The sequence below is a fragment of the Artibeus jamaicensis genome, unplaced genomic scaffold, assembly GCF_021234435.1.
Source record: "Artibeus jamaicensis isolate MK-2021 breed Jamaican fruit bat unplaced genomic scaffold, CSHL_Jam_final contig_559, whole genome shotgun sequence".
Classification (NCBI taxonomy): Eukaryota; Metazoa; Chordata; class Mammalia; order Chiroptera; family Phyllostomidae; genus Artibeus; species Artibeus jamaicensis.
Genome location: NW_026521887.1, coordinates 1,677,250 through 1,749,338, shown reverse-complemented (window position 1 = coordinate 1,749,338; position 72,089 = coordinate 1,677,250). Strand labels below are relative to the sequence as shown.

Sequence of the window (72,089 nt, the reverse complement as noted above, 5' to 3'; positions counted from 1 at the left end):
TAAGCAGGGAAAAAAAAAAGACACTGAAATAGAGAACAAGGGGACGGTGACCAGAGGGGAGAAGGAAGGGAAGTTAAGGGGAAAAAGGGGGAGGGATTTGGAGGAACAAACAGGAAGGACACAGGGACGAGAACTAAGGGGGGTGGAAATGGGAGGGAGGTGAGGAGCAAGGGGCAGGGGAGGTGAGGATGGGAGAAATAGACGAAAAACTGTACTTGAAAAATAACTAAATAAAATTAATTAATAAAAACATAACAATGAGTGGACTTTCTAGGATGGCCCTAAAATTCTAGGTTTTTTAAAAGAATTTATTTATTTACCTTTAGAGGGGAAGGGAGGGAGAGAGGGAGAGAAATATCAATTTATGGTTGCCTCTCTTGTGTCCCCTGCTGGGAACTGGACTGCAACCCAGGCATGTGCCCTGACTGGGAATCAAACCTTGATCCTATGGTTGGCAGGTCCACAGTCAATCCACTGAGCTATACCAGCCAGGGCTAGATGTTTTTATAGTGCATTGGCTGAGGGGGGAGAGGTGGATGGAGAGTGTAAGAATGAAGAAAGACCATGAGTATAAAATCTGGCAAACATGCTTATTTTGCTGGGGTGATGATATAGAAAGTGGTAAACTAAAATTGTTGTGGAGGTAATTTTAGTTATCTACTAAAGAGGGAAGAAAAAGGAGTCCTGAGACCAAAAGCTCCAAATATTGCTACTTTTGCACAATACAAACAATTGAAATAGAGCTACAGAAATCATTCTGAGTGAAAGTAAAAACTATGAGAAATAAAAATATGGTGAGAAAATAATAAATACAATACCAACCCACTTTTATAAAGCTGACAAGCAAATTTAAAACATGTATTATTCACAGATACCTATTATTATGAATAGGTATCATACCATAGATTTTACCATGGGTTTTGGTGTTTCATGTACACTAACAAAAATTATATAGTTGTCCACAGGGTGACAATGTGATAGTACTTGTATGTAGAAGCACACAATTATTTTGAAAACAAAGTGCAAAGGTCTGTCCAGAAAAAATCCGGCCATTGTTAATATAATGAGAATGGTTTGTGCAACATCAATGTAACTTGACAGCCAAGGAGAGTGGATTGGAATGTGCATGCATGAAAAATGAAGACTTCCCTGTACTAGTCACAGTGGGTGGTAGATACTGCTGAGTGAGCATGTGTATTGTATGGCCATTGCATTCAAAATGAATCTGCACCAAATTTTGCATTAAGTTTGACCATTCCTCCATGGAAATTATTCAGATGATTCAGAAGGCCATAGCTTTGGGCAACTGGTGATTGGCAGCTTTATCTTGACAATGTGCCCACACATGTATTATATTTCATGTAGAGATTTTGGCAAAACATCAAATCACCCAAGCGATTCAGCCCCTCTGCAGACTAAATTTGGTGTCCTGCAACTTCTGGCTTTTCTTAACACTAAAATCACCTTTTAAAGGCAAGAGATTTCAGAGCACTGATGAGTTTCAGGAAAATACGACAGGGCAGCTGATGGCGACTGGGAGAACTACGAGAGGTCCCAAGGAGCCTGCTTTGAAGGGGACTCAGGCATCATCATCCTATGTACAATGTTTCTTGTCATCTTGTATCTTCTTCAATAAATGTCTCTATTTTTCATATTATATAGCTGGTTACCTCTGGACAGGCCTCGTATAACAATACAATATTGTGAGTGCTGGAAAATAAACTTTTTTGGTGTGTTCTCTTTGAACTTTAAAAGATACCTGCACAATCTAATATGTTCTAAGCTAAAAAAGATTGTTTCATATGTTAGGAAGTTATTTTATTTTTAAATGATTTTTTGTTAATACTATCATTATTCATCTATTAAATAAAATATAACAAACAGATCCCCCCAAATATCTCATGCATTGTGCTAAGTACTTCGCATATGCCACTTTTGATACAATATTAAAAACAAAGTTAGGGCATATGTGTGGTAACATGAAATTCAAATGGAATTCCTGTTTTACTATAGGCTGTTTTAAACACATTGAAATTCATCCAAAGAATAAGCATCAAAACTGAGATTTCAGATCACCATTCTGTATCTGATGTGCTTATGTCTGTGCTTTTCTTCATTTAGCACATGTATGAATTGCACTTAATGTCCGTTTTGGTCTGTGATTTTTATTTTTATTTCTTTAAGATTTTATTTATTCATTTTTAGACAGAGAGAGAGGGAGAAAAAGAAGGAGAGAAACATCAACATGTGGTTGCCTTTCACACACCCCCTACTGGAAACCTGGCCTGCAATCCAGGTATGTGCCCTAACTGGAAAATAAACCAGTGTCCCATTGGTTCACAGGCAGACACTCCACTGAGTCATACCAGCCAGGGCAGGTCTGTGATTTTTAGAACATGCTACTGCTATTTGTTTGTTTCTCCTGTTTGCAGTCAAACTGCTTTAGAGTATTGGTTTAAATGAATCAAGGTATTATTAACCTACTGTAAGATTTTAAGTGATGTTATTCTTTATGGTTAGAGATAGATCATTGAGTCAGGGAAAAGTTTGTATCAACAAACACACAGAATATTTGGTAATGGTGGATGGGTGTCTGAGGAAGGAATGCATGACTAAATCTCATAACAGCATTTTTAAAATTACATTTGAGATGTAGATTTAACTGCCTAGATTTTTAACTGATATATAAAAATTTTTTCAATCATATTCTCAATTTTCCTACACACCATATTAGTGAGTCACTGGGGAGATATTTTCATGACAAGTATTAAGGATATACTAAGGCAAACTGCCTACTCCCATTTATGCCAAATATACTGAATGTTAAAAATGCAAATAGATACACTCCTTTCTCTGCATCCTTAGCACTATGCAAATACAAACTTAGGAAAAGACCCAGTATAATATGCAACATAAAAGTAAATAAGCAAGCACACTCTTTTGACATATTTTATGATTCAGTAATTCAAGACATTCTGTTTACAATGGAATTTCAAACTGCTGGTCTTTGTTTGTACTGTGCTGCCAGATATCTGTGTTGGAAGCTTTTATTTCACGGTGTGTTTTTAATCAAAACTCGCATAAGATTACTGATATAAAATAAACACAAATATTTGTGAGAGGCTGAATGAATATGAGTGATTTTTCATTGTGGAAAAAGCTGCAACCAGCAGTAGAGGATAATGTTTAATATATACTAAAGGAGGAAAAATAATAAATAAATTAACTTAATAAGTAATGTCTGATATTAGTACATGTCAACTTATAATGAATATTCACTGTTATTCTGGTTGACTTTACTATTTTCTAAATCATGTTATTTCAGAAAGCTATTGCTTTGTCTGCTAAAAATATCTGCTTTAGAATATACAATGCTTACATAAAAAGTGTGTATGTAAAAATAGTACAATTTTAATTATGTTTGTATAAACACACATGTACAGGAAATAGTATTTTAGAGACACACATATTTAATTCAGAAATAGGGCATTCTCATTTTTCTAAAAGGCAGTACCTCAAAAATCAATATTATATATCATTATATATAATATATATTTTATATGTGTTCACAATTGAAATATATCTGAGTAGTTGGCTTAATTATGGTCCAATATTTTTCTGACATGTACCAAGTCTTCTGAAAAATATTTAAAATATTAGAAAAATACACCCAGAGAAGAAAAAAATTGTATTTGGGACACATTATTTGCCAGGGGCCAGAGTGTCTCAGTCACACCTTCTAACATGTCTTCTAGATAGTTCTCAGAGTTCTTTTTCTAACATGAAAATTCAATTACGTTTCCATCCTTTACATTTTTTGATGCCTCCTTATTTTCCATAGGATAAAACAAAATTTTCTTTCTCTAATATCATGGTCCAGTGATGCCCACACATCATGCTTATTTTCTCTTCTTCAGCAATTGGCGCTTGTTTGTTTGGTTTTTGGCTTTCTCTTATGCTGTCTTTTTGTTTTCTACTCACAATCTACTTTAGAGGTCATCAACTCTATATGGTTTTACAATAATTCAGTTCATTTTATATGCTAAGAAGTATTTGGCACTACCTTCTGCTATGCCCCAGAGGTGGGCATATGAAATCAAACAAATGACAGAGTACCCCATATATTTGAAAAATGTAATTGGTTCAGAAAAGAGATAATGATCCAATATGAGCTAATTTACCTCCTATCCAGAATTTGTACTGTCATATTAGGAAAATAGTGATGTCAACAATAAAAAATTGTTATTCTCTAGGTGAGCTAAAATGATAGGTAGAAACTGTCAGCTTAGGCTTCTATCATTGTCAGCTCACTAGAATGAAGCCAACACAGAGAAAAGAAGAGACAAAGGATGGAAACAAAAGGGGAGTCAGACAATGTGATTTAATCCCTGGATATTCCTATTCCAGGAATCACATTCTTTTTAGTTGTAGGAGAACAAATAGTTCTCCATTTCACCCTGAATTCAATTAAGCCAAGTTTCCATCTTTGAACTGATGGTCATTACTACTACACCCTCCCTTCTGCAACCCAGACATTTATATCCTACAATAGTGGACTCTCATACTTTCTAAAACAACTTATGTCCTTTCAGCTTTCTATGACTTGGCACCAATCTCCTCATCTAAAACTCTTTCCCATTGCTCCAGTTAAACATTTCTCACCATTTCACTTCTAAATGAAATGTTTTTTTTTTTTACTGTCAAGATTTTTCTGACTTGATCAAGAATGTAGCTCATCCTTTTCCTATTGTCTGCATATGTGCCTAATTTGTTTTTGATAAAAATGTCTTTTTCTTGGATGTTCCTATAGTAATTCCTACAGAAGCAAAAGACAAACATTGTGAATATTAAAGCAAATCTTGAGTGTCCAGTACTTTGTAAGTTTTGTATACATACTAGAAAAACAAAGAAATTTATTGTCTCAATTTGGAGGCTAGAAATCTGAAGTCAAGTTGTCATCAGGATTATGTTTTCTCTAAACCCTTAGGGGAGAATCCTTTATTGATTCTTTATAACTCCTGGTGGCTTTCTGGCAATGTAGGTAGCTGTAGCACTTCAATCTCTGCCTCAGTTGTCTCATAGCATTTTTTCTGTGTGTTTGCGTCTTCATATGGACATCTTCCTCCCTTATAAGGACACCAGGCATATTAGATAAGGGCTCACATTAAGGAATTCATCTTAACTTGGTTACACATGTAAAAACTCCATTTACAAATAAAGCCACATTACAGGTATCTTCAGGAGGAAAAACAATTTTTCAGTGAGAGTGATCTGACTATGCGGGGGCACCTTTGTCAGCAAGTCCCCCATCCACCACAGATGCAAGTAACATTACCAAGACATGATCTGCTTGAGGGGGAGAGGGGGCTAATCTCTTGGAGGAAAAAGGCCAAGAGCCCCTTCCTCAATGGTTTTTATTGGGTGGTTATACACAGAAACACAGGCAGTAAGGATCAAACAGTAGATAACATTTCAAAGAAATCTGAGGGCTTAGTCTGAGTCAGTGTCTGTCAGGAAAGGGAGCTGCAGAAACTTTGGGAGACATACTCATTTCCTGCTCAGACCCTTATCATATGAATAAAAGCACTCTTAGCAAAGCAGGCTTCACAGGATTTTCAGGAATTCTTTCTTATGCCCAATCACCTGGGATCCCGCTCTATCCAGCAAGAGGCTGCACTGCCTCCCCCATCACAGGTTTTCAGGCTTAAGTAGATTAGAGCCAGGAAGTGCTTCTTCCAGATGGAAATGGGGACTCAGGCTATGTCAGAATAGCTGGGGGACAAGGGTCCATCTCTCCCTCTTTGTTGCAGCCCCCCAAGTCCTTCCATGATGTCCTCCCAAGTGATGGTGTCTAGCTTAGGTTGCCCCCCCTCTGAGGGGTTTTACCCATCATCAACTATCCAACCATGCATTGGGGGCAGGGGAGTAAGCAGAGACAAGCTTTGTCTCCTTGTGACTCACATTCTAGAGGGCCCTTAGTCATCCTTAGCCGTGGGAGGCAGTTACAATTCCTGAAACCAGACAGAGCGGTTCCCAACATGACTAGATGCAACAATAATAATTATATATCTGTGTTAACAAGAGTATAATATATGAGGATGTAATGTGAGACAAAAACAACATAAAGAGGGGGATGGAGCAGCATAGCTGCATAGTTTTATGTACATTAATGTGAAGTTGGTTTTCAGTCAAACTAGTTTGATATAAATTTAAAATTTTAATTGTAACTTCACAGTAATCGATCGCTAAGAAAATAACTAAAAATAAAGCAAAAACAAAGAAAAACAGGAAAGAAAGTGATACTGGAATAAAAATGGTATTATCTAATCAGTTAAATTATAAGCAGTTGCATTAAATGTAAGTGGGTTAAACTCCTCAATTAAAGGTCAGGAATTAGCAGAATGGATGAAAAAAATGAACCAAATAAGTGCTCTCTAGAAGAGACTCATTTACATTTAGAAACATAAATCAGTTAAAAGTAAAAAGACATGAAAAGATACTTCATTATGCTGCAGCATCTCCTGCCACACACTGAACAAGGATAAATTTTTTAAAAACATAAAAAAATATGTATATACACTTCATGCAAATAATATCCAATAGGGAGCTAGGGTGGCTTCATCACTATCATGTAAAAAGGCTTTAAATGAAAAATTGTTTAAAGAGTCAAAGAAGAACATTATGCATTGAAAAAATTGTCAATTCATCAAGAAGATATAAAACTTGTAAACATGTGCATGAAACAACAACAACCCTAAAATACATGAAGCAAACATTGACAGAATTGGAGGGACAAATAATAGTTCAACAGTAATAGCTGTATACTTCAATACCACATTTTAAATAATAGATAGCAAAAACTAGACAAGATTTACAAGGTACTAGTGATGTGGGAAGCTTTGGAAAACCTTTGCTCACCCAAAACCCCAGGCACCCTGGGAGAGCAATAAGGCCGTCTGGGAAAAGCAAACAGGAGGATAGTCACAAGGACTGGGGCTAGCACCCCAGCTGATAGAACTAATTTTCACGTTTAGCCTTTGTACTCTGCTTCTGCCCCGTAGATAGACCTAATTACTGCATTCCGCTTCTGTATCTCGCTTTGCTACGTAGACAGGAAGACTTCGTAGGCTATATAAACCCCACGAATCCTTTGTTCGGGGCTCAGAATTTGGATACTGACACCTCTGGCCCCATGCACGTTAATAAACCTTGTACTCCAGAATCCCTTGGTGTCTGGTTGCTTCAATTTCCTGTAACACTAGAAGGCTTGACTAAGCCATAAATCAAATATAAAATATGCTACCTAAGACAGAAAGGTACACATGTTCAAGTCTTCATGGAACATTCTCCCAGATGGCTCATATTTTAGACCACAAATACAACCTCAGTAAATGCAAAAATATTTAAATCACAAAAAGTATCCTCTCCATCCACAATGAAATGAAATTAAAAATCAATAACATAAAGAAATCTGGAAATTTAAATATATATGGAAATACATACATATTTGTTTCAAAAATGAAATCACAAGGGAAACTAGAAAATATTATGAGATTAATGAAAATGAAAGTATAACAACAAAATTCATGAGATACAGCAAAATCAGTACTCAGGAAGAAGTTTAGAATTATAAATACCTACATTAAAAGGAAAAGGATGGCATATCCATTTATTAACCTTCCACTTTAAGGAACAAAGAAACCTAAATCCAAAGCCAGTAGTAGAAAAAAAGTTTACAGTGGAAAAAAACTAAATAGTAAATAGAAAAAATAATAAAATCAACATTATTAAAATTTTTTTAATATGAACTAAATTGACAAATATCTAGCTAAACTGACCCAGAAAATCAGAAAGAAGACTCAGATTACTAAGATCAGGACTGAAAGTGGACATTACAACTTACCATACAAAAATAAAATAAATTTAAAAACAATTAAAACGTCAACACTATTCAATAGGGAAAGAATAGCGCTTCAACAAATAGTGCTAGAACAACTTGATAACCAAATGGAAAATAACAATTTGGAACCCTAATTTATATTATACAGAATGGATCAAGGATATAAATGTAAGTGCTAAAACTGTCAAAATCTTAGAAGAAAATATAGGTACATATCTTTGTGACATTTCAGTAGGCAATATTTTCTTAAATATGACACCAAAAGCACAAGCAAAAAAAGAAAAATGAGCACATTGGACATTATTGAATCTAAAACTTTTATGTGGGACTCCCGGCCAAGATGGAGGAGTAGGTAAAAACATTGTGCCTTTTGGCACAACCAAGTTTAAAGATAACAAAGTTTTAGTAACAAAAATGCAGCCAAAACACAGAAAATTGAACTGTACCAAAGTCTGACAACAATGAACCATTCAGCCAGATTGGTAAGAGGGGCAGAGTCAGCAGAGGAGCAAGTCAGGCAGGAAAGATGGGCCGGACCAAGGCAGGAGCGCAGGCGCGGTTGGCAGATCCCAGGTGTGGGGTGGCAACAGATGAACCCAGTGAGGACTAAAGGAGGCTGGCTGGCCTCGGTCACACATTCGGGTGCAGATAAACCAAGCAAAGGAGCAAGCAGTGAGATAGAAGCTCAGGCTAGGGCCCCAGCGACAGTAATTAGAGCCCGAAAGCGCCAATTGGAAAGACTTTTGGGGTTGAGGTGCTGGGATAGGCTCCCAGGCTCACAGAGAGTTTGTTGGAGGGACCCACAGGGTCCTGGAGGGTGTGTAAGCCCACATATCCAGGAGCTGGCATCAGGGGGGCCCGGTTTGCTTGCAGGAAACAGCAGAGGGGACCGAAATTCGAGAGAGAGCAGAACAAACGCCATTGTCCCTCTCTGACCCCACCCCCATATGCAGCATCAAAACCCAGTGACTGGGTCGCCCCACTCTCATGAATATGTAAGGTTTCTCCCCTCATACATAACAGGCACAACAGACAAAAACATTATGGCTCAAGAACAGCTCAAAACCCCAGAGTCAATAATTCTAAGTGACCAAGAGAGAGCCAACCTTTCAGATGCACAGTTCAAAACACTGGTGATCAGGATGCTCACAGAACTGGTTGATTTTAGTCACAAATTAGAGGTACAAATAAAGGCTAAAGTAATTGAAATGAAGGGAAATGCACAGAAAACCAATAGTGATGAAAAGGAAAATGGAGAGTTTGTGGGTGAAGTGTGCTCTAGAAAAATGTTCTGATTAGTTGAGTTGATTCCTCATTTTCCATCCCACTCTCACATCTGGTAGCATTGCCGTGGAAGAAAGGGACAGAGGACAAAACCCAAAAAATGAACAAGTTTGACATTCTGTTCCTCATATACAGTTTCTTTGTAAAACCTTCAAAAGAAGTTGTTTTTATTTTTTAAAATCAAGGCTCTATAACTGTGTTCTACAGTTGACAGTCACAGGCTGACTGTATTTCACCATTCATGTTACTTCACCAATCAGTCATATGCCAACATCAACAACACAATGAATATTTTCTGTCTGTACTTACTTTCCTTAAAATCATACCAATTAATCAAAGCCCTAAGTGGAAAATATATCACCTTGAGAAAATAACAGTTTGAAAATTTAGAAATAAAAGGATTCATTTGCTGTAAGGCCAGATACCAATAAAATAATACAAACAAAAACCATCCCCCTACTAACTTCCATTTACGTTGCTTACATTTCTGAGTGCTATCAGATCTCATTTCATAGTATATTAGCAGGTTATACATAGAAAAGTAAATGTGGCTAGTTACAGTCTTCTCTTCAACACATGACTACCTATGAAAAATATGCACATATGGACCTTGAAATGAAAGACCTCTTCCCACGTTTCCATATTTTTATCTCTGTTTGAAAATGAGACAAATCAGATTTCCTAAAATGGTGTCTTATTGTGAATGAACACTCGTTTCTCTTTAGTACCTTTAAATCTGTTCTTTCCATTATGTAACATTCAGGAAAAAAAGGGAGGCTAATGTAGTAAAATACCCCAGCTAATTATGCAGCTTTGTTATGTTTAGAAGACTAATATCAACCCAAATCCTAAGTCTTTTAGAATATAAACAATGTTTTGTACTTGGTCATCAGTTCTACAGTATTTCACTGGAGGAAAAGCATGCATTACTACTTAACATTGTCAGATATGATCCAGAAGTATTAGTTATTGGACACAATATTTATAGTTTATTACTATAAAAATCATATGCATTACTAGCAAGTCCTGATTACATCTAATGCTGCTAATGTAAAAGAAGCTAAAGCATTCATTTTGTAGCTAGTATTAAAGGAGCTGACATCCGAATAAATCTAAAGGGTAATTTAAATTAGATGTATTGGGTTTGATTCATAAATTAAGGTAAATCAATTCTTATGCACACTTATGGATGGGTAGGTCACATCCTATAATGTATCCTTCTTATAGGAAATATTTGGTTGGCCAAAAATCCCATTTAATTTTTTTCCAAAAATAAAAGACACATTTTTACTTTTTACCAATAACTTTATTGATTTAGATATTTTGATTATGTTGGCTATCTTACATATTATAACATAGATTGCTCTCATTTAGTGTCTTGATTTGATTGTTATCAACTTCAGCTGATCTACCTGACTATGGAGCATCATCCATGCACGGAGAATTCTCTAGCACAAAACTTTGCAAACAATTTTTACCATGTTCTATGGTACAGAACCTTCTCCACACAATGCACAAATCTTTTCTGCATTTCAGTTCCATTTCTACTTTTCTTGAAATAATACAGCATACTTTGCCAAAAATGTTACATACTTTGTTCCACCTTCAATATTAAAATGTCTACACAAAGCCCCACATATTTTGATATTTTTTTATGCATGCCGATATGAGAGCTGTCACAACATAATCTAACAAGATTTTTTCAAAGGAAGTTAAAGACAACTTAAGTGCTACTATAAGCATCTCACAGGAAAAAAAACAAATTAAATTTTTGGCCAACCCAATACTTCTTCTTTTCTCTAAAGGTTGTCTATTTACTGGCAAGTAAACTCAGAGGACCAGATGGCCAAAGCCATACGAGATCATTAGACAGTTCCTGTTAAGATTTTTGACAACAATTAACAGAAGCCCAGCAGGAGTTCCCCACTGTTGACCCCTAAAGGGTGGCTAATCAGCAGCATATGTGTTTATTTATACCATCAGCCCCTTTTAATTAACAGCTCTGAGGTGTGTACTTTCTGGAATTTAGTACTGTATATTAGGAAACAGTTCTGAGAAGACCCAGTCTTGTCAGAAAGCATAATTCATATGAAAATTGAAGGCAGTAGGCAACAAAATGTCCACAGGTCTAGTCACTCTATAGATGGACACAATATTTGCAGGTTCCTCACAGAAAAAGTCCGTTAGCTAGTGCCAAGGTTTGCCAAGGGTTGGTTCTATTTTTACTCTCCCACATCAGTCTAGACAGGCTTGCATCACCTGTGATCATAGTACTACCCTAACTTGGAATGTTTCTGCAGATACTGATCCATATGTTCTTTCCTTATTCTTATTCTTATTAATGCCCTGTTATATAAAATGAAATCATATTTATAACAGCATAAAAGGCCTTTGGGTTCATGTTGGGAGGTCAAATTATAGGCCCTTCTCTAACAAGTCTTCTGAAAGGCAAATTTTCTTGAACCAGGTCTTTTTTGTGGGGTTCATTAGAATAGAAACCAGTCTTAAAAATTAGTACATTATTATTGCCAGTGAAAAGAGATAAAATAAAAACAAAGGTAAGAGTGCAGTGACTTGAGTTGAAAAAGGCAGGATAACTTACTGAAGTAGATGACTTCTGAGCTAGATTTAAAGAATAAATGCAATAATTTAGTGAACAAGGGCATTCCCTGGTGGGATAGGGAGGGGTATGTGAAAAAAGAAAATATGGAGGCTTTGGTATTCATCCATTTGACTTTATGCTTCCGTCCCAGTCTCTGCACTACTCAAGGTTTCAGTGTAGGTTTCAATTTACTTCCAGATTTCACCCTTCATAATATCAAACTAGCTGTAAAGGAATATAAAAATGACATTGATCAAATCAGTATTTCTCAAATTCAAACTTCTGCAAAAAATGAAAAGGATCTGCAAACGCTAGGGTACTTGGCTCATTGGTGGCAGTAGATCAGGTTCTTCTTCAATCTTAGCAAGTATGTAACACACACCTTTCCTTACTATCCTTTCCCTGGGTCACCATACCCACAATCTTAACACCCTGCCCCACAATGCTGCGACACTGCTAATGCTGTCACAACTCATTTTCCTGCTTACGAGGGTGCATCCAGGAGTCCTCACCTCAGCACTGAGGCATCTTCTCACCAGGTAACCAGGGGTGACGTGTGTGTGGGTGTAGGAGGTATTAGTGAGAGGGAATGTGGAAGTCTACAACTAGATCCCTTCAGAAAGGGTGAGAGAGATGGGGTGGGTAAGCATTTCATGGATGGGAAAAAGAAAAAGAGTATTATTTCATGTGAAGCTGTGAGAAAATAAACTTTTACTTCCTAGAAAATGTAAACTCTTCAGAATGTTTTATTAATTTGCAGTAGGTTTTTCATAGCTTGTATATTAGTTAAAAACAGCTAAATCATCATTAGCAGATGACACCAGCTTGCTGTCACAAGTATGTTTAATATAGTATAATTTAGTTTCAGAATAAGTGCCATTTATCCTGTCTGGCACCTCTCCTTCTTCTTCTCTATCACAAAGCGTCGACTGTGAGCGGAGTAGCCTCCAGCAATTAGACTTCTGGACAGCTGTTCTTCCCTTCCTGCTCAGCAGTTGTTGGCAGTGTCATTCCCATGAGCTCGCTGGCCAGACAGATGTTCTGTTGGGTGGATCCCACAGTCTGACCTTTTCTAAGCTTTGTAATAACAAACTGGTTACTATATTATAAAATCTGCAAAGAATTCAATAAATTGAACAGAACAATGATTTTTAGATGATTGCACGAATTCTTTCTGTTGTTTGAGTACCTTCCAATTTTAGGGATAATTAAAGTAGACTAATATGGTAAAGTGACACCTTTCTTCAGATGCTGTTTTCTTCATGCAGTACTGGCTAGCTAAATTGCTGAGCCCAGTGTAAAATAAAAAGGTGGGGTCCCTTGCTAAAAAGTATGGAGACTATCAAGAAAGCAACAGCAGAGCATAAGCCAATTGTGGGCCCTTTTGAACATGAGCTCGTGTGACTGATAGGTCCAGCTCGGTCTTCATGGTTTTATTTGCAACGTTCTGTGTGTACTTTGGCACTATTAGGTCTGGTATTTTCATTTACCAATGATTTATTCTATTTTATACCTTATGAAGAATTAACTATTTTCCCTTTATTCATAGTTTTACTTGAAAGTGAGAAAAGTAAATGTTAATACATTTTTAAATCTATTTACTATTGGAAAATTATCAGACTCTTCCCAGGAAGAAATATATCTAAAATAAATTCATACTTCCATGAGTTAAATGAAAAAAATACACAAATGACTTGAAAGTTAATTACTACAATTTAGGTGTATTTAATATATAATACTATATTGAATAATAGTTCAAAATGACCTTAAGTGATATAATTTTCATGTTATATTTCATTGACTTACTATTCTGATATCTATCAGCATTGCTGAATAGAGAAATGCTCTCCCCAGTTACTAAAAATACTAAAAACGAAAGATGTGAAACTATACAAATGAAATGTTTTTTAATATATCTGGTTTGTGCTGATCTATATGCAAGTATGGGCTCCTTTTCTATTTGCTGCTAAAAATCCAATCACACCAACAATGTGCTGCATGCAAAACCTATTTACTTTGAATCTTTATTGAGTGGGAATGATTACAGACATGTTCCACATAAAGACGTTTTGGTCAACGACAGGCTGCATATACAGTGCTTATTCCATAAGGTTGTACTGGGGCTGGAAAATTCCTGTTGCTTAGGTCTAGTCATAGGTTATAACATCATACTATAAGCTATTACTTATGTGTTTGTGATTTACTGGTATAAACAAACCTACTGTACTGTCAATTGTATAAAACCACAGCACATACAATTTTATGTAATACTTGATAATAATAAATGATTATGTTACTGGTTTATTTATTACACTAAACTTTTTATCATTATTTTAGAGTATATTCTTTCTACAGAATTCTGAGTGTAGAACATTCAGGTATCCTGTGTGTAGAACAGAGTGTATTCTGTCACTCTGTTACAAAAAAAGTTTTCTATAAAACACTATGTCCTCTTAGCCTGGCCTCATACATCTCATGTTTATCACTTTTCTTTAATTACATCATTTTCTCTTGTGCTTCATTTAATCTCATGTTGCTTTGTTCATTGTGGCCCCTACAAGTACAAACCCACTAATAATGTTGCCACTTAGAGTTCACATCAAGTAACTGACCTGGAAATGAAAGTAAAAGGTGATTAATAACTAGGAAGGTGGAAAATTAGTGATGATTATTGCTTTCCAGTTATGCCTGTCCCATTCTAGCTACAAACTTGAAGAATGAGAGCAAAGTGATGGAAGTTGTGAAAGAATCTGCTTCATTGAAGGCCATCAGATAGATTAACAAAATTTAAGATGGGCCTGTAGCACACACTGAGAAAATTCTAATGACCTAAATTAAAGACCAGATACCAAAGTGGATCCCTCTCATCATCATGACAATCACAGCCAAAGCAAAAAGGCTCTAATATTGGGAAAAAAAGGCTGGACTGACTATGATGTTGGATTTTCTGCTAGCTTTGGGTATTTTAAATAATGATTCAAAAATAGTCATTACATAATGTGAAAGTAAGTGGTGAGTGTGCAAATGCTGATATGAAGGCAACTGGAGAATTTTTGGAAACTCCAGATAGGCTTATTGTAGAGAAGTAGAGAAAAAGTACTTGCCAGAGCAGATATTCAGTATGGATGAAACCTCCCTATTCTGGATATGGATGCCTGAAAGGACTTTTATCCATAAGGCCACATCAGTGCTAGCTTTCAAGTCTATTAAGAACAGCTTAACAGTTTTGTTTGAGGGCAGTACTGAAGTCTACAAATTGAAACCCTATGTAAATTGGTATGTTAATACCAGGGCCTTCAAGCATATCAATAAGCATACAATGCCAGTGTACTAAAGGAGCAGTAAGAAGACATGGATGACTCACCTCCTCTTCTAAGATAATTGCATGAATTGCTATGCCAAGGAAGTGGAGAAGTACTGTTTGGAGAATAGCTTATCTTTTAAGACTTTGCCCCCAGACATCTTCCTTTTTATTGGTGATCTTCAACACCACCTCTTCGATCAAACCATTGGATAATGGAGTATAGCAGTTTTTAAGGCCTACTACTTGAGGAGGTCTTGTGCCCAGGCTCTAGGGTGGGACTGAGGAAGACATTGTTGCAATTCTGGAAGCATTACTGCATCTATGACTGCATCAAGAATGTTGCTTGAGCTTGAAGTGATGTCATCAAGAAGTGTATGAATGGTATCTGTCCATTTTTGGTTTATCAATCATAAATGTTCTTTGTAAATTCTGGCTATAAATACTTTATCAGAAAAATATTTTGCAAATATCCTCTCCTGATCTATTTCTTATATTCTAATTTTCTTAATGGTGATTTTGCTTAACAACTTAATTTTTTTAGGGAAGTTTTAGGTTCACAGCAAGATTGAGAGTAAGATTCAAAGATATCTTATATAACCTCTGTACCCACACATGTGCAGCCTCCCCTCTATAACATCTCCCACAAACATGGCACATTTTTTACATTTGATGAACCTATTTTATACTGACACATCATAACCACCCAAAGTCCATAGTTCATATAAGAGCTTACTCTTGGTGTAAGCTATATTCTATAGTTTGGGGAAAATAAACAATGACATGTATTCACCATTATAACACTATACAGAGTGTTTTATGTACCTAAATATCCTCTGTGGTAGGCCTACATATCCCTCCCTCCCTCATAGCCTCTCTGGAAACCACTAATCTTTTTCTTCCCCATAGTTTTACCTTTTCTAGAATGGCTACTTTCACTTAGTGCAATAATATAGTTGGAATCGTATAGTACGTGGCCTTTTCAGACTGGTATCTCACTTAGTAATATGTATTTAAGGTTCTTTCCTGTCTTTTCATGGCTTGATACTTCATTTATTTTTAATGCTGAATAATATTTCATTGTTCAGATGTACCTCAGTTTATTTAGCCATTCACTTATTAAACACATCTAGTTGCTTCCAAATTTTGAGAACTGTGAATAAAGTTGTTATAAATATGTGTGCAGGCTTTTGTATACACATAAATTTTCCAATACTTTGGGTAAATACCGAGGAGTGTGACTGCTGAATCATATGGTAAGAACATGTTTAATTTTGTAACAAACCACCAAACTGTCTTTGAAAGTACCTGTACCACTTTGCATTCCCACAAGCAATGAATGAGAATTTCTGTGGTTGTGCATCCTTTCCAGCATCTGGTATTGCCAGTGTTCTGGATTTTGGCCATTCTAATAGATATGTATTAATTATGATTTTTTAAATGAAAATTCTGAATTTTGAATTTTGGTGAGGTTCAAGTGATTATTTTTTTCTTTTATGGACTGTGTTTTAATGTTATAACTAAGAAATATTTGTCTAACCCAAATCTCAATAATTTTTCTTATTTTTAAAGTATTTCTCATTGTTTTAGTTATATTATTTAGGTTTCTGATTCATTTTGAATTAATTTTGTGGGTGGTATGAGGTATAGGTCTAAGTTCATCTTTTTGGACATGGACATCCAGTTGTTCAGCACCATTTGTTGAACAAACTATCTTTTCCCCGATGAATATTCTTGGCATCTTTTTCAAAAATTAGATTGACTATAAATATAATTATTTCTTTCTGGATTCTCAAGTCTGTTTCCTTGGTCCATATGTCTATCTCTACTATCTTGGTAACTGGAGGTTTATATTAAATTCTGAAATTGGTTAGTGAAAGCCCTCCAATTATATATTTTTAAAATTGTTTTGGCTATTGTACATGTTTTACAAATATATGTAAATTTTTAACTAGATCATTAATTTCTGCAACAAAAAGGTACTATAATTTTGATAGTGATTAAATTGAAACTTGGGGAATATTGCCCTCAACATTATTGAGTCTTTCAATCCCTGAGCATGGAATGTATCTCCATTTGTTTATACTTTCTTTAATTTCTCTCAAAATTTTATAATTTTTAGCTTATATCTTCACTTTTTAATAAAATTTATTCATAAATATTGTATTCATGCTATTGTAAATGGAACTTTAGTTTCATTTTCAGATTTCTCATTGCTTATAAGCATGTATTACCTTCGTATGAAGCCTGAGACAAGGGGGAACAAAAGGTCCCAGCTACATATATGAAGAAAAGGAGGAAAAACTCAGAGCAAAAAAAAATTACATTTTAACATTCAAATGAACTAATGTGGCATATATATAATCAAAAAAATAAAACCTGTATTTCTCTTTTCTTTGGGGGACAATAAATAGTCATTGTAGGAAATATAATTATAATACAGGAGTCACTAGATGTTGCAGTATTAAGGAGCTGAGTCACACCTGTGTCAACTTCAATTCCCTGGTCCCATCGTCTATACCTCTACAGCCAAGACTATGGCATTCACTGGTTTCCGGATTCCTTTCTTGCCATCCTTTGTACAGAGCATTTTCTTAAGAAGCTGAAGAGCTTAGTAGTGAAGCACATGGGTTCTGGATTCAATTGTCATTCAATACACACCAGTAGTGAGAACCTAACTGGGGCTTCAGCTCCCCTAACTATAAAAAGAAAAGGTTGTTTTTGTCTATAGGCTTCTCCAGTCCAGTGATTTATAGATGCATTAAATGTGTGTGTACTTGCACTAATTTCATACTAACCTAAACTGAAAATGTTGTCTCTATTTTGAAAAAAAATATATGTATATTCATTTCTGTTATTTAGTCCAAGTTGAATTTTATAACCATGAGTAAACATAATTTTATCACAGTAGTTTGTGATACTTATATAGTCAAAAAAGTTAACTCAGAAACTAAAATGATGCAAAATTTTTAAATATCATAGATAATTTTTATAACAGAATAAAAGAAGACCTATGAAGTACATTAGATCATTGGTCCTTGATTTTGAATTTGAAGAGAGAATTTAGCGGCTTTGTACCACAATATCTCTATGTTTTGCAATGGAAGAGTAATTTCTAATTATTTCTTATAGGCAGTTTCATTTGTTTAGTGACTTAAAATTATTTCAGAAGCAATATGACAATAACTCCTCAAGGACAGAATGTCCTCACACCTCTTAAAGTAAAAATAAGGGCTTAGTTCATTCATAGGGCATAAAATTATTAAATGATGGGGTTTAAAGTACATGTTATTTAGTGACATAAATCTTGACTTTCAGTCCTCAGAGGCTGAATGGTGGGAATTTATGTCATTGTTCTGCATAATAAACAAAAAGCAAAACTTAATTATTTTTTAAACTTGCTTACTGGTAATAAGCCACAATATTCCTTGTAAAATGACTTTCAGGTCCAGTCATTTTTGCTGAAACATACAGTCTAATTTTGCCCTTTTCAAAGTGGTTTTCATTCTATAGCTCATGATTTAAGAGCTGTTATTAAGCACCCCTTAAAACCTTTGCACCTGCCTTTTTACATTTACTAGCTTTCACTGATGACATGTGTGTCAACAAATTCAAAGAGGACAGTTGTCATTTTACTACTTAGTTCTTAAGAACACCTGTATGATCATCTTTAAAAAAGTCTCTTGTATGGAAACTGAGGTCCATATGGTATAAAAATAACTTGGTGATTGATAGGATACACAACACAATTGGTGAAGACAATACAAATATATTTAAGTTAGTGCAGCATCAAGAAAAGAGTAACTATTGGACAACCCTCCTCATGTTAAAGCAGTTCAACATGCAATCTGCAGTAAACTGAGAAGGAGGATATTCTTGGGAACCAGAATTAGCTGTGTCAAAGTAAACCTAAGAAACCTGGATCTAGAAGGCTTAGGACTGTTGTAAACCACCTCTTACTTACCCCTATCTCCAACCTCCATCTAATGTAACAAAGCAATACTTTTGAAAGTATGATCTGAGCTAACCTCTTCATTTCAAGTTTCTATGAAGTCAGGTTACAATTTTCAAGTCCCTTCTGGTTCTACATACTGCGATTTTGTGAAGGGTCCCAAGAACTGGCTTCATGGGTATGTGACCTGGACAGAAAACACAGTAGAATTCCATGCTTAGCATAATGCCCTGCTGCTGTCATCATAAAATTTCTAATACATATTTTATGCTCTGGCTGGTGTGGCTCAGTGGATTGAGCACTGGCCTGTGAACTGAAAGGTTGCCAGTTTGATTCCTGGTCAAGGCATATGCCTGGCTTGCAGGCCAGGTACCCAGGGAACTTGGGAAAGGCAATCAATTAATGTTTCTCTACCTCTTTTTCTCCCCTCTTTCCCTTCTCTCTCTCTAAAAATTAAATACATAAGTGAATGAATATATAAATAAATAAATAAGCAAATAAATAAAATATTTTTTAATTTCTAATAATTTTTTTAACAAAGGGCACCATATTTTTATTTTGAGCTGGGTCTTAAAAATTTTACAACCAATTCTGCATGTACTGTTTTGTTAAAAGTTGTAGTCAAATCTTATGAATAACTCTGTGATTTGAAGAAACAATGTTAACTTTTATTATGAATATGATTAGATGAAAGTGAACCTAATGGAAACAATTATATTAATATAGCAAGACTTATATAAGGGTAGACAGGTCTATTCCAGATTATGTAAGAATTTGAAAGCTGCTATCTTATTAGAGAATAAGTAACAATAACATAATAAAAATGAAAAATTTGTTCAAAAATATTTTTTCAAACATTTCTTTACATATAATAAATAAAATTTCTAAACATTAGCTTAATAGAATTCAACAACACATGAACTGAATAATAAAACTTGGCTAAATTGGAATGAATCCAAAAATGAAAGATTTTTTGAAATTAAGAAATACATTAATATAATTCATGATATTTATGTACATGAAGTAAAAAATAAAAGATATCTATTAATACTAAAATAGCATTTTAAGATTTATAATCTGCCCTTGGTAAAAACGTGTAATGATAAAAGAGAAGGCTAAATTTTAAATATGATAAAAACTAAAGTAACAGTATCAAATTCAACTGGGAACACTAAACACATCAGGAAAAGACAAAATGTGTACTAGTTAACATTGGCACAGCACTATTTATCATCATTTGGTCACTGCCTTCTCAATTTGATGCTTTGCATTTAAGTAACACATTGAAAGTAGCTCCTATTTATTTTGTAAAAATTGGACTGCTTATATTACCTGTCATTTCTGGACTCACTTTAGAAAATTATATTTTTCCAAGATGGCTGCAGAGTAACTGGAAGCTCCATCCACTTGCTCCCAGCCCCAGACTTGGTCTTGCAGCTAAACCAGAGACAATCAACTTGAAAATCAAGCCGAATGTGAGTGAGAGCGTGTGTGAGTATGTGCATGGACAAGCTTGTGGGTATATGTGCAAATGTGCAAGGGCCCGTCTGCCTGCCAGAGCGCCTGGAGTGGGTGGCCCAGGTTCTACTGACAGAGCTGCTGTGGCTGCCCCAGTAGCTGCCACCTAGCGGACACTTCTGGCTGTGCAGATTTAGAGTGGAGCCATTTTGTGGAATTTGCAATATACTCCTTGGGAAGAAGCCACCAGAGTGGCTGTGCCTTAGCACCCCGACTTGTCTGACCTCTGTGCCCGCTTGGCCATGAACCCCAGCACTGCTGGGAGCCAGATGGTGGTATTGGGAGAACTGGACTGGTTTATGAAAAAAAAAAAAAAGAAACTATACCACCAACTTATACTTTACATCAGAATAAACTCAAAATGGATTAAAGACTTATTAAGTTGTGATACCATAAGAGTCTTAGTGGAAAATATAGCCAACCAGTAAAATTCAGATGCCCCACAAAGCAATATTTTTGTCAATATATCTTCTATGGCAAGAGAAAAAAAGGAAAAATAATAAACAAATGGTTCTACATCAAACTGAAAAGCTTCTGCATGACTAAAGAAACCAGCACCAAAGTGAAAAGGGAACAAACTATATGAGATAACATATCTGACAATGATAGATTGGACAAACATTTAATCTTCAAAATATATAAAGAACTCACACAATTCAACACCAGGAAGAAAAACAATGCAATTCAAAAATGGGCAAAGGGCCTGAATAGACACTTCTCCAAGGAGGACACATAGATGGCCCATAGACATATGAAAAAATAACATCACTAGCCATCAGAGAGAAGCAAATTAAAATCACAATGAGATACCACTTCACACCACCCAGAATGGCCATCATAAACAAATCAACAAACAACAAATGCTGGTGAGGATGTAGAGAAAAGGGATCCCTAGTACACTGTTGGTGGGAATGCAGACTGGTGCAGCCACTGTAGAAAATAGTATGGAATTTCCTCAGAAAATTAAAAATGGAACTGCCTTTTGACCTGGCAATTCCACTGCTGGGAATATACCATGAGAATCCAGATATACCAATCTAAAAGAACTTAGGCAACCCTGTGTTCATAGCAGCATTATTTACAATAGGCACTCACAGAAACAAGCCTAAGTGCCCATCAGTTGATGAATGGATTCAAAAGCTGTGGTACATTTACATAGGTGGTTCCCAACTCCTGGGCTGTGGACTGGTACCTGTCTGTGGCCTTAGGAACCAGACTGAACTGCAGGAGTGAGCAGCAGGCAAGTGAGCAAAGCTTTGCTTGAATTACTTCCTGAGTCCTGCCTCCTGTCTCCCCTATACCCCCTCCATGGAAAAATTGTCTTCCATGAAACTGGCCTCTGGTGCCAAAATTAGTTAATTTGTGTAAATTAACTATCCCTTGGGGATAGTTAATTTACACAAATGGATAACTATGCAGCAAAAAGAAAAAAAGAAGGAAATTTTACCCTTTGTGACAGCATAGATGGAACTGGAGACTATTATGCTAAGTGGAATAAGCAAGTCAGTGAAAGATAAATACCATATCATCTCACTTATGAGAGGAAACTAATGAGCAAAATAAACAAATGAGCAAAACAGAAGCAGAGACATGGAAACAGGGAGCAGACTGGCAGCTGCCAGAGGAAAGCGGGGTGGGGAGAGTGGTGGAAAGGAGGTGGAGGGAGTAGTTAAAGTACACGTATGAATAACCCACGGACGTGGACAAAGGGGGAAAAATTGGGACAATTGTAATAGAATAAACACAAATAAAAAAGAAAATTGTGTTTTTACAGTAAAATATTTCACCCATATTAAAAACATACTTAGTAACAGGCTAAGTAAGGTATTCTATTATGACTCAAATTATTTTTTTATATTCTTATTCATTGTTTTTTCAAAATTTGAGCTTATTTTTCTTAGAAATTTATGTTTTATGTATTTATTTTTAAAAATTCAACTTTTGGGTTATTATTACTCTCCTAGATCTCTGTTTTCTAATTTATTAAGTTTATATTAATGCATTCTTATATTCTGATAACTTTATTTTCTCTTATTGTACATTCTCTAATCAACATAGCAAATAAACATAGATCCTCTAACCCTGCATTTGATGTAGAAAATTCTCTTATCTTTCTACTACTTTGCAGGAGCTGGCTGAAACAGCCTTATCTAGTCTATAAAATCTTGACTAGAAAACATCGTACTGCTTTACTTTACTGATGATGTAGTGGTAATTAAACCATATAAGCAGGGAATAACAAAATCTGGAATGCCTTAGTAGTAACATAACACAAGAGTAGGCAATAAACCTTGTGAAAACTTGGAAGCCCACTAGCTCATGAAAATTTCTCAGTATTCAGGGATCTGGAGATTGTTTATCCCACTAAAGAAAATAAGATACTGTGGACAGTACTTCCTGTTATTAAAATGTATATTCATAGTAGGTATGTTTATTTTTATAGTCAACATATAGCACACTCAGGGTGCTAGTCTTATCTATTGGCTATGTATCCCATTATGCTGTTATTTTAAGTGAGGCACAGAACAAGAGAAGTTCTTCCTCAGGCCTAGCATGGTGAAGTTTCTCTGATATCTGGGCCTTAAGACCCAGAATAGCCAATGATAACTGAAGTGTGTATAGCAAACAAACTTGTCTCTGGCAAGCTCCAACAGCACTATACCAGTGCAGAACCCTAAATGTTTACAGAAAAATTATTTCTTACTGCATACATACCTCATTGGGAACTGTTTCTGGCTTACTCCTAAGACCTAGCAGAGACTGAATACATGTCTTATCTAGGAGACAATGAATGCAAATCACTGACAATCCTGAACTGATAATATCTGGCTCAGACACCAAAAGACTGACTATACTCAACAGCAATCCATAACCCATGTGTGTGTAGACCGCTCTGTTTAGTTTTAGGAATTGTATCTCTACCCTTTGTGGCTAAGGGTGAGAGACAACCTCTGGAATGCCAGCCGCAGGAGACAAAGCCTGTCTCTGGTAGCAAACGCTGCCTCAGTTCCTCTCCCTGCCCCCAGAGCTTGGTCAGAAGTCAATGATGGGTAAGACCCCTCACAGCGGGGGGCAACCTAAGCCAGACTGGGATCACCTGGGAGGCCTTCATGGAAGGACTCAGGGGGCTGCAACAGAGAGCAATGGAGTCTTACCCCCCCCCCCCCCCCGCTTTGACAAAGCCTGAGTCCCCATGTCCTCTGGGAGAAGTGCTTCCTGGCTCTAATCCCTTTAAGCCTGAATACCTGCTGAGGAGAGATGCAGCTCCTTGCCTTGCTAGAGTGTGTCCTGGGGAAAAAAATCTGGCATCACAGACTTGTTGATAAACCTGGGAAATCTGCTCTTCTAAGAGTGCTTTCATTCATATGATAAGGGTCTGAGAGGAAATGAGTATGTCTCCCAAACTTTCTGCCACTCTCTTCCTGACAGACACTCACTCAGACTGAAACCCTCAGACCTCTCTGAAATGTTTACTGTTTGATCCTTGCCGCCCTGTATTCCTGTGTATTACAACCCAATAAAAGGCTATGGAAGAGGGCGCTCGGGGCCTTTTTCTCCTCGGAGAAACTGGCCGCGCTGCTGTTCTCCTTCTCTCCAGAGAAAGTGGCCACAGCCCACTCCTCCATCCCCAAACAGACCTCATCTTGTCTTGGCCATATTTACTCACTCACGCATGTCCATGGCACTGGGGGGGGGGGCTCACGAAAGAAGTCTCCCCCACACATGTGGAAACAATATTGAAAAGATCTGGCTTGAGCAGTTTAGAAAGTTCCAAATAAGTACCCATGACCTAGTGCTTAGAATGCAGACCAGTAGCCTCATGAGGAATTCCATAAGAACTGTTGACTGAGGAATAAAAATGTGGGTCTCTACAGAACTGTGAGCACCCAACATGAAGGGAATTGTTGTGTGGTTACAGCCTTTTCAGTAATGTGCCTGAAAGAAAGGGGTGAAGGCAACCCTCCCAGTAGGCAGAATTTCTAGCTTAATAGTCAATGGTTCATTTTGTATTAACTGAGAGATGCAAAAGTTATGTCTGCACCATGACATATCTGATATGAAGTCCTGTGGGAGAGAAAAAGAAAAAAGTGAAAAGTCACAGAAATTAAGAATAAAATCTAATTATGGTTAAAGAATAGCAATTTAATTTCTAGTGAATCTCATGCACTTAAGTGTTTGTCTCAATATTTATCTGAGAACTATCTCTAAATTCTGTAAGTGAAGAAATCTAATTTTAAAAGCTTCATGTTGGCAAAAGCTGTACATCTAACTTTTTAATTTTATTTCAAGCACTTAAAGAAAAATTGCTGCAGAGGTGTGGTGAAAATATTTAGGAGCTGAGTGTAGACTTTGACTTCTTCTAAGGTCTTAATTTAGGGGCCAGTACAAGGTAAATCAAAAGAATTTCCATCTAAATGAAATCCTTCTTAGAATAACAATAAAAACAAAGTTCAACTTACTTCAAGGGGAACCATATTTGATTACAAAGTCTTTGGGAGATCCTCTTTGGAAGCAGACCCAAAATTGGACATGCAGAGTCCACCCTCCGTTTCAGCTGTTCCGTAGGGTCCGTAAAAGCAGTTGCACTGGAGAGGAAGTAAACGAGTAAACACTGCGAGACCTTTTGTCTGTATACCATCAAGCCTGATTTTCTTCAGATTAAAAAAAAAGTGTTAAGGAATGAGAGTATTAGAAACAAAAATGTTTAGTTGACTATTTCCCTTTAAATTACCTTTCCCGTTTCAGAAATTTGGAAAAAGTGCCTCACAGTGTTTAACAAGTGCCCAAGGATCACATACTTGGAAAGTGGCAGAATTAAGTTTCAAACTCAAGTTTGTAATAATGCAAAGCCTATGATCTTACTTTTTAAATTTAGTTTTTAAATGATAAACCCATAAAATATATGTACATTTATAAAATTTTTAAACACACATGCCACACTTGTAACAGGGTGCAGCCAATGCAGGGCCCCTGAATGGGAATTTGTAATGGGGTCCAGAACTCGGGGTCTCCAGAAAACATTAGAAAAAAATATATATCTAGGATGTCCTCACCCCCACAAATCTGCACTGGGGGATGGGATGTATGGAGCAGGGCCGTGGAGAGTTGTTTTGAATAGCAACTGTTTTGCAGATAGCCTCTAGAATGGTCATTTAACATATCTATAACATTTTACTGGTTTCATAGATAAGTTAAGTATTGGTGGCCATGCTTTGATCCAGGGGGATGGGAGTGACTTCAACACATGATGCAACTGGGAGGCAAATCCCACTGGTTACAGCTCTTGCATGAGAACTGAGATGATTGGCTCCATGCCATGGGGCCACACCTGTCCAGACTTACTATAGCAGCCCAGTAAAGCTGGAAGAATATGGAACGCTGGCAGGTGTAACTGACTGTGGAAGGAGGCAGAAATGGGGCTGCAGAGAAAAATCAGTGCTGGGATTTAAATCCAGGCATGGCAGCCATGCTGGGCTTTTTGGGATCATACAGCTGTGGTGAAAGTTGGGACCATGCAAATTTAGGGTGCTCCCTTTTTTGCCACATGGCTTAGAAAGCAGGAGAGAACTTTCCAGGAAGAAAATGGGTGAAAGGATTCTTGCTGGTGGGCCATGAGAAGGTGCCACGTCGTTTTGGATTAACTGGAGATCACGGTGGACACAGAGCTGATGGTGCTGAAACCAAGGGGCTGCCTGGACCACAGACATACTTTCCTGAGATATGGGACCCCAGACTGGGCTGAGGGAGAAGGAAGGACTTGTGTGTGTTTGAGGGTATTCTAAAAGACTTTAGTATTTTAATGAAGACATTAAGTCATTGCTCTAAGTCTATATAACTTTTAAAATAAATAATCCCTTTCCTACAGTATCGAATTTTCTCAGAAAACTAAAAATGGACCTGCCTTTTGACCCAGCAATCCCACTGCTGGGATTATATCCCAAGAACCCTAAAACACCAATCCGAAAGAATCTATGCACCCCAACGTTCATAGCAGCACAATTTACATTAGCCAAGAGCTGGAAGCAACCTAGGTGCTCATCAGTAAATGAATGGATCAAAAAATCATGGTACATATACACAGTGGAATTCTATGCAGCAGAAAGGAGCTCCTACCCTTTGCAACAGCATGGATGGAACTGGAAAGTATTATGCTGAGTGAAATAAGCCAAGTGTTGAAAGACAACCACCATATGATCTCACCTTTAACAGGAAGCTAAACAACAAAACAAACAAGCAAGCAAAATAAAAAACAAAGACACTGAAATAAACAACAGGGGGACAGCGACCAGAGAGGAGAGGGGAGGGAATTTCGAGGGGAAAGGGGGAGGGATTTAGAGGAACGAGTATAAAGGACACATTGACAAAACCTAAGGGGGTGGAAATGGGAGGGAGGTGGGGAGCATGGGGGAGTGGGCTGGGATGGGAGTAAAGGCAGAAAACTGTACTTGAAAAATAATTAAATAAAAAAGAAAAAGATAAAGATAAAAATAAAAATAATAATAATTTCTTTCCTTTTCACCAATCCCCGTGCCAGTCCTCCTTTGTAGCCCCATTTCCAACTCCTCCTAAAATCAATTACACCTGCCAGGACTCCCATATCCTCCCAGCTTTACTGGGCTGCCATAGTGAGTCTGGGCAGGTGTGGCCCCATGGTGTGGAGCCGATCATCTCCAAGCTCTCACACAGGTGCTATAACCAGGGGGTATTTCCTCCCAATTACATCCTGGGTGGAAGTCACTCCCTTCTACCTGGCTCAAAGCAGGGCCACAGCTATTTAACATATCTATGAAAGCAGTTCAAGGTCATAGATATGTTAAATGACCATTCTAGAGGCTGCAAAACTGTTGCTATGCAAAACAACTCTCAATGGCCCTACTCCATTTGTCCCTTCCTCAAACTGACACCTGTTGGGGGAGAGGGAGGACATCTTAATATTTCCTGGACACCTTGCATTCTGGACCCCGTTCCAAATCCTTTTTTGGGGCCCACCTCCAGGCTGCACCCTGTTATACTATCTCACTTGATTTCTTATCATTATATTTTCAAATATTGTCATTTACTCCTAAGTGGGTTTTTGTTGTTTTAAAACTTGCAGAATAGGGCATTTTGCCCTATAAAGCAAACTTTTTTCTTAAGTTCTTATGTTTTCTTCAGCACAGTTTAAATATCCATATGCTAATAATGATTTTGTTAAATTATTACTTTATTTCTTGAAGTAAAAAGTTATCTTTCGTTACAAAATGAATAGGGAGAAAGACTAATTTAAATTTTTATTTAAGTGACCTGGCCTTTCTTCTGAGTAGTCATTAATTTAATTAAATTTGACACCTGCTTTACAGCACATTCTCATCTGACATTTAGGCAGTTATCAATCTCTGCTAGATGAATATCCTTAGTTCTCTGATTGTCTCCCCCAACCCATGTCTGGTTGTCAAAGAGGTGGTAGCAGATTTGACTTGTGGCCTTGGATTTTTATGACAGTTTGTTTCATGTAGTGTTCTTTTGTTATGCTTTGGTCACTGCACAAAGCCTTCACCCCAGTGCTTTTCTGGTCTCCCATGTGGCTTCCTCAGAGGTCACTGGTGACTGATATCTACTCTGGGTGCCACTCATCAGCCAGCTTCTCTCAGATTTGAGAATGCTCTAGGAGCAGTATACTCCTTGGCTGCCCTGGCCCTCACCTCACTTCAGCTCACATGGGTCCTGTGCCTTTTCTCTGATATCTAGCTGTTATTCCCATTCTCTCCTTACCCAAGCAACACAGGCTCCATCCCTCCCTGTGGTCACCTTGCTCTCTGGAAAGCATCCTCTCAGTTCCCTGGGCCTGACCTCAAGACATAGCACAGGAAATAGGACAGTATGGAAAGCTATACCCCAATTCTTGGGCTGCTTGCCTAAGTTGCAGGGGCCCATGTTCCTTGGAGAATTTGTCTATCAAGTGATTAGGTGGTGGCCTCAGAGGAAACTACAATTTGGAACAGAGGCATCTGTTGCCTAACAGAGGCATCTCAATGTTGCCTTCAATTGTCGAACGTGTCCCACCCCTCTCGAGGCATCAGAGTATTAGGTTGTCTCCATCTCCTTCCCCTCTGATTCCTTTCCAAGTCTCCTTCGCTTTTCTCTTATTCCACCTATGGCATACCCCCTACTTCTGAACTGTAATAAGAGAAAGAATGTATCCTTTCTGCAGGGCAGGAGAATTCTAAGGGCATGTAGCACTAGGCTTGGCTGTTGATATACAGAGCTCATGAAAAGGGAAAGAAATGTGGTGGTCTTTAGACACACAACAAAATGGGCTTGCAAAGTGAATTATTTTGCTACAAAATTCTATTCTTCGCAGCAGAAACTTTTTATTTGTATTCCTTCTGCAACATTACTGGTTTTCTCTGAAGGCAAATGAATTGCCTGGGACAACTAGGCCTCAAGTCATGCATTAGTGAAGACAGGTCATGAAGACATATTAACATTTCTTAGTATTTTTCCTATGTTGAAAATTTTCCTAATACTTCTCAGCATTAGGTTAGGAAAATTCATATTCGATATGAAGAGAAAATAACAGCAGGATAAACAATAAATCCAGAGTGGGAAAAACACTAAAACCCTGGAGAAATGTACAGCTTGGACCCTGAGAAGCAAACCTACAGGTCCAAAGTGGAAGCAGGACTTCTCTAAAACAGAGCTTATCAAAACCAGTCTCTACTAACTTGCAATCAGGAGGTGAGGATTTTTAAAAATAATCAGAACATGGGCACTTTTCTTCCAATTGGAATTCTAAATTCATGGGTTTGAATTGGTGCAGGATTCTGCATTTTAAGAAAGTTCTTCAGATGATTGTAATGAATTGTTAGTTAAAGGAGAAAGTCCACAGCTCGCACACAAACACATGCACATTTTTCTGTTGTACCCCTACTTCTAAAATAACCATTTGTGTGAGACAAGCACAATTTCTGCAGGCATTAAGGAAAAAATGTCCTCCTGGATCCTTATAAATGAAATAGTTTCACAACATGACTGTAGTTAACACAGCTTGTATGGTATATTAGAAAGTTAAGAGAATGAATCCCAGGAGTTCTCTTCTTAAGAAAAAAACATTTTTTTAATCTGTATAAAATGATGGATGTTAACCCAGTTCATTGTAATTATTTCATAGTATCCGTAGGTTAGATCATTTTGTTCTACACCTTAAGCTTACACTATGCCATATTTCACTGTGTTGCAACTGTTCGAGGCCTGGCAGATTCATGGTATTCGAGCAGTTGGAATAATATTCACAGAGCCATTGGGATGCCTGGTATGCCTTTATTCAAGGGTGGGTGAGCCATGAACTCTGCAAGCTGTGTGTCCCCCTGCATGTCTCTGTGTGTCATATGGCATGTCTCAGTCCCCTTCCATGGCACACAGCATGGGACCCAGCATGGCACCCAGTGGGAAGTCCCTCCCTCCTTAAATATGAGAGACCAGCAGGCTGCCAACAGATCTTATGGAACAGAGCTTCAGACTACGAATGCAAGCCTACTTAAAGCTATGGGAACACTTTATGGGACTTAGTCTCAGGGCTATAAGAACACTACTTATCAGGCCCATTCTCAACATTGAGGGAAACTGCTTCCCTTAGTTGCCTAGACATTTGGCTGAGGAAGCTAGACTGCCTTCGTTTACCCTACAGTCACTTATAACTTAAAAATACTATGGGGAAAAAAAAGAAATCATTTGTGAAGAAACCACTTGGTACTCATTTTTATATTAGAGATGCTATGTATGGCTTATAAGTAGTGTGTCAATGAAGGAAGAAATGATTACATAGTTCAAAGTTACTCTACATCATGAGCAAACTTCTTACTGCAACTTTACAAAATTGGTCCCCTCCTTTTTTCCAGTTATGTAGTTCTACTCTGTCCATTCTGGTAGCTATTGAGGACTAGAATGTGGCCAAGCCATTGAGAAGCCTGAAGGTATAAAATATGCATGGGATTTCAAAGGCTTAATATAAAAATAACAAAAAAGATTTCAATATTTTTTACATTAACTACTTGTTGACATGAGAATGTTTGGGACTTTTGAAATTGAAATAAAACATATTACTACAGTTAATTTTAGCCATGTCCTTTTACGTTTTTTATGTGGCAATCAGAAAATTTAAAGTTACACACGTGGCTCTCATTTACAACTTGTCCTATAGTGGACAGTACTGCTCTAATATGTTAATCCTTCTAATTATGGTTATTTACATAAAATTATGCTTTTCTCAACATGTGTTAGATACATCTTTATGTAAACACCTTATTACACCTAAATAAAGCAATTAAACAATATATGGCAAAAGAATCTTATTTGGGTTCTGGAAAATTAAAATTTTTTCTAGATTTATAAAACAAAATTTTTTAAAATTATTTTAATGTCTTTACACATATAATAGGTATACAAATTTTATATGATCAGATGAATAATCAGCCAATGTCTTTTTAAGCACTTTTATGTTTTCCCATATCAGATTTTTTATCCTCACCTCCATACATGTTAACAAAGTGAATAATCTAATACATAATCTTTATATTTTCTCATTCTCAGATAATCATTTATGTATATATGTACATAAATGTATGTATTTGTCATTTTTTCCTTCCAGATAATGGATTCATCTCATATGCATTTGCTAAATCTTTTATATTTTATTCATAGCTTTTTGTGAGCATCACGCCAAGTAAATTTTTAATATTTTAACTCATTATTTTCAAGGGCTGCAAGAGTATTCCAAGATGGAATTCCAAGTTCCATCTTGGAATTCTCTTGCAGCATAATATACTCTTCCAGTGTAATATATTTAGTTATTTCTCTATTGATAAGCAATCTTTGTTTTTAAGGGTTTGTTTCATTAATTGGTTGGTTCTTCTTCTTTTTTTTTTTTAAAGAAGGGTGGCATTAGAAGCAAGACTTTTATAAACATCACATACATGTCATTGTTGGTTGAAATTTTGTTTCCAAGGAACAGATTTCACAGAATAATATTGCTGTCAACAGGAATGACAGCAATATGTTATTCATATACAAACACATAAATGCATATTTATGTTATAAAATATTAAATAACATTATATTTCTGTTTAAAGCAATAAGTGTATTTACAGTACTATGGTAATGATAAGAATAAATTAAACCCAGGCAAAAAGGAAAACCTTTCTTCTTTTTAAGTTTTCCCATTGTGGTGAGTGTAAAGTAATAGCCTTTGTTATTTTCATCACTGTTGTCCACAACACTAGTTAAATTGGGCATTTTTGTTTGTTTTCTAGTTGGCCATTTGCATTTGCTTTTCTGTAAACTGACAATTTAAAATAGCACTGATCAATAAAATTTTCAAGACAGTAGAAATATTCTCTTGAAATGTAGTAGCATGAGTGAAAAACAATATTTTAAATTTTAATTTTAATTTAAATGGCTACACATGTCCACAGGTTATCATAGTGGATTTTGAAGGCTTAAATTCCTATTCAATCTTTTTTCTATTTTTTTCTTTAACTTATAATTATTAAGGAGCACTTCTTGTATTATAGAAATTAACACTTTATCATTCTATGCTGTTTTTATAGTGTTTAGCTTTGGGTTATTTTATTTTATGTTTTGAAAAGGGTTAGAGTGATATTGGGAAATTTTATGCAAAGATATGCCTTCTTTTAAAATTTTTCTCAATAAACTTTGATATGTAATCATGCCTTTATTTAAATAAATAGGATGAGAGAAAGAGAGAATATCTGATGAGTGCTTTACTATACAATGTCTGTTGGGAAAAGTCCAGCTATTGTTAATATAATGTGAATGGTTTGCACAACATTGATGTAACCTGGCAGCCAAGGAGAGTGGACTGGAATGCACATCCATGAACAATGATGACTTCACTGTACTGGTCAGTGGGGGCAGTAGCTGCCATTGAGTGAACATGTATAGTGTGTGTGTCAGGATGGGCAGGGTAGGACAAAATGATGGCTGAACTGCAACCCGGAGAAGATGGCTGACATCAAGCCAGGGAGCTGAAATGGCGGGATTTGCCAAAATGGATACCTGCATAGCAACCTGAGCCGAAGGAAAGCCACCAGAGATATATTGCTGCTTTGTTCAAAGGGGTCCGATCCCCAGCTGCCATGAAGAGAGCCAACCAAAATAAAGCCCTGCCACATTCCCTGCTTGTGCGCGACTTCTTCATCCCCACTCTGCGGACCAGAGAACCTTGCTTGGGTGTGCCGACCCCAATAAAGCTCTATGCTGCCTTTGAGGCTGATTGACATTTCTTCCTCAGCGGAGCCTAATAAAATCTTTCATTTGGTGCCGAAACCCAGGAGGAGTTGTTGTCTGCTGAAGACTGCTCCTCTCCCTACACCCTGAGGAGGCCTCATGGCCACCCCACCAGAACGAACAAAGAACCAGGGTAAGTGCTGTTGCCCTTAAGTTTCCGGTCTCTGAATGCTGATTCTGGGCCCCCATCTGCTGGGAGAGACTGCTCTCCACCAAACCGTGGTGCTGCATCCCTTCTGGGAGAGGCTCCTCTCCCTCCACTGAGAGGCTCTAGGCACCAGAGGAGACGTCCCTGGACCCAGACCCCCATTTTTACCAGACCGGATCAGCAGATTGGATTGAAGGACGCTGATTCCCATCTGCTGATCCTCCTGGGACCAGGAATGGGTGGGCGGGAGTCCAAACCACATCCTAAGTCACCTCTATGGTGCCTTCTGAAAAATTTGTGAGCAATTGACCCTGGCCTCAAGTGAAAATGGCTGATTTTTCTATCCACTATGGCCTGGCTGTTGTATCAGCTTGATAATTGTGAAACCTGGCCTCCTGAAGGCACTTTTGATTTCGTTGCCCTTACTGACCTAGATAATTTTTGCAGACGAACTGGCAAATGGTCTGAGATCCCCTACATTCAGGGCTTTTGGGCCTTGCGCTCTTGCCCGAATCTGTGTGCCCAATGCTCCACAGCCCAAGTTCTCCTCGACCGAGGGAACCCTGAACCCACCTGGCCTCCTAGGCCTACTGCCCCAGAACCTCCCTCCTCCTTTTCTGATTTCCCTGAAGATCTTGCTTCCCCACCTCCTCCTCCCCCTCCTTATCAGCTCCCGCCAACTTCTACTCCAGCCCCAGCCCTCCCCTCTCAACCGGATTCTCTCCCTCCCTCTGAAGACCTTTCTTCCCTGGTTAGCTCACATACTTGCCCCCACCTGAATCTAGAGCCCCTAGACTCCCGTATTTGCCCCCTCTGGAAAGTGGTGGGAGCAGAAGGTGTCATTTGGGGCCATGCCCCTTTTTCACTAACTGACCTATCTTCAATTGAAAAATGCCTAGGCTCATTCTCCACTAACCCTACCAATATTATCAAAGAATTCCAATACCTAGTCCAGGCTTATGACCTCACATGGCATGACCTGCACATCATTTTAACTTCCACCATGACCCCAGATGAGCACGACCATGTCCGCACTGCAGCTAGGGCTCATGCAGACCAAACCCATGCCACCACCCCCTCATGCCAGCAGGGGCTGAAGCTGTGCCAGAGGCGGAACCAGACTGGGACTACCAGGTAGGACAGGTGGGTCAGAGACACCACAACCAAATGGTTGAGTGTCTGATAGCAGGTATGCTCCAATCTTCCCAGAAAGCAGTCAATTAAGATAGGCTCAGAGAGGTCACCCAAGGCCCTGGAGAAAATCTGGCGTTGTTTCTCAACAGACTAACTGAGGCAATAGTGCTCCATACCCACCTTGACCCGGCTTCTAATGCTGGGGCCACTGTCTTAGCTACTCGCTTTATCTCCCAGTCAGCCCCAGACATTAGAAGAAAACTGAAAAAGGCTGAGGATGGCCCCCAAACCCCCATCCGAGATCTGGTAAATATGGCATTTAAGATTTTCAATAACTGGGAAGCAGAGGCTGAGGCTGCCCGCCAGGCTCACCTACAGCAAAAGGTAGCCCTGCAAACCCAAGCCATGCTAGTGGCCCTGCGGCCAGTGGCAAACACCGGCATGGGGGCAAAGCCTAAGTCTGGGCCAAAGAACACCCCACTGGGGGCCTGTTTCAAGTGTGGCAAAGAAGGGCACCGGGCCCGCCAGTGTCCTCAACCTTGGCCACCAATGAAGCCTTGCCCCGATTGCTGACAGCTTGGCCACTGCAGGGAAGCCTGTCCCTTTAGAGGCTTGTCCCCAGTGCCTCCACTTGGGGGACCAGGTGATCAAGGTGTGGACTCTTCCCTGGCTGTGCCAGAACTTCTCAGACTCCTAGATGACTGAAGGGGCCCAGACTCAAAGACCCCCATCACCCTCTCTGAGCCCAGGGTAATGCTGCAGGTAGCAGATAAGTCCATCTCTTTCCTAGCGGACACGGGGGCTACCTACTCTGTATTACCATCTTTTTCAGGACATCTTACTCCTTCCCAGATCTCGGTCATGGGGGTTGACAGGACCCCATCTTGCCCGTGGCAAACCCCCTACTTAGCTACAGTCTGGACGGCTTTCCCTTTTCCCATTCATTCCTTGTCATACCCTCCTCCCTTATTCCACTTCTAAGATGAGATTTTCTCCAGTTATCAGGTGCCACTCTTCAGATTGCTCAAAACCCGACCCCTTCCTCCTCCCTTATCCTCCCACTGCTGGAGAACCCAACTCCTCCTCCAGCTCTGCCCATTTCCCCTTCCCTTGTCAACCCACAAGTATGGGACACTTCTACACCAACCGTGGCTTCTCATCACCACCCGGTTGTCATCCGCCTAAAATGGCCCGACGTTTTCCCAACCCGACCCCAATTTCCCATCTCCCACACAAACTTAAAAGGATTACAGCCTATCATCACCTGCCTCCTAGACCAGAAACTTCTTGTCCCTGTTAATCGTCCATGCAATACTCCAATTCTCCCAGTCAAAAAACCGTCCGGAGCCTACCGCCTGGTCCAGGACCTTAGACTCATCAGCAAAGTGGCCATCCCTATCTACCCAATAGTCCCTAACCCGTATACTATTTCTCACATTCCTCCTAATACACTTCTCAGTCCTAGACCTCAAAGACGCCTTCTTCACTATCCCACTACACCCAGAGTCCCAGTTTCTTTTTGCCTTCACATGGACACACCCATTCTCTTTCTGACCACTGATATTTGCCCCTCCTATTCCCCCTGAGAGTACTCTACTCTCCTCTGGCAGGGCAGGCACCCAGAAAATGAGGGATGGGTGTTCCTCAAAGGAAAAATAGCCCTACCCCAAGAACAGGCCACTGTACTTCTCTCTAAAATTCACCAATCTTTGTACATTGATCCAAAAGCTCTGATGAGGTTTCTAGACCCCTTGTTTATTCATCCCACCCTTTTCCAAGCCATCAAGGAAGTCTACTCTAAATGTGCCATTTGCTCCAAGACATCCGCCCAGGGAAGAATGAAGCCTCAAGTCCCAGGCCATCAACTATGTGGACACCTCTTGGGACAGGATTGTCAGGTCGACTTTACACACATGCCTCCCCACAAGAAATTCCACTACCTTTTAACTTTTGTTGACATGTTTTCAGGTTGGACTGAGGCCCATCCCACAATAAGAGAATCAGTGGATACAGTAGCTGACTTCCTCCTCAACCACATTATCCCACAATTTGGAATGTCCTCCTCTATCCAGTTGGACATTGGCCCAGGCTTCATCTTCCAAATTGTCCAGCAGGTCTCCAACTCCCTTGGCATCACCTGGAAGCTGCACATTCCTTATCATCCCCAGTCTTCCGGTAAAGTAGAACAGGCTAACGGCATCCTGAAAACACACCTAACCAAACTTACCATAGAAACCAGAAATTCCTGGCCCTCTCTCCTCCCTCTGGCCCTCACTCAAATACAGGCAGCCCCACAGGAACCAACAGGACTTAGCCCTTCTGAACTATTGTACAGCCGCCCTTTCCTTATCAACCATAACCTGACAGTATATACTCCCCTTGTGGCCTCCTATCTGTCCTATCTCTCTCTTCCAGCATCTTCTCTGTGAACACACTGACAAAGTTCTTCCTCCAGGGCGGGGGCGGTGTCAGGAGACAGGCCCAGTCACTCTCCTACAGCCTGGAGACCAGGTATTATTCAAAGAGCTCCGACCTGGACCACTCTAGCCCAAGTGGACGGGGCCCCATACTATTATTCTAACCAGCCCCACAGAAGCAAAACTAGTCGGTCAGCCAGTGTGGGTCCACCTCTCCCACCTTAAACCAGCCCCTGCCTCAAGAAAGTGGTCAGCACAGCTCATAGGAGATACCCAAGTCCACTTTTCTCAAACACCAGGTTCTCCTGATGACGTCTCTACAAATCCTCCTTCTCCCCCTTCTTGCTTACCCATGCCTGTCAAAAACCCCTCCTAAACTACAAAGCAAATACATTTGGAGGTTCTTTGTGCACAAAATATATGACAAAGATGGACAGGTAATTTTTCACCCTGTCACTTCTGCAGACTGCCTTCCCTCCAGTTGCTCTACATCCATCCTTCTCTCTGCTCCCAAAAGTAGCTTTAGAGGGCTAGACAGCTGGACTGCCCCATACGGATGGCACACTCTCTGCTTCCTCTATGATCAGGTTGTTGGTGATTGCAAACTCTGGCCAGACATATATGGAGGCTGCCCTACTACTATTGCAAATACCACGAATGGAGTACTCTCCAGCCTTGGCGCTTTGCCTTTTATGACCCATGGGACTCCAAATGGGAGCAGGGAGTGAAGGGAAAACTATACCAAAGCCTCTCATATTCACATCCCCAGAGTTCCATTGAAATACACCAAGCTCTTGTTTCAGGACTATGGAATAAAACCCTGTTGACTAATACCATATTAACACATGGACAATCCTTGAGAATACTGATCCAACAAGGAAAACAGGAGAGTACCCCTTTCTTTGGCTAAACCTCATACACCAAGGAATTCAACTCTTCAATATCACTGACATAGGAAACGTTACTGACTGTTTCCTATGTGCTTTTCTTGACCACTCCCCTATTACAGCAGTCCTCATACCCACTCCTCTCAATGTCATAAACTCCCCAACACCTTTTTTCCTAAAAGATGTACCTCTCTTTCAAAACATAATGAATAGTCCCAAAGTATGTTACACTGTGGGTACTTCCTCCTGCAACCAGACCATGCAGATATCGGAAACCACCACCAGTCCCCCAGGTACATTTTTTCTGGTGCAATGAAATGCTGCTGTGGACCATTAACTCCTCTTCCACCTTCCCCTGCTTTCCAACCATGCTGACCCCACAGCTTATGCACTATGGAGAAGGAGAGCTCAGGGACAAACTAACCAGGCATAAAGAAAAACGAGCTGTCTTCCTGCCCATACTAGCAGGTCTAACCTTCACCACAACCCTGGCAGCAGCTGGGATAGGCAGCGCTGGGCTAACACACAGTCTCCAAGCCACTCGCCAATTACGAGCTGAGTTGGAGCAGGCCCTGATGGCTCTGCCACCTCTCTAGCATCTTTGCAGAGACAGATGATCTCAGTAGCCCAGGTTGCCCTCCAGAACCACAGAACTCTAGACCTACTAACAGCAGAAAAGGGGGGAACATGTCTCTTCCTACAGGAACAGTGCTGCTTCTATGTGAATGAGAGAGGCATAGTAGAAGAGAAAGTTAATATCCTACAGAACCTCAGAGACAAATTACACTGAGACCCCATCACTCTTGAAACAATAACCCCGTGGTGGCGTTTTCTACTCTTTACCACCTTGGCCTTGTCCTAGGGCCAGTCATAATTATCTGCATACTATTAATGCTTGGCCCCTGCTTCCTGAGATTCCTCCAGGAAACAATTTGCGAAGCCTCACATGTTCCCTTTAACCAGATGCTGCTTCAGGCCCAAACCTACTTGTCCCTCCCTGATGAACGAGAAATGGCCGACCTCTAGCCCTTCCCCTCTATACTTCCCTGACAGCAGGAAGTAGCTGGATCTAACACAGCGCCACTTATCCTATCAAAGAGGTCAGAATGTCAGGATGGGCGGGGTAGGACAAACTGGTGGCTGAACTACAACCCGGAGAAGATGGCTGACATCAAGCCAGGGAGCCGAAATGGCGGGCTTTGCCAAAACGGATACCCGCGTAGCAACCTGAGCCCAAGGAGAACCACCAATAATAAATTGCTGCTTTGTTCAAAGGGGATCAATCCCCAGTTCCCACGAAGAGAGCCAACCAAAATAAAACCCCACCACATTACCTGCTGGGGCACAACTTCTTCGGCCCCACTTTGCAGACCAGAGAACCTTGCTCGGGTGCGCCAACCCCAATAAAGCTCTACACTGCTTAACTTTGAGGCTGATTGGCATATCTTGCTCTGCGGAGCCTAAGAAAACCTTTCAGTGTGGACATCAATTTCAAAATGACTGGGCAAGTAGAGCAACAAATCTGCATGAAATTCTGTGTTAAGCTTGAACATTCCTCTGAGGAAACTATTTGGATAGTTTAGAAGGCCACAGCTATAGGCAACTGGTGATTGGCAACTTCATCACTACAATGTGCCTGCTCATGCTTCACACCTTGCAGAGTGTTTTGACAAAACATCAAATCGCCCAGGTGACTCAGTTTCACTGAAGCCTAGATTTGGTGCCCTGTAACATTTGGCTTTTTGTAAAACTAAAATAATCTTTGAAAGGGAAGTGGTTTCAGACTGTCAGAGACATTCACTAAAATACAACAGGAAAGCTGATGTCAACTGGGAGAACTGTGTGAGGCCCTAAAGTGCCTATTTTGAAGGGACTGAGGTGTCATTGTTCTATGTACGTTTGTTTTATCTCATATCTTCTTCAATAAATGTCTATTTTTCATAGCACGTGGCTGGATTCTTTCAGAACAGACCTCATGAAATCAATAATTTATTTAAATTTAATAACTGGGTGTTCATCTACTTTTCTCCTTTGATTTAAAATTTCTCTTGAAAAATTATATTTAAACATTAAATATTTAAAATATTTACATTTATTATGCAATTATTAGGCATCAATACTTTTTTATAATTTAAAATAACTGACATTTACAGTGAACAGTTACCTTAACCTATGGGCATTGGTGACAGGTTGAAATTACATTCGTCTCTTTTCAGTATAATTATTTCCAGTAGATGCTAAAACACAGTGTGGAAGAAAGGTGAGGGTAAAGGGACTCCCCTCAAAGCCTCTCAGGGGCTCGTAGAAAAACACCATTCTCACATCTTGCCAGAGTATAATAATTTCTTGACAGAAAAGAGAATTTGTGTTTTCAATATAATCCTGAAATCATATTACTCTTTATTACTCCTCAAATTTGAACATGAGAGTTTGATCCAATCATGTGAAGAAATCTTCACTGAAAGTATAAAAATATTGATAACTATTATTATTGTTATTTTTATTGATAACTTAATAAATGCCAGGCACTTAGCGATGTTACCAAAAATACCAAGGTCCTTCCAGGAAGTATTCATCCTTGTACTATGAAAAATATAGGTATTTATTGAAGAAGATACAAGATACGAGAAACAATGTACATAGGACTTGACACTTCAGTCCCCTTCAAAGTAGGCACCTTGGGACCTCACACAGTTCTGTGATCTTTGTTGACTGCAGCCTGTACACATTCCACATTCTCTGATGGTCTGTTTGTTGCAGGCTTTCCAAAGTGTGGATCACTTCCAACAGATTTGCAATCATCTTTAAAGTGTTTGAGCCACACTTTTATTTGTGCTGTACTCATTGCATCATCCCCAAAAGGCTTCTGAATCATTCAAGTAGTTTCCACAGAGGAATGCTTAATGTAAAATTTCATCAGATCTGTTGCTCTTCTTGCTCAGTCATTTTGAAAGTGATGGGTACACAGTATACACATGCTTGCTCAGTGGTGTCTACCATCCCCACTGAGCAACACAGTGAAGTTGTCACTATTCACATATGTGCGTTCCAATCCATTCTCCTTGGTTACCAGCTTACACCAACGTTGCACAAAATGTTCTTGTTATATTAACAATTGCTGGAATTTTCCTGGACAGTCCTTCTAGATAAAAAAATGATCTGCTATGAAAGTTTATTTATTCATTTTATGATGATTGTATATGCCTAGATACTATAAACATAAGGCCCAGTTTTGTATTTATTTTTTTAATTTTATTGATTATGCCACTACAGTTGTTCTATTCCCCCCTTCATTCCCCTCCACCCTGCACACCCCTCCCCCACCATCCTCCCTTTAGTTTATGACCACATGTCTCAAGTTCTTTAGATTCTATATTTCCCATACTATTCTTGCCCTCCCCCTATCTCTTTTCTACCTACCGTCTATGCTACTTATTCTCTGTATATTCTCCCCTCTTCTCCTCCTCCCACTCCCCTGCTGCTAAACCCTCCATGAGATCTTCATTTCTATGGTTCCACTCCTGATCTAGCTGTCCTCTTAGTTTGCTTTTGTTTTAGGCGTGGTTGTTAATAACTGTGAGTTTGCTGTCCTTTCACTGTTCATATTTTTTATCTTCTTTTTCTTAGATAAGTCCTTTTAACATTTCGTATAATAAGGGCTTAGTGATGATAAACTCCTTGAATTTTACCTTATCTGAAAAGCACTTTATCTGTCCTTCCATTCTAAATGAAAGCTTTGCTGGATAGAGCAATCTTGGAGGTAGGTCTTTGCATTTCATGACTTGGAATACTTCTTTCCAGCCCCTTCTTGCCTGTAAGGTCTCTTTTGAGAAATCAGCTGACAGTCTGATGGGAACTCCTTTGTAGGTGACTGTCCCCTTATCTCTTGCTGCTTCTAGGATTCTCTCCTTCATTTTAATCTTGGCTAACATAATTATGATGTGCCTTGGTGTGTTCCTTCTTGGGTCCAACTTCTTTGGGACTCTCTGAGCTTCCTGGATTTCCTGGAAGTCTATTTCCTTTGCCAGATTGGGGAAATTCTCCTTTATTATTTGTTCAAATAAGTTTTCCATTTTTTGCTCTTCCTCTTCCCCTTCTGGTACCCCTATAATTCAGATGTTGGAACATTTAAAGATGTCCTGAAGGTTCCTAAGCCTCTCCTCGTTTTTTTTGAATTCTTGTTTCTTCATATTTTTCTGTTTGGTCATTTTTCCCTTCCTTCTGGTCTGCTCCCTTGATTTGAGTCCCAGTTTCCTTTCCATCACTATTGGTTTTCTGTGCATTTCCCTTCATTTCAATTAGTTTAGCCTTCATATGTTCCTCTAATTTGTGACTAAAATCAACCAATTCTGTAAGCAGTGTTTTGAACTGTGCATCTGAAAGTTTGGCTATTTTTTTTTGTCACTTAGAGTTATGGGCTCTGGGGCTTTGAGTTGTTCTTGAGCCATGTTTGGATCAGTTCATGCCCATTATATATGAGGAGCAGAGCCTTAGGTGTTCACCAGGGTGGGGCCACCCAGGTTGCTGGTTTGTGATGCTGTATGTGGGGGTGGGGTCAGAGCGGGGCAATAGTGGTCCCCTCTGCTGCTTCCTGTCGCTGGGGCCTGCGCAGTCTGTCTTAATCCTCACTCCTTCACTGGTTTATCTGCATGAGAATGTGTGACTGAGGTCAGCCTGCCGCCTTGCACCCTCACTGGGTCTGCTCGTCACAACCCCACGCCTGGGATCCACCAACTGCCGCTGGCACACCTGGGTCAGTCTGACCGAGTCCGCCAGTCGCTGGCTCCACCCCTCTTGCCAGTCTGGATGAAGGGTTTGTTGTTGTCGGACTTCGGTATAGTTCAATTTTCTATGTTTTGGCTGCTTTTTTTGTTACTAAAATCTTGCTCTTTTTAAACTTGGTTGTGCGAGAAGGTACAGTGCTTCCACCTATGCCTCCATCTTGGTGGAAGTCCTGTATTTATTTTTCATTAATTAATTAATTAATTAATATACAGGCACCTATGCCATGTGACAGACTGTGTTTGTCAGATTATTTGATTATGTAGCCTGTCTAAGGGATCAGAAAACTCATTTTTTTAACCTAAGTTGCACCTACATAGACTTACTGAAGTTTGTACTTGATCTCCCCTCCACTTAATGATTCCCATATGCACTCAATATTTTTTTCTTTCTAGTCCTGAGATCATTCTCATGAAAGGATAAATGATATTAACCTAGTTTGTCAATTTTAACTACTTTTATGCATAATTATGAGAGATGTTTGAAAGTGAATGTAAAGTAAGAATTGACTTCAGTATTTTTTAAATATTTTCATTCATTTTTATAGATAGAAAGGGAGAGAGGGAGTGAAACATCAATGTGTGGTTGCTTCTTGTGCACCCCCTACTGGGAACCTGGCCTGCAACCCAGGCATATGCCCTGACTGGGAATTCAACCAGCAACCTTTTGGTTTGCAGGCCTGTACTCAATCCACTGAGCTACACCAGCCAGGGCTCTGTATTTGTTTTATGCCATGTTTTGCACTTGTTCACTTATTTAATGAAGAAATAAGTAAGATTCTGTAATGTTTAAGAGGTTGGTTTTCAAAATTAAATGGGGTTAAAATCCTGGTGTTATTGATAACTTAATTTGACTGAGGGCAAGTTAACTTCTTTAAATTGAGGTGGGTAGCAATGTTAAAGAAAAGATGCCTATGTTTTTGTACAGTTAAGTCTAAGTAAATTTTACTGAAAGAAAATCTCCAAAATTAATTTGATACTATAAGAGACTGAGAATTTCAGAGACTTACTAACTGTGGAGTCACACATTGACATTCTAAGTGGGTGGAGCAGTAGGCAAGCCCGGGATCATGGTGACATTTTGCATCCTAAAATTAGAGATACTAGGTTTATTATTTTTATGGGATTTATTTACATTTGAAGAGTTGGAGTAAGACATTTTAAGATAGACTAGCTGGTGAAGAGGACAGGAAGACAGTGATTTCTTTTCCTCATTCTAATCAGATCACAATTTTTCCCCTCTGTTCCTTGCCTATAATACCGACTTTGTAGGTTACCGCCCAGAAATAAGAATTAGGAGACACAGAAAAACTACATTGTGGGTTGCTATCAGATAATAAGAAATATCTCTCAGATCAAAAACCTTTATGGGTATATTTAGGACTGAATTAATAAAGATGAATATTAAAAACATAATCATTTATTGAAAATATTAAATATTTTGACACATGAAAATATTTATCACAGTATCTAGTAGATACTAAGTCTTCAGTTATTTTTTAGCTATGATTGTAACTTGCTTCTTTTTAGCTCCTATGAGTGGAAGAGAATGCTTTAGGTGGGGCTTCATGGTATTTCCCATAAGAAATAGAGGAAATAACAGGGTTATTAAAAGTTGGTTGCATACATTACATAATTTTAGAACAAAGCATTTATCAGGAATTACAGAAAAGAAAGTCTGTATCAATAGTTCAACAAAAAAACAAGTGTTGGTGAGGTTGTGGAGAAAAGGGAACCCTAGTGCACTGCTAGTGGGAATGCAGCCTGGCACAGCCACTGTGGAAAACAGTATGAAATTTCCTTAAAAAAACAGAAAACTGCCTTTTGACCCAGGGATACTGCTGCTGGGAGTACACCCTAAGAACTCTGAGTCACCAATTCAAAAGAACTTATGCACCTCTATGTTCATAGTGGCACTATATACAATAGCCAAGTGCTGTTAATAGCCTAAGTGCCCATTAGTAAATGAGTAGATCAAAGAACTGTTACATTTCCACAACAGAATATTACCCAGCAGAAAGATATGGCTTAATTTACACAATGGAATACTATGAAGCAGAAAGAAAGAAGGGGCTCCTACCCTTTGCTACAGCATGGATGGAACTAGAGAGCATTATGCTAAGTGAAATAAGCCAGGTAGCAAAAGACAAATACCATATGATCTCACCTATAAAGTGGAACCTAATCAACAAAACAAACAAGCAGGCAAAACGTAACCAGAGACATTGAAATAAAGCAGTAACTGACAGTAGTAACCAGAAGGGAGAAAAGAAGGATAATGGGGGAAAATAAGGGAATGGCCATCAAAGAACATACATAAAGGACACATGGATAAAGCCAAAGGGAGATGAGAGGCAGGGATGGGTAGGGCAGGGGGTGTGGTTGGGGGAAAATGGGGACAACTGTACTTGAACAACAATAAAAAATAAAATAAAATAAGATAATCCAAAAAAAGAACTCCTGTGTTTTGCAGCAGCATGAATGGAACTGGAGAATATCATGCTGAGTGAAATAAGCTAATCTGTGAAAGACAGAATATATAATCTCACCTAGAAGAGGAATGTAATAAACAAAATAAAGAACAAAATAGAACCAGAGGCATGGAAACATAGAACAGACTGACCCTGACCAGAAGGGTAGGGGAAGGGGGATAATGGTGAAAAGAACTGGAAGGAACTAGTCAAAGAACATGTATCAATGACCCTTGGACATGTAGAATGATGTGGGGACTGACTATGTATGGGAGCTGGGGCTGGGCTGGACAGAGCAGTGCAAAGGGGGAATAACTGGGACAATTGTAATATAATAATAATAACAAAATGTAAGACAAATTAAAAAATAAAATAATAAAAAACTTTTAGTTCAAAATAACTTTAAAACATTTTTTGGACTTTTTTGTTTGCTTTGTCATTTTCATTTTGCAGTTGCTGGATGTTGAATTGTCTCAGCCAGCTGAGAGTATCTAAATTGCATGTCATATACAGCCTTACTTAACTAGACTTGTTTAACTGTTCTGCTAAAACATTAAATTTACCTGAGATAATAATTAATGCAAATGCTAATGAGGAACCACTTATAAGTATGACAGAAAACATCCTGGTTTTCAGGAGGCTTTATTTCAAATTCTTTGTTTTCCCATAAAGAACATACAAATGTAAGATCAGGTATTTTAAATCTTGATTCTTGGTTTAAACAACAAAGACCACTTATCCATAGGTATTGCATGTTTTATGTTAATGACAAAAAACTGTACTTGAAAAATAACTAAATAAAATTAAAAAAAAAGAAATGTGTAAGATTTAAAAGTCATTTTATCCTAGTCATTTACATATAAAAACAGAATATAAAACTCAGATTGCTAAAATCAAGAAATTCCATGGAAACATAATTAGGCATACTATTCATAAACCTAAAAGCCTTCATAAAAACATAAAAATTTAGCTTCCTGCTCATTTGAGAAATTGTGACATTAAGTAGACATCCCCCAAACTCTGTGTTTCTCTAAAGTGGTACCACATTCATTTCCTCATTCACTACAACTGGCAGCCTCCCAGGCATCGGAGACCCTATTCAGTATTGAGTATACTGCAAAGGATACAACATTATTGATTTTTACTCTCAAAGAAATCACTTTTCGCCCTGGCTGGTATAGCTCAGTGGATTGAGTGTGGGCCTGTAAACCAGACATTCGTGGTTCAATTCCCAGTCAGGGCACATGCCTGGGTTGCAGGCCAGTTCCCAGCAGGGGATGCACGAAAGGCAACCATACATTGATGTTTCTCTCCCTCTCTCCTTCCCTTCCTCTCTAAAGATAAATAAAATCTTTTTAAAAATCACTTTTGTATAATTTTATTTTATTTATTTTTTAGATAAAAAGGAAAGGATGGAGAAATAGAGTGAGGGTAACACTGATATTGTAGAGACACATAGATTGGTTGCTTTTCACACTCCCCCGCTTTGGACCTGGCCAGCCACCCAAGCATATGTCCCAACTAGGAATCGAACCTTCAGCCTTGCGGTCTGCAGGCCAGAACTCAATTCACTGACCCACACCAGCCAGGGCAGCTTTCGTATTATTTTAAAAACAAATGTAAAAGAATGAAATTGAGTAGATTTTTCTTATTTAAAAATACCTATAAAGCCTATTTGCAAATTTTACCTAGTGAAATATTTGCTGGTTTGCATTAGCATGCCAACAATCTAGAGAATGCTACATCACTATATACTTTAGGTAACAATGCAGACAAGAACTCAAATAATCACATATATTTATTAAAATGTTCCCTGTGGTTATCTTTGAAACTTCAGGCAGTCCATCAAAATCACAAGTCTTCATCGTTTCATTTTATCAGATAATTGAAACACAAAACATATTCAGATTTTCAAGATCTCAGTTTCCACCAGTCTAAATAAAGCTTGCTTTTACCTCCCAAGAATTTTACTCTTTTATCTTTGTTCAACTAACAGGCATATCTGCTTTAGAAGCATTTCCAGCTTTGGAAGGAGCAATCAGTGACCAAGTTTGTCTGAAATGAAATGAGAAAAGAAAAAAAAAAGAACTAAGATAGCTGGAACAATAAAATTTTAAAAATGCAATCAAATACGACCTTTCCAAAAATGAATGCTATAAACAATTTTGAAAATGTACTATGTAGAAGAAAAATAACCAAATACCAATAAAAATGCCAGCTGCCCTGTTTTTATTTATTATATGTTAATCACCATATAAACAGTGCATATTCATTTTGCTGGTTGAATGCCAGGTAACATTACTGTTTTCCTTAGAGAATAAAAAATCATTACCTAAAACTTTATATTGAGTAACTAACTAAAATATACACATCTTTTATGTTTCAGCTACTGCTATGGTGAATCAGAAATCTTTATATGCTCCCCAATAAACAATTCATACTCATATCAAAACTATAAAAATTACTGGCAAAGAAAAAAGCTAGAATTGCAGTTGTTACATGAGGGGGCTAACATTTCTAAGTCACTGGTAGGCACCAAGGAAGCACAAAAATATTTTTGTACCCATTCTAAATTCTTGATAAATATATAGAATTAGGGTTAAATGTGTTGCCTCTGCATTAAGAATATATACCAAATGTCTATGCAAGAAAAAAGCGATCTTTCTTGTGGTAAATTCGGAAGAATAACAAAATGAGTTAAGAAGAAATTAACATCACCCCAATGTCACTATCCAGATAGAACAACTATTAACGTGTTTGGTGTCTTCATATGAGGAGTGAGGTGTGGGTGGAAGGATATACATTTATCTTATAATTTACTTTTAGAAAAATGGAAACAAAGGGTATATACAACTGAAAATATTAATCTTTATTAATATTCTAAATTTTAAGTCTTCAAATATCCTTTAAATTATGATTATTTAAAGTTTTTATTATATTCTATAGCGTAACTTGTATTGCTTGATTAATCTCAACTTTTTTACATACAGGTTACTCATAAAGTTTCATTATTATGAGCAATACTATCCTAAATATCTATTACTAATAATTCCTATACATAAGCTTAGTAGTTAAATAATGTGACCTTTTAAACAATAATTTCCAGCCCTGGCTGGGTAGTTTAGTTGGTTATAGCATTGTCCCAATACACAGAAGTTGTGGATTTGATTCCCGGTCCGGAAACATTTCTTTCTCTTTCTCTTTCTCTCTCTCTCTCTCACTCCCCAAACAAAATCAATTAAAAACATTTCCTTGGTTAGATTAACATGAATATCTTTTCCTTGTACATATATGTTAAGTGCACAGAAAGTAAAATTGAAATATTCAAAATTATTCGTAATCCTATCCTCTTATTTATTTTTAAATTTAGATAGACTAAATCTAAATTCTATTATTAGTCTAAAATTTAAATTCTATTTAAATTTTAAATAGACTACACATTTTTTAAAAATTGAGATCCAACTTTTCCTAAGATAGGAAGGCTTTTGTTCCAGATCATCAGTGCCAAATTGCTTTCTAAAAAAGATTGTACCTATATGAATTCTTCACAACTATGGTTATATTCTGAGCTAAAATGAGAACATGTTCATTTGAGAAACATTTTAAAATGCACATAAGCAAAATATAGAAAAAATTAGAAAACATTACTCCACTGCAATAAAATGGTCATCTGTATCCTGGTGTATGTTATTCTAGGCAGGGGAGAAACAGTTGCTAAGAGGGAGGGTGTTGGGGTCAGCCTATTGGTGTGCAAATTCTGGCTCCATTTGTAACAGCCATGGTGCCTACTTATCTGCGCCTTTGTTTCTTTGTTGGTAAAATAAGGACAATTGTTTCTAACTCATTGAGCAGTTTGAAAGAAGAGTGGCTAATAAATTGTGACATATAGTGTTGGGAACCACCCAGCCTGGTTTCAGGAATTGTAACTGCCTCCCATGGCTAAGTGAGCGACATCCGGAATGCGGGCCACAGGAGACAAAGCTTGTCTCTGGCAGCAAGAGCAGCTTCTGCTTCCTCCCCTGCTCCCAAAGCATGGTCGATGTTCTTGGCGAGTACGACCGACCCCTCAGAAAGGGGCAACCCATGCCAGACACAATCACTTGGGAGGCCATCATGGAAGGCCTTGTGGTGGTGGTGGGGGGGGTACTGTAACAAAGAGCAATGGACTCTAGCTCCCTGGCTTTGACATAGCCCAAGTCCCCATTTCCGTTTGGGAGAAACTGCCTGGCTCTAATCCACTTAAGCCTGAAAACTTTTGATGGGGAAGGTAGTGCAGCCCTGTGCTGGAAAGGGTAGGTATCAGGGTACATCAGGCCTAAGAAAGAATATGTAAAAATCCTATGAAACTTGCTTTGTTTAGAATGCTCTCATTTAAATAATAAGGGTCCAAGCAAGAAGTTTGTTCCTCAAAGTTTTATGGCTCATTAGCTATCTGACCCTGACTGAGAATAAGCCCTCATAGTTCTTTGAATAATATCTATTGTTTGATCCTTACCTGTTTTCTTGTACAAACAAACCAAATAAAAGCTTCTTGAGCAGGGGGCTCTTGGCCCTTCCCCCTTTGAGGGATTGGCCACTTTTCCTCCCCAGCTAGATCACATCATGTCTCAGTCATGTTTACTCTCATCTGTGGCACACGGGGAGACTTGCAAGGAAAGTTGCCCCCACAATATAGTGTGCTTAAAACACTCCAAGGCCCAAGAGCTAAGCAATGTGTTCAGAGAAAGGAGGTGAGCCTTTGCTGTCAGCTTAGGAGCCCTTCCTTAGAAATACTGAATAGCCTGGTGGTCAGTGAAGTCTTTTTACTCTGGCTCTTCAAGGCTCTGTGAACTGTCTAGATACAGCTAAATTATAGTAATTTTTCCTCTAACAACCCCATGAAGTCTCTCCTCTCCTCTCCTCTCCTCTCCTCTCCTCTCCTCTCCTCTCCTCTCTCTCTCCTCTCCTCTCCTCTCCTCTCCTCTCCCTCTCCTCTCCTCTCCTCTCCTCTCTCCTCTCCTCTCCCTCTCCTCTCCTCTCCTCTCCTCTCCTCTCCTCTCCTCTCCTCTCCTCTCCTCTCCTCTCCTCTCCTCTCCTCTCCTCTCCTCTCCTCTCCTCTCCTCTCCTCTCCTCTCCTCTCCTCTCCTCTCCTCTCCTCTCCTCTCCTCTCCTCCCCTCTCCTCTCCTCTCCTCTCCTCTCCTCTCCTCTCCTCTCCTCTCCTCTCCTCTCCTCTCCTCTCCTCTCCTCTCCTCTCCTCTCCTCTCCTCTCCTCCTCTCCTTTTTCTCTTCTCTTATCCTTTCTTTTTCTTTCTTTCTTTCTTTCTTTCTTTCTTTCTTTCTTTCTTTCTTTCTTTCTTTCTTTCTTTCTTTCTTTCTTTCTTTCTTTCCTTCTTTCTTTCCTTCTTTCTTTCCTTCCTTCTTTCCTTCTTTCTTTCTTTCTTTCTTTCTTTCTTTCTTTCTTTCTTTCTTTCTTTCTTTCTTTCCTCCCTCCCTCCCTCCCTCCCTCCCTCCCTCCCTTCCTTCCTTCCTTCCTTCCTTCCTTCCTTCCTTCCTTCCTTCCTTCCTTCCTTCCTTCCTTCCATCTTTCTTTAAAAAAAATAGTGATGGTGGTGGTGGTGGTATTAGTTATTGTAAGCGCAGAGCCATAAGACCCCTTCTTACTTTATTTTACTATCCCTATCTCCCCATTTGTTCACCTTTGACAACCATCAGCTTGTTCTCTATATCTGTGGGTCTATTTATGTCGTTTTGTCTATTCATTTATTTTGTATTTTAGATTCTACATATGAGAAATTATATAGTGTATGTCTTTTTCTGTCCAACTTGCTTACTTTACACAATATCCACTAGGTTTGTCCATGTTGTTACAAATGACAAGATTTTATTCTTTTTATTGCTGCATATTATTTTATTGTATATATACCAAAGCTTCTTCATTCATTCATTTGTTGATGAACTTTTAGGTTGCTTCCATGTCTTGGCTATACTAGAAATGCTCCAATGAACTTATGAAGATACACACACACACAAGGTTTGTCCAGAAAAAGTCCAGTCATTGTTAATATAACAAGAATGGTTTGTGTGACATCTATGTAACCTGGCAGCCAAGGAGAGTGGATTGGAGTGCACATGCGTGAACAATGATGACTTCACTGTACTACTCAGTGGGGGTAGTAGACACCATTAAGAGAACATGTGTACTGTGTGGCCATCAAATTCAAAATGACTAGGACAGTACAGCAACAAAACTGCATCAAATTTTGAGTTAAGCTTGAACGTTCCTCCACAGAAACTATTCAAATAATTCAGAAGGTTAGTAGCTTCATCATAACACACCTGCTCATGAATCACATCTGCTGAGTTTTTTGGTGAAACAAGTCACTCAGATGACTCAGCCCCGCTACATTCCAAATTTGGTGCCCTGAGACTTCTGGCTTTTCCCAAAATTAAATCACCTTTGAAAGGGAAGAGATTTCAGGCTGTCGATGAGAGTCAGGAGAATACAGTGGGGTAGCTGATGGCAATTGGGAGAACTATGTGAGATTCCAAGGTACATATGTTACAGGGGACTGAGGTGTCATTGTCCTGTGTACAATGTTTCTTGTATCATGTCTCTCTTTCAATAAGTGTCTCTGTTTTTCATATTACATAGATGGATACTGTCTGGACAGACTCATGTGTGTGTGTGTGTGTGTGTGTGTGTGTGTGTGTTTGTGTTTGAATTAGTGATTTTGTTTTCTTTGAATAAAAACCCAGAAGTAAAACTGGTAGGTTGTATGGCAACCTTATTTCCAGATTTTTGAGGAATCTCCATATTGTTTTCAATAGTGGCTGTACGAGGTTAGAATCCCATCAAGAGTATACAGGGTTTCCTTTTCTCCACATCCTCACTAGCCCTTGTTATTGTTGATTTTTCAGTGATAGCCATTCTGACAGGTTGAGGTGATACCTCTTCTTGGTTTTAATTTGCATTTTCCTGATGAATAGTGATGCTGAGCATTTTATGTACTCTTGGTAGAAATGTCTGTTTAGGTCCATTGCCCATTTTATAAATTAGATTGTTTGTTGTTTTGGTGTTGCACCCTTTATTGGATGTATCATTAGCAAGTACCTTCACCTATTTGGTAAATGGTATTCTCATTTTGTTGATGATTTTCTTCACTATGCAAAAATATTTTAGTTTGATGTAATTTTATTTAATTTTTCTTTTGTTTCTCTTGTCAAGGAGCTGTATCTTTAAAAGGTTGCTAAGAGCAATATCAAAGAGTTTACTGCCTATGTTTTCTTCTAAGAGTTTTATGATTTGAGGTCTAATTTTTAAGTCTCTGATCCATTTTAAGTTTCAACAACACTGGTACAGTTGAATATTCAAAGACTGAAGTTGCTTATATTTCCAGACATTTCCTCACTGCCAGAGCCAGCATAATCATGACTTTCAGAAATAGTAGCCCCAGTCTAGGGGCACCTCCTTCTCCTCAGATGTCTGGGTCCAATTTCTGTGAGCAGTTAGCTAGCACCTTTCCCTTAGAGGTCTGGGTTCCAGCTTAGCAAAGGCTTCCCTAGACTCATGAAGTGCCAGCATCAGGTAGGCCACCTCCCTACTGAGATGTCCACATCTCAGTTCACAGGGCTCCTTAACTGAGGTTCCAGGGTTATGATAACCCCAACCTCTGCTCCTTTTATCATCAGCTCTTGAAATGTACTTCACTGTGGCAACTCACTGATTCCATTCTGTATTCCAGTCCTCCAATATCTATTTAACCAATATCCTCTATTAAATTCTTTCTGGTAAAAAAAAAATCTATTGGAGTTTCTGTTTTCTCAACTTGATTCTGTCTGATACAGATCTCAAACCTCTTAATTTGAAAGTAATCTTTAAACATATCACAGTTATACTAAAATTTCCTTATTGGCACTAAAAAGACATTATAATTTTTTCACTAGTTTCTTTGGAAACAAAACTGGATCTTACGACACTCCCTATTCCTAGGGCAATTATGTTAGTAGGTATTATAAAAGATTAGAAAATGGGCTTTTTTTCCAGATTTGGACAGCAGATGGATAATTAACTTTGTATTACACCAAATAAAATTTCTAACAATAATATAATCCTGATATCATCTATTTGGTTTTTAAAAGGAAAATGCAGTGAGATGTTACCTAAAACAAGTACCTTCTGGTTTTGATACCTTTACCTTAAAGAATAGCGAAAGCCAGGACTCTGAACTTGGGTGTGCGGAGGAACAAGATAATGAGGTGATGCACGTTGATTTTACTAATTCATGGAAATGGCTCTATATTACTCCAGTGGGTAGCCCATGCATTTAAACATCTTTTTATTCTAAGAAGGATTTTTAGATAGTTTTCTGTTGGTAAGTATCATGTCTATGGCATGCATTATTCTCTACAGTTTAAGGTAATTTCTGACTTCAGTTTCCATTGTTCCTGGTCTCTGCTCCACAGAAGTAGGGTACTGCCCAAGGTCTCATATCATGCCAAGACAGGACAATCAAACCATGTGGTCCTCAATCACTGAACCACAGCTGAGCAAGAAGCTCTGCATAGGGTCTGGTGATGTAGCCAGTCCAGTTCTATGTGGTGTTCTTAGGCCACAGACAGCTGTGGTGAGGCCATGTGGAAGGGTCCACATACATGCCACCTGGGCATTTCTTCCTGGTGTCCTGTTTCCTCCCCATGGCTCTGTGAGGAGCAGGAAGCAGGATCCTCTGCCCTCAGGGCAAGCAGAGATGGGTCTCTGGTTGCTTCCCTAGCCTGAGAGAATGCCTTAATTTTTCACTGGATAGTCTTTAAATTTTTATTTATTTACTTTAGTTTTGTATGAATTTCCCAAAAAGTTTACTTGTTGTCTGTGTCTTAGAGTATCAGTTATAAGAGCCTATAAAATTATTTAACTCCATAATCCACCACAATCTTCAATTCTATGTAACAAATTGATACAAACATTGAAAAAAGAAACCTCTGATGTGAGAACATTATGACCTTTTAGGTAAATGTTTCTGTAACTGAATTGCTTTAACAATATTGCTTGCTTGTGAAATTTATTTATTTTTCTATCATTTAAATAATCATTTTAAAATGTTCATTTGGATTTCTGATGTGTTTCTGAAAACCACATGAGATTTTGAAGCCTGAACTTACACTCATTTTTATTATAGTATTTGTCACCATTGCTTTATTTTAATTTAACAAGTATGTTTTCCTATTAATGTAATTCAGTTTTGAAGCATTTATAATAGAAAGTTTTTATAAAAGAATTTTATAAAGGGAGAAAAATGTCTTGCTTGTTCCGAATATTGAAATGAATTTAAAAAACTTAGTTTAAGATGCCTTAGTTAGCACTTTTTTCTTTTATATATATATTTTATTGATTATGCTATTACACTTGTCCCATTCCCCCCTTTAGTTCATGTCCATGTGTCATAAGTCTATAGTTTCTACATTTTCCATACTATTCTTGCCCTCCCCCTGACTATTTTCTACCTACTGTCTATGTTACTTATTGTCTGTAACTTTTCCCCCTCTCTCCTCCTCCCACTTCCCTGCTGCTAACCCTCCATGTGATCTCCAATTCTGTGGTTTTGTTCCTGTTCTAGTTGTTTGTTTAGTTTGCTTTTGTTTTAGGTGTGGTTGGTAATAACTGTGAGTTTGCTGTCATTGTACTGTACATGTTTTTTATCTTCTTTTTTTTTAGATAAGTTTCTTTAACATTTCATAAAATAAGAGCTGGTGATGATGAACTCCTTCAACTTGACCTTATCTGAGAAGCACTTTATCTGTCCTTCCATTCTAAATGAAAGCTTTGCTAGATAGAGCAATCTTGGATGTAGGTCCTTGCCTTTCATGACTTGAAATACTTCTTTCCAGCCCCTTCTTGTCTGCAAGTTCTCTTTTGAGAAATCAGCTGACAGTCTGACGGGAACTCCTTTGTAGGTGACTGTCCCCTTATCTCTTGCTGCTTCTAGGATTCTCTCCTTCATTTTAATCTTGGCTAATGTAATTATGCTGTATCTTGTTGTGTTCCTCTTGGGTCCAAATTCTTCAGGACTCTCTGAGCTTCCTGGATTTCCTGAAAGTCTATTTCTTTTGCCAGATTGGAGAAGTTCTCCTTTATTATTTGTTCAAATAAGTTTTTCACTTTTTGCTCTTCCTCTTCCCCTTCTGGTATTTCTATAATTCAGATGTTGGAATGTTTAAAGATGTCCTGGAGGTTCCTAAGCCTCTCCTCATCTTTCTGAACTCTTGTTTCTTTATTCTTTTCTGTTTGATTGTTTATTTCTTCTTTCTGGTCCACTCCATTGATTCGAGTCCCAGTTTCCTTCCCATCACTATTGATTTCCTGTACATTTTTCTTCATTTTACTTAGTGTAGACTTCATTTTTTCATCTAATTTGTGACCAAAATCAGCCATTTCTGTGAGTGTCCTGATCACAAGTGCTTTGAACTGTGCATCTGATAGGTTGGCTATCTCTCAGTTGCTTAGATGCATTGGCTCTGGAATTTTGATCTGTTCTTTCATTTGAGCCATATGTTTTTGAGTCTGGTCACACCTTTTACATATTAGGGACAGAGCCTTTGGTATTCACCCGGGCTGGGCAACCCACTTCGCTAGGTTGTGACTCTGTGTGTGGGAGTAGGGTCAGAGAGCGAACAATGGTGCTGGCTCCACTGGTATTTCAGTCCCTTCTGCCACTTCCCAGAAGCAAATTGGGCCCTTCTGGTGCTGGTTCCCATGTGGGTGGGCTTGTGTATGTTCTAGGCCCCTGTGGATCTCTCCAATGAACTCTCCTGTGAGTCTGAGAGCCTCTCCTGGCACCTTAACCCCTGAAAGTTTTTCTAATTGGTGCCTTTAGGCTTTATTTCCTGGCACTGGGGCCCCGGGTTGTGCTGTCTGTCTCACTGCCCATTTTCCCCTGGTTTGTCTGTTCAGGGATGTGTGACTGCAGTCACCCAACCACCTTGCACGCCTCACTGGGTCTGCTCATTGCCATCCGTGCCCAGGTCTGCCAACCGCTGCCTGTGTGCCTAATCCACCAGCCGCAGCTTTTTCCTGCTGCAAACCCTCTCCACAGATTGCCAACTCCTCCCCTCATACTCGTCTGGATGAATGGTTGTCAAACTTCTGTACAGCTCAATTTTCTTTCAGTTCTGGTTGTTTTTTTGTTTCTAAATTTTTGTTCTTAATCTTGGTTGTGTGAGGAGGCACAGTGTATCTACCTACGCTTCCATCTTGGCCAGAAGTCCCTTAGTTAGCACTTTAACCAAATAATTTTGATTCACTTGTCAACTGAAACAGGTTTTATAGTGCCTGTGGCCATAAAGCTTTGACATTTCTGAAAACCCATGAACTGATTTCCATTATGCATCTTTAATTTTAAATCACAACTCATGTAACAATTTATGATTACAAAGAAAATGATTTGAGAAATCCACAAGAGATTTGCAGAATTCTATAAACTTCAGAGTAAACAGCAGTGTTAAGGAAAGTCCATCTTTAATTCCCTTGGGACTCTCTCTCCCCCTCTCTGTCTCTCTCTCTCACACACACACACATATGAGTGAGTGGAAGTAAAATCAACAGTTCAATGATCCATTCTCTACCTCTGGAACATTTTCTGCCTCAGATTTTGTGTTTGCTATGTAGATCAAAACTGTATCTCCTAACTAAATACAGAGAGACCGGCCAGGCTCATAGACTATCAGGTCACAGTCAACTCTGATCATTTACTTTGGCAGCTGTCCGGTGCTGGTGCTGAACTGGCCAGCCCAGTGAGGGGGGATAACCAATCAGACCCACAACAAGTGCAGTTATTTGGTACCAAAGGTAGCCCCAGGATGAAGACTGGCTCACAGGAACCAAAATAATTGGTACAAAAAAGCATGCTTTTGCAAGAAAAATTACCTTACTTAAAGTAGTAAATTACCCATTTTTTTCTACATTTATACATCTCTATTCCACTTCCAGACTTTGGAAATCTACATGAACTTTGGTTACCTCCAGAAGCTGGTTTTGTGGCACTTTATTCCTAATTCTTGTCCCAGAGGGCTTCTTAGATCACCCATTCCAATAAGAGCAATTGATCAATTTTCTCTTTTACCTTTTATTAAAATTTTAACTATTTTATTTTCTCACAGCAATGTGCTTAAACTTTCTCCTCTATTCTCTTTTTGTACTCTGTATCAATAAATTGCTATTTCCTCATTTGTAAAATAGATGTAGCAGGATTAAGTACTCTGGATATTATCTTTGTCAGTAACAGAAAATATTTGATAAAAATTTCTTTTACAGTTACCTTTAAGATATCAGATTTAAACTTTACAGAAATGAATCTTAGGAAAACATTTTTATATTTCCCTAGACAAAAATGTCTTAGAGCTTAAGTCATCATAATCATGTCCTTTAACTTAATAATTCAGCATTAATTTTACTTCTCAAAATTATAAATGTGAATAGTCCTTACTTAGTGTCTCCTAAAATGTATGTTTTAGGATGGGTTACTTCAAAAAGGTGAAATTAGAAATCTTTTATTTAAGGTAGGTGAAAAAATAAGCAAGTTGAAGGAAAAACTATTCACAAAATTTAGAACTGCTTTCAAATTTCCAGAGTTTCTAGTTCATTCTCTCTTTCATGGGCAATGTTTCAGAATTTCACCTTTACCATGATAAGCAGTATATCCTTGTAAAAGCACACGATTTTCTTAAGTTATTTTATTGCTTAAATAGGTGACTAGAAGTGGTGCTGTGGGCAGCTTGTTTTGTTTCATATCTTTCTTGTAATCTCCATAGGTCCGGGCTGCCACTGTTTGTTGTCTGACGTGTGTGCCTCCCTTTGCAAACAGGTTGTCCCTGGTGGCCCATGTATGAGCAGATGGTAGGCAGTTGGATGACCCAATATCCTCTTTGTTTCCTCTGTATAATACAGTTTGAAATTGTTTGCTTTTTTCCTCTTAAGCTCTTTTCAACAGCTGTAGGCAAACACTTCATTCCACATCACCCTTTCTAGAATCTGCCATGACAATTTAGAGAACAGTTAGAATTTCAAGGTTGTGAAACCACAGTGCACGGCTGTCACTTCCTCCTGAAGAATGTTCCTGCCCAGTGACTCAACAGACCTGTTCTGACATGGTGTTAACCTAGCAAGGGCAGGCAGCTGCTCTCTGAAAAGCTGTTGATTTTCTCCTAATAGAGTTCAGAAGTGTTATGCAAATTAAAAGACAAACACCTTCTTCCTCAAAACCCAATATAGTTATTACTATGCTATACATTTATATACAAACACCAAAGTCACGGTGCTGCTCAATGTTTGAAAAGTGGTGAATGTTACTGAAAGGCTCCTGTCAGTGTGTTTTGAGAAAGGATGAGGAAGCTCAGTCTTGCAGCGTACATACATTTTGAACTAAACTTCAAAAGCTATAACCAAAATACAGATGGAGCTTTTTTATATTAATCAATTTGTAAATTACTGGATTAATTTTTCTATGTAATCTGAGTAAAACATTTGCATACATAATGCTACATAATACAACATATTTTGATCATTATTTTATAACTGCATTGTATTATCCTAAGGGAATTATTAGTGTTATTTCTGTACATATTACAAAATCAATGACAGTAGTACATGCAATGAGACACAAAACCCAGAACCTTATTGTGCAAAATAAAATGACTATTTTAATATTTCTAAAATACTAGGGCATGTTACAAACATCCAGGCGTACACATATAACAACCACTTCTTGAATTAGGAAACAACACTTTCAAGTTAAATTGATTGATACTTTACCACTGTGATTTCAACTGGGAATGGTACTAACCTCAATGGCATTTGGAACTCCTTGTGTGTTTGTTTTAGTGTTTGTTTGTTTGTTTGTTTGTTTGTTTTATTAGTAACAGTAGCTTGGGAGCACAGTTTGCATCTAATGGGTTCACAGATCCAAAGAAACACTGCACAAAAATGCCAATCATACCCTTTAAGAAACAATGAGTTACAACAGGGCCCATTTCACCCTTTGGAACATTCTACCACAGGACTGGAAAGGACTGAAGAAAGCATTTGGTTTTTTACTTTATATCTGAATAAGAATAAACACAACCTTACAAAATCAGGAAGCCCAGAAGAGAAAATATTAAGAGAACTGGAATCAGAAATCTCTTTAAGAATGGAGGAGTATCTAAGAGGATGGAGAAAAGGATACAAACTGGTTATCACATGGGCTGGGGGAGTCTCTCAGGAGGATAAATAAAGAGAGTTATACCTCACCCAAACCTGCTTCAACTAATATCGCTTATCCTGGAGGGGTCCCTCCCTACAGCTACATTTCTATCTCATTTGAATTTCTAAAAAGTCTAAAAATAGTCCCTCAAAGAGATATATTGACTCCCATGTTCATCGAAGCATTATACACATACTCAGGATATGAAAACAACCTAAGTGTCTGTTGACAGATGGATAATATTTTTTAAAATTGTATATATAAGATAAAAATTGAATGATCTCACTTATATGTGGAATCAGAAAAAATGTTGGATTTACAGAAACAGAGTGTGGAATGGAGGTGATGAGAGAGCCTGGAGGTGGGGAACATGGGGAGATGCTGACCAAAGGTATAAGCTTTCAGTTATCAGGTGAATGACCTCTGGTGACTAGAGTAGTTACTAATATTGGAAATTTTCTGTGAGTAGAGCTTAAGCATTCTCACTGCAATAAAATAAATAAAAATGTAATTATGTGATGTAATAAAGGTATGAATTAACCTGACTAATGTGGTTGTGGTAATCATTTCATAAAGTATACATATATCAAATGATCACATACACTTTTAATATGTATATAACTTTATTTATCAATTACACCTCAACATAGCAGAAAAAATAAAAATATATTTGAACTCTATTCTGATACTCTGATCTGATGATATGCATTTTATCTAATAACATACTTCTTACTAGAAGAAAAGAGTGTACCTATGAAACTACTCAGTTGCCAATAAGAAAACTGAGTCTACAACAAATATTAATAATGTGGCAGACTGGGTATTTGAATCAACTCTTGTTGTGAAGGGAAAGTAGATATTATCAGTTCGAAAAACTAGATGAACACGGAAAAAACTAGGTGAACCAGAGAGGTAGGTATATTGAGCACAGAAACTAATTTTGCCTTGAAGCATCTGCCAAATCAGAAAAAAAAATCAAAGTGTGCTGGGGTTAGATTAACCCCAGAACAAGTTAGGTGAGGCATATAAAGAGAGATTCTCTCATAAATTGGGACCCCAAAGGGCTGTTTCCTTAGACTACCCTTTTCCAATCCAGAAGTGCAAGGGAAATCACCTGTCTGAAACTGCACAGATATGAAAAATTGCATCTCAGAATGTAGAAAAACAGTGTTTTCCCGTGAGTTTTGTACTCAAGAGTCATACGGAGCAAAGCCTGGCATACTATTTGGACTGGTCTTGTCCTGCCACATCCCTCAGTTTCCTGGCCAATGCAAATGAAGACACCCCCTGAAAAATGCATTTTCATTCTGGCCCCCAAATATTCCCACAACAAATGTCAAGAAAATATGCAATCAGGATGCAAGAATAACTAAACACAAGACAAAGAGACTACATTGATAAACAAAGCTTTGTAATTGAATAGAGAGATTGAATAAACAAGATGTTTGATTTGTTAAAGGTAGACGATAAAATAACTATGCTTTATATGCTTAATGAACTAAAAAATGCTTCAAAATATATGGACAAAAATTTTAAAGAATTGACAAACAGATTTTTAAAAAATATCCACAGAACTTCCTATTGAAATTAAAAATATAGTTACTAAAACTTAAAAAAGCAAGGGATAGATTTAGTGGCAAGTTTGAGACACTGAAAAATTAGCCTCTACCACCTGTCCTGCAGTCCCTTGCTTTCCCTTTGAGTGCTTCCATCAGCCCATCAACCCTTTGTCTGCCACACTGGATGGCAGAAAGTTCTGTGAAGAAAGAAGAAGGCAGGAGGCTGACTTGTAACAGTGGAAAATTGTAATGGCGGGGAAGTGTGACCCACCACACCATTCTTTTAACATTGTTTCTGTAAGTGCTGACTCTGATTAATATGTAGCTTATACATAAACAGCATGTTTGTATAAGAATCCTAGGAATAACTTCAAAAGGTACAGACTCTGACCTTCAGGCATCCCAATTCTGGGAGATTTGCTGACCTTCAACCATGGAGACAGGATGATGTGAATCCAGGATGACTAAAACAGAATGATGCACACTGGACTGTCATTTGTCTTTGAATGGACTGTGTTAATCTGCACATAGAGAACTTTCAACACCCTCTTTTGATATTTATTCTGTTCCCCACTCCCTCCTTATAAAAACCTCTGCCTGCACTGAGAGGTGTGATTGTACTTTGAGACAAGAGTTTCCATAGTTCCCCCATCTTTCCAGGGAGATGGGCTTTGTGACATGAGTACCTCATCTTCCAGGTTGCTGGCATCTGAAAATAAACTACTTTCCTTCACATCAGCACCTGCTCCTTGAGTATTGGCTTTCCTAGCCATAGGAGCCATACTTGTGTTTTGTTATATCACTATGAAGTTGACCAGGAGCAGGAAAGGGTACAGAATAAGAGGAGGAAGAGATAGTGAAAAGGGGATATGAGCACATGGAGATAATATGGAAAATGACCTAGAAAAGGAAAAATACTGATGAAGTTGCTGTGGTGTGGTGCACCACAGGGTGACCATGATGGACCTGCGGCAGTGTTGGACGCAGAAGATGGTGGACTCCATGTCAAAAGTCTGAAGAAAGAGAATATATGGAAGATGTAAGGCCTCTTGTTCCAGTATAGAGCCAGCTATTGGCAGGACAGCCAGACACCCATGCTGCAGGTGCACCAGTGCATTGAGCACTGCCACATGCTTCTGGCGCAAGGCCCTCATTACCAGCGAGTTAAAAATCCAGGTCTGCCTGGTCCAGTGAACCATGCATTGCAATGACAAAGCCAAAGATGCAATAGATGCAATAGGGAGTAAAGAGCTTCAGGTGAAGCAGCAGCTGGACAGTTGTGTGACCAAGTGTGTGGGTAACCACATGAACCTCATTTCAACCATAACCAAGAAGATGGAGTCTCTCTCATCCATTCATAAATAAAGGAGTTTGCCATTGGCCTTTGAGGCTGAGGCAGGATTCTATTTAAAAAATAAACAAAGAAAATTTTGGTTTTTTAAAGCACAGTTTATGAATGAAGAAATTAAGGATGGCAGCAAGGCCAAGACACATGTCACTTGCCTCTGGACACTGGTTCTTTTATGCTTTAATCCTAAAAAGTGAAATGGAAAAAAATGCTGCTAGAATTAGGGTCTGAGAGATTTTGACGGACTAAATTTTTTAAAGATTTTATTTATTTATTTTTAGAGGGGAAGAGAAGAATAGGAGAGAAACATCAATGTGTGGTTTGCTTCTCAGGCACCCCCTGATGGGGACCTGGCCTGCAACCCAGATATGTACCCTGACTGAGAATTGAGCTATGACCTTTTGGTTCACAGGCCTGCACTCAATCCACTGAGCTACAACAGCCAGAGCCTGACAAACTAAATTGTATGTGGCAAATGCTTATCCTGGCAGCAGGTATTTCTCTCAAGTCAAGCCAGAGCTCTCTGAGGTGTAAAAAGCTGACAGGTTCCCTCTAAACTGCCAGCAATCTGGCAGAATGTGAAGAGAGGTATTTCTGTCCCTTGCCAACCTCATGTTTACCAGAAGCATCACCACCATTTTCCATAACTTGTAAAACAAAATCCATTAGGGCACTAATTTAGAATGGGAAAAATGGTTTCTGTGTATTTGTTTTGCTTCTTTTTTTTTTTTAATATACAAGGGCATGAAGTTGATTTAAGATACAGAGTTCAGAGAGGTAGTTTGGATAAGGACTTTGAACTGTTGCTTTGGATATCTGTTTCTGTCCATCAAGATGTGGATGCACACGTCTTAAATTTTCCCACATTACATTTTTCAGCTTGGAGATTCTCCAAAAACATGAGGGGCAATGTCACACTGTGTATGGAAAGGTGACCTTCCTTCTCGTGGGCTGCCATGGTGGGCCCTAAGCCTGTCTGCAGCAGAGTGACAAGACAATCTTCCAGTGGTTCACCACCTTGAATGGAAAGGTGGTTTGGGTGGCCTATATACCAATATCCAGGAATGAACAATGAAAGAGGAACTTTTGTCTACTTAAGAGAGTTATGAAGTACTAGATTTGGAAAAAAATCTTGTTTTCAGGAGTGAAACCTAAACTCAGTATTGCTTAGTTCCCTGAAATAACAAAGCCCTACTGAGACAATCCTTTGGCAACAGGAAGGTCAAGGTATTAAAAGTAAGCAACTCATCTGAGCTGTGGCTCCTTTAGAGCAAAAGAGGAGCAGCACCTCCCCCTCATTCCCAAATGTCACTTTGCCTGGGAACTTTGCAACATGCAGTGTTCCTACCTGAGCTCTGGCACTTTACCATTTTTATAAGGACCTTGTTGGCGTTTTACCAAATTATTACTTGAAATGGCAATATAGCCTTTCTGTTTGCTCTTTCAGGACTATGATAGATTTTCCTAGTGGTCTGGTTTAAAAAAATGTTTTAATTAAAAAAAAAGAGAACCCAGAAAATTAGTGAAGATGACTAGGTCACAATAAGGAAAAACTAAATTACAGAAAAAAGTGAAAGAAAATAAGATCGTTCTGTGTTTCTTTCTAATATAGTAAACATAGTCATCCTTGAATAGAAAATTCTGCTCATCAAAGAAACACTACTCCTGAAGATGATATAACACACAAAATCAACCACAATTAAAACACCAAGCACAGAGTTTTCAAAGAGCAGAGGAAAAGAGTCTAAATTTTTAAATGCATTAGTTCTCTAGAGCTTGCCATCACAGAATAACAAAAACTAGGTGACTTAAAACAACAGGAATCTCTAGTTTTACATTTCTGGAAAATGAAAAATTTAGAAGCAACTACATTGCATGGTCAAGAAATAGGTTGTCTTAATTTGCTTGACCTGGGCTCATCTTTGTGCATTTGAAATTAAAATATTATATGGAAATTATAATATATAGTAATTTTTAAGTTGCCACCATCAAACTCTGACAATCAGTAGGTATAAAGGTCCAGACAGATATTTTATACATTCCTAAAGAATCCTCTTTGCATGACTTTTACTAGTGTTTGTAGTTACTGGCAAATTCCAAAAAATATATACATAAGAAGTAAGACCTTCCCAGAGTATAAGCCGTCTGTTCTAACATGCCATTCATACATATTCTTTATTTCCTTTTTATCTGCCATACAAACTATTTCCCCACTATCTCAGGGATTTTCCTCTGTATGAATCTTCCCAAACTGCACCTCAATTCTTTCCTGCTGTGGTTGAAAAAAATATTATAAAACTGTGCAGTTAATTCTTTTCTAACATCAATGTATCATTCTTATGTCTAAAAGTATCTTGCTGAATTGGTCTTTTCATAAACTTATAATGACATAGTGTATTCTATTTTTATAAAACATACTATGTATTTATATTTTCAAACATGCAAATGCATAATTGAAATAGGGAGAAAGACAAGAAAATTAGAGGCTGTGATGTTATAGAAATAATCTATGTGAATATTGAAAACATCAATATTAATACAGGGGACAATAACAATGAATGAAGTGAGGAATAAACCAGACATCTGTAGGTGACTATTATTAACCCCATTTTCCACAAGAAGAAATCAAAGCACAGAGACATGAACTGGAACATAATGGTCCAACTCCAGAGCCCATGCTCTTAACTCTCATATCACTGAGTATGAGAGGACAAAGTCTGGTACAACCTCAGCCATCACTTTCTTTCAAAAGTAGCTTTTATTAAACTGAGGAAAGCATCATCATGACTGATAACTCTGCGAAATGATTTTTATACCTGATTCCGTACAGACTGAATTTCTTTCAATCTATTTTTTTTCTGATACTGTGGCACTATCTTTATATTCTAAAACATTAAATGGCATGCAGACAATGTTAGTTGATAGACTGCCCTACATTATGAGTAAGATGTTTTCACTCACAGCCATATACAGTAAGTTGAATGTATCATAGAGGGTGCAGTATAAATAATTGCTCACCCATTATACCTAAATAGCTGGGTTTACATTTGTGTGTTTATACACAAAAAACTTATGTATGCATACATACTCAGTGAATGTAATCTCTATTATGGCCAACAAGAAGGCAGGTCCCTTAGCTGGGGACCTGAACATATACTTCATGGCTTAGAGCATGGGCAGTAAGTCCCAGATTGTTTTCCATTCATTATGAGATTCTTTTTTTTTTAATTTCAAGCCTAACTTTTCTTCCACTTGTTTGCTTTAGAGTGCTATGGAGACATGCAAACATAAAAATCTACAGATGGTAAAGTAAATCATGACTACATATTTTATTGCATGTACACATAATTTATTTTTATGCATCTGTATATAAACTTAGGTTTAATATAAATAAACAAGAAATAATTTCTTATAATAAATTTTGAAAGTCCTGCCATTTCCCTAATGTACATTTCTGAGGACAAGAATCACTTTTTTAACAAATGAGGTAAGAAATAAGTCAACGATAGACTAAATCACAGAAACCTGCTTACCTGACAAGAGTGTCTGTTTTTTTCCCAGAAAACCTTAATGAAAAATACCAAGTCTTTTGCATATTTTCTACTATTGAAATAAAAAATTACAAGACTTTATATTTGCATTCAATTTTATAGCATATCAGGTCAAGTAGACTTGACTATACATGAGACTCCCAAAACTTATGCCAGTTTTTATATTTACCTTCTTTTTTTAATACAATTAAAAAGAAAAAAGAAAAAAACCCACTTATAGACAGAGAATCATATGGTGATTACCAGAGGGAAAAGGAGGTGGGGGAGGTAGAAGATGGTAAAGAGAGGATGAGTGGTGACAGAAGGAAACTTGACTTGAGGTGATGAACACACAATACAATATACAGATGATGTGTTATAGAATTGTACACCCAAAATCTACATGATTTTATTAACCCAAATAAATTCAATTAAAAATAAGCAAAAAACAACAACGAAGCCTCTTACTTTCTTCACAGTAGTGAGAACATGAAATATCTGATGTTCCAACTGTAACATGTCTTTACAAGGCTCTTAGGAATTCTAAACAGTGTTGGAAAAAATACCACTTGCATAGTCATTACAGGAAAGAAAACCCTTGGTTCTTGAATTTATGCAGGCAATTTTATGTGTTCAGGACAAGTTCAATTAAATTAAAATTCCAATAGAATTTTAACTAAGAAAATACTGTCCAGACATTTTCTGTTTTAGAAAAAGCAATTCTGGCTTTTATTTCATTTCTCCCTATTCCATCCCTTTGGTGAGAATATTTGGCATTTTCCATCTCAAGATATTAAAACTTGAAAAGGGATTATTTTGTTTTATCATGATATTTACCATCTTTGATGTGAGGAGGCAACATAGCACAGTGGTTAGAAGTTTGTACAGTGGAGTAGACAGGTTGTGTTCAAGACCATGAACAATTAACCATTTTGTTTGCCTCATTGTCCTTATTGTTCTGCATAGGGGATAATGACAACATTTACTTCATAAATCTTTTGTAAAAAGATAGTATTTGGAAAATAGTCCCTAGTACCTAGGATGAGCTCAATCAAATTTCCATGTATTTATGAATTGCTATGGGTTTGGAAACATAGGCAAAGACCTATGTCCTTGTGGGGGTGACTTCTCCATGAGTCCCCCTGATGCCACAGACATGAGTGAATGAATAATGACCGAGACATGCTGGATCTGTTTGGGGAAGGAGGCATGGGCTGTGGTCAGTTTCTCAGGGGAGACAGAAGCCAGCATCAGGAAGTTTCTCCTAGGAGAAAAAGGCCCCGAGAGCCCTCCTCCATAGCCTTTTATTGGGTTGTAATGCACAGGAATACAGGGTGGCAAGGATCAAACTGTAGATAACATTGCAAAGAAATCTGAGGGCTTCAGAGTCTGAGTCAGTGTCTGTCAGAAAGAAAGTTGCAGAAACTTTGGGAGACATACTCATTTCCTCTTGGACCCTTATCATATGAATGAAAGTACTCTTAGTAGAGCAGATTTCATAGGTTTATCAGCAAGTCTTTGTGATACCAGATTTTTCTCCAGGACACACTCTAGCAAGACAATGAGTTGCACCTCTTCCCATCAGGTGTTCAGGCTTAAGAGGATTAGAGCCAGGAAGTGCTTCTCCCAGAAGACATGGGGACTTGGGCTTTGTCAAAGCTGGGGGAGGAGAGTCCATTGCTCTTTGTTGCAGCCCCCTGAGTCCTTCCATGAAGGCCTCCCAAGTGATCGAGTCTGGCTTAGGTTGCCCCCCGCTGTGAGGAGTCTTACCCATCATTGACTTCTGACCAAACTTTGGGGGTAGGGAGAGGAACTGAGGCAGCATTTGCTACCAGAGACAGGCTTTGTCTCCTAAGGATTGCTGGCATGCCAAAAGTCATCTCTCACCCTTAGCCACAAGGGGTAGAGATACAATTCCTAAAATCAGGCAGAGTGGTCTACAACATGTCATATCTTCCTAGCTGTATTGTTCTTTAAAAATGGTTTAGAATAAATAGAAGACTCATTTAACTCCATCTCTCTAAATTGTTCCCTTGGTTGGTTCTCCACTTGGAGCCCCAGTGTCCTGTCTATATCTAAAAGTAAATGTGTGCAAAGGAAAAGTGGGGTGATGATTGGTTGAACTTTTTAGATATGAGCTACTTAATAATTCTCCATACTTTCTAGGCACATTGGGGCTTGGCTACATCTTTTTCTTCCTATAGTGTCATTATTTGTTAATTGTGAATAAAATGGTGTTTCTGGCAATTATATATTTTGTCTTATGTTCATATCATATTATTAATAATAAACTTTCTGAGTATATGTTAGAAATTAAAGTGGCCATGACATGCTATATCAAAGAAGTGACCATAAAATCAGAATAACAATAAGAAAGAGTACTTTTGCCTATATTTCAGATACCAAATAAAATAAAGAATCATACTGAAAAAACTAGATCCTATGGACCATGTCCATGACTGGTTTACTGGGAGGACAAGGAAGACTACATGTATTATCTTGAAAGGTAGCTCTTTGTGGATCTTTTCCCACATTGGTTTCAGAGACATTTTTCAGCAACATACACACAAACACCTACACACACACAAAGACTTTTCTATCATCTATAGTAATTAAACTGGGAGTTTTGTACTTCATGTTTCCATTTTCTAAAGATCAGGGAGAATTTGGAATATATGATAAGTGGAAAGTACATTGATTTTATGTAGTAACTCAAGATGACTAACATGATTTTTTTCATCTTTTGTACTTACTTTTTTGAAATGGAAACATACAATCATGAATTCTAGCTTCAATATGTCAAAACAAGAGTCACATTGGAAGATTTTGCTGAAATACGTAAGCCACAAATTCCATTTAAAAATGTTTTATTAAAGGATAACTGACAAACAATATTATATTAATTTCAGGTATACCACATATGGATTTGACATTTATCTACCTCATGCTGTGATTACTCCAATCAGTCTAGTAACCATCTGTCACCATGCAGGTTTATAGTATTACAGACTGTATTTCCTGTGCTGTACACTACATTCTGTGGCTTATTTATTTTATAGCTGGAAATTTATATTAATTACTCCCCTTAGATTTTCACCCATCCTTTCTCCAAACCTGACAGCCATCAATTTGTTTTCTGTATCTATATATCTGTTTAAATTTTGCTTTCTTTGTTTCATTTTTAGACTTCACATATAAATGAAATCATATAGTATTTGTCTTTCTCTGTCTGACTTATTTCACTTAGCATAATATCCACTGGATCCAAATCAATATTTCATTTTTAATTGCTGAGTAATATTGTATGTGTATATGTATTTGTGTTGATATATGTGTATGCAAATAAACGTATGTATATTAAAATTATTTATCTATTGATGGACACATAGGTTGCTCCCAAACACCTTTTAACCACTATCATGCCTGCCAGAATTCTAGATATGATTGTCAAGAAGTATTTAATGGGCATATTCTTAGCTCCCTTACACTGTTCCCTCTAAACTAGCAGCAGAATAATATAAACAATGTATATTGCAGATAAAAAGGGAGTCTGTATTCTCCTCATGAGGTAGTCCATAGCTGAACTGTATACATTTCTAGTAATGTTTCTAAAACTCAAATGTATTGCAAAGTCAGTTTTAGACTCCTGACAATAAAATAAGTCATAATAACCAATTTTCACTTGAATGCAAAATATCATAATGCAGATAATGATCATTGCATCATATATCTCTCCATATTTGTGATGCTTCCCAGTTTTCAAAATGCTATCCATTATAATGCTCTCAGTTATCCATGTGATGGAAAAGGATGTTTCTTGCAATAGCTTATCTGTGGGCCATTAAATTATGTTATTAGAAACTGCATAAAGCGAATGTCTTCAGGGCCATCACTAGTAATACAGTAATACAATCAATATAATAGTGCAATTATTAAAGTAACTCTAGTACTTGGAGTTAAGTGTAATTTTAAAATTGAGGTTTATTAATATTTTTTTTTCTTTTGAGCACTAAATTGAATCTTTTCAATCTTTTATTGAATCTTTTGGAAATGTAAATCCCATCTCAGCTGGCTTATCCTGTGCCCCAAGCAACAAATTGGAACATACTTACAGCATAGGCCTTCCAGAACATTTCCATTGTTTAAGATTCACTTTTTGAGGTTATTGCAAATATAATCTTTAAGAAATTTTCCAAAACATATTTACTGAATTTTTCTAGTTAAAATTTTTTTTGGCCCTGGCTGGTGTAGCTCAGTGGATTGAGCACGGGCCTGCGAACCAGACAATCGCGGTTCGATTCCCAGTCAGGGCACATGCCTAGGTTGCAGGCCAGTTCCCAGCAGGGGACGCACGAAAGGCAACCATACATTGATGTTTCTCTCCCTCTCTCCTTCCCTTCCCCTCTAAAGATAAATAAATAAAATCTTAAAAAAAATTTTTTTGTTATTATAAAACATACTAATTATTTTCCTTCAAAATGTGCATAATTTACAGTACTTTACAAAGGCAAAGTTTTGCTGAGGTTTTTCTGCCATAGCAGAAAATGATGTTTAGGCATATTTACATTTTCATGAAAGGAAAATTGACATTTTCAACATTGATTGCTCTTGTTTAATCCAAAATCAAAATTTCCTAGCATAAAGTAATGAAAACCAAAGGCCTACAACCAAGACTACTCTACCAAGCAAGCCTCTCAATTAAAATGAAAGGCCAAATGAGCAGTTTCCCAGACAAAAGAAGGCTAAAAGAATGTACTTCCATCAAACCAGCATTGCAAGATATGCTATAGGAACTCCTTTAAGAAAAGAGAGAAAAGGGGTGAGAGAAAGAAGAATACAGGTATGAAGGGATTCAAATGAGAATGTACAGGAACCTGCCAACAATAACCTTAAATGTAAATGAATTAAATGCCCCCATGAAAAGGCATATAATAGCTGAATGGATAAGAAAGCATGACCCACACATATACTGCCTACAAGAGACCCACCTCAGAACAAAAGACATACACAGACTGAAGATGAAGGGCTAGAAAAAATACTCCATGCAAATGGAAGGGAGAAAAAAGCTGGTGTATCAATACTTGTACCAGACAAAATAGACTTCAAGACAAAGGCCATAAAAAAGAGAACCAGAAAAACACTTTGTAATACTCAAGGGAAGAATCCATCAAGAAGACATAAACATTATAAGCATACATGCACTCAAAATAGGAGTACCCAAGTATATAAGGAAAATCTTGGAGGACTCCAAGAAAGATATTGACAGCAATACAATAATATTAGGGGATTTGAATACCTCACTGTCAAAAATGGATAGATCTTCCAAAAAATATATCAACAAGGATATTGCATCATTGAAAAATGCTCTAGATCAAGGGACTTAACTGATATCTACAGAACCCTTCATCCCAAAGAAGCAAAACACGCATTCTTTTCTAATGCACATGGAACAATTTCAAAGATAGACCACATGATAAGACACAAAACAAGCCTCTAGACAGTCAAGAAAATTGAAATAATAGAAATCATCTTCTCACACCACAAAGGGCTGAAACTACAAACCAACCCCTAAGAAAAAACTCAATAACACTCAAACTCATGGAGATTGAATAGCATGCAATTAAACAATAAATGGGTCAAGAATAAAATTAGGGAAGAAATCAAAAAGTTCCTGGAAACAAATGAAAATGAACTCACAACAACCTAAAACTTATGGGACACAGCAAAGGCAGTCCTGAGAAGAAAATTCATAGGCCTATCCAAAAAAAATAGAAACATTTTAAATAAACAACCTAACCCATTGCCTACAAGAACTTGAGGAACAACAACAAAGACAGACCAGAGCAAGTAGAAGGAAGGAAATAAACACGATCAGAGCAGAATTAAATGACACAGAGTCTAAAGAAACAATTCTAAAGGTCAATAAATCCAGGAGTTGGTTCTTTGAAAAGATAAACAAAATTGACAAGCCTTTAAGTAGATTCATCAAGAACAAGAGAGAGAATACCCAAATAAACACAATCAGAAATGAAAAAGGAGAGAGTATAACTGACACAACAGAAATATAAAGTGTTATAAGAAATTACCATGAAGAATTATATGTCAAGAAATTTGAAAACCTAGGTGAAATGGACAAATTTCTAGAAAAGTATCATCTCCAAAAACTCAGTGTAGAAGAAGCAGAAAACCTGAACAAAATGATAAGAAGTGGCGATATCAAAGCAATAATCAAAATACTCCCTGCACACAAAAGCCATGGGCTGGCCAGTTTCACAGAAGAATTTTACACAATATTTAAGGAAGAGCTAACTCTTACCCTTCGAAGACTATTCCAAAAATATTCAAGAGGAGGGGACACTCCCAAATTCTTATATGAAGCCAGCAACATCCTAATCCCAAAACCAGATAAAGACACAACAAAGAAAGAAAACTACAGGCCAATATTGCTTATGAACATAGATGCTAAAATTCACAACAAAATATTGGCAAATTGCATCCAGCAATATCAAAAAGACCATACACCATGATCAAGAGAGATTCATCCCAGGGATGCAAGGATGATATAATATTTGAAAAAACATAAACATAATATATCATATAAACAAAAGGAAAGACAAAAATCACATGATCATATCAATAGATGTGGAAAAAGCATTTAATAAGGTACAGCACCCCCTTATGATAAAAACACATAGCTAAGTGGGACCAGAGAGAGTCTACCTCAACATATTAAAGGCCATATACAAAAACCTGACAGC

The 72,089-nt window shown here is 38.0% G+C and overlaps 1 pseudogene; it reads left to right on the top strand.

The window, feature by feature from the left end:
- Nucleotides 1-61,410: 61,410 nt before the first annotated feature.
- On the top strand, nucleotides 61,411-61,818 carry LOC119060002 (protein FAM136A-like; annotated as a pseudogene).
- The last annotated feature ends 10,271 nt before the right edge of the window (nucleotides 61,819-72,089 follow it).